At 40.0% G+C, this 51,519-nt stretch overlaps 3 protein-coding genes across 3 annotated transcripts; all 3 read left to right on the forward strand.

Moving 5' to 3' along the window:
• The first annotated feature begins 756 nt into the window (after positions 1–756).
• On the forward strand, positions 757–13,182 carry GDF10 (growth differentiation factor 10). The gene is made up of 3 exons (XM_052677719.1): positions 757–1,069; positions 5,489–6,393; positions 12,096–13,182. The coding sequence occupies exons 1-3, from the start codon at positions 778–780 to the stop codon at positions 12,285–12,287; spliced, it is 1,389 nt and encodes a 462-aa protein (XP_052533679.1). The 5' UTR covers positions 757–777; the 3' UTR covers positions 12,288–13,182.
• A 3,460-nt stretch (positions 13,183–16,642) lies between these two features.
• On the forward strand, positions 16,643–22,806 carry GDF2 (growth differentiation factor 2). The gene is made up of 2 exons (XM_052677728.1): positions 16,643–18,329; positions 19,985–22,806. Exons 1-2 carry the CDS (start codon positions 17,984–17,986, stop codon positions 20,920–20,922), a joined length of 1,284 nt encoding a protein of 427 aa, XP_052533688.1. The 5' UTR covers positions 16,643–17,983; the 3' UTR covers positions 20,923–22,806.
• Positions 22,807–32,021: 9,215 nt separating this feature from the next.
• Positions 32,022–50,606, forward strand: RBP3 (retinol binding protein 3). Its single transcript, XM_052677654.1, has 4 exons — positions 32,022–35,266; positions 41,691–41,881; positions 44,362–44,504; positions 47,429–50,606. The coding sequence occupies exons 1-4, from the start codon at positions 32,189–32,191 to the stop codon at positions 47,755–47,757; spliced, it is 3,741 nt and encodes a 1,246-aa protein (XP_052533614.1). The 5' UTR covers positions 32,022–32,188; the 3' UTR covers positions 47,758–50,606.
• Positions 50,607–51,519: the final 913 nt, after the last annotated feature.

Below are 51,519 nucleotides of genomic sequence, written 5' to 3' on the forward strand. Positions count from 1 at the left end.
TCCTTCAGATTACACATGGAAATAGCCCAGTGACGAAAGTTTACCCGTGCACATCCCCTTTAACCCCTATTATTTAAGCATCTCCTCGGAATTATCAGTGACCCTTGCTGCACTCTTCGCTGCTTCACACTGGGTCTTCCTCAGCGCCGACCCGACGGGACCTCACTGCTCTCCGGACTGCTGGAAACAACCGCTATTTTCGGCACTCCTTTTTCACGGCAGAGCCTTCAGCTCCTCCGGTCCGAAGGGAGAAAGCCCCCGCACCTCCTCCTGCATGCGTGTATGCCCCCGCTCCTCACACCACCCCCGTCCACTCGCCCTTCGCTCCCTTGGCATCGCCCGTTCTGTGCTCACTTCTGCCTTTTAGCGGGGATTTCTCGCCGCTCCCTCGCCCCCACCCCGCTTGCTCAGGCAGCCAAGGTGCCTGCCGCGGCGAGGACATGCGTCTCCAATCAGCGGCTGAGGGCTGATTCCGTTAGAGCCTTTCCCCGCTACGCTTAAAAGATCGGGGAAGCCCCACTCGGGAGCGACGCGGCGTCCGCTTCGCGGGTACCCGCACCCCTCACAGCCCTTCGCCCTGCCCCGCCACCCCCAGCTCCTCGCCCCGCGGGCGCGGGGATTGGCCCGGCGGAGACGGCATCAGCAGCGGGGGGAGGCCACCCCCACCACCCCCTCGTCCCCGTGTGGCGGAGCTGTGCGGGACAGAGCGAGCCGCAGGCAGCGCCCGAACCGCCGCCGCTCCGCTCTGCGCCCGGCCGCCCGCAGCAGCAGCCCCCGATGGCCGCCCGCCTGGCCTGCTGCCTCCTGCTCTGGGCCCTGCGGCCCGCGGGCTGCCGCTGTTCTGCGGGGCAGGGCGCGGGCAACCAGCTCGGCTGCACCGCCGAGCCGCCGCCAGCCCGGGACTCTCCCGGCCCGGAGCCCCGCGGGGGCGCCCCGCAGCCCCTGGCGCTGAGTAGCATCGCTCAGGACATGGTAGCTGTCCACATGCTTAAGCTATACGAGAAGTACAACCGGGAGGGGAGCCGGCCCGGCCACGGCAACACGGTCCGCAGCTTCAAAGGCAGGCCAGGTAAGAGGACGGGGGGGGGGGGGGGGGGGGGTGAAATCAGCCGCCGCCGCCTGCTCGCTGCTCTTTCGCTCTGAAGCTCAGGGCTCTTCCCGCAGCTGTCAGTGGCTGAGGGGCGTCCCGCCCCCCAGGGGTCTGCGCAGACGGGGGGAACGCCAAGGGACCCTGTCTAATATGGGGATGCGATGCCTTTCCTCTGTTCCGCGGGTGGTTTCCCATCGCTGCTGACAGTACTGTCCACCAACAGTATCTGCCCCGAAGCGGTCAGCCTCTAGAAAGCCTCTAGAAAGCCTCCGCTGCGGGAGATGCGAAGTGTCAGAAAACGGAGCGCCGTTCCCAGACCTTTCCTGAGACGCCCCGAGCAGCGACTGCTGCAGCTGCCAGTGCAGCTCCGAGGTTTCTAGGAGTGCCGCCTACGGGACCGTCTCAAGCTGCTCAGCATCTCGGGCTCTCGCGTCGCCTGAACCTGAGGCAGATGCTTTACTTCCTTCTTTACTTAGCTGGAAGCTGGCCTATGGAGATGCAACAGCACACATACTATTATTTCCCTCGAAATAAGTTCTTTACTTAGTTGGTGTTCTTCACATTTGTTATCTGTTGACGAGGAAACTTAAAATAACCATCTGGAAAATGTCTTCCTTTGGTTGACTCTTATTAGAGTTAGAGATCATAACTTCTTAGAGAATGAGGTTTCTAGAATGTCACTTGTTACACTTACAAAAGAATTGTTTTCATAGGCACAAATAATAGGTGACTTATCAGCGAATGGTCTGTACTAGACAGTACAATAGTTCATACTCTATAGTGCATATCAATTAGATTTTTATCCAGTGTCAGATGTAATATTAAAAAGTCATCCAGTACGTTTTAGAAGGAGGGCATCCCGTGGAAGATAATGTGGCTAACGACAATGTAAACCAGGAGTAAAGGTGTACAGTATCTGCAGTCATTTGGGAGGAAAATAAACCTTCGTGCTCTACATCATTAGCCAACTGCTAACTAATAGGGGTTAGGAAGGAGCTTTCACTGTGAGTGGTTATTTCATGACCTCCCCTTTCTACTTGTACTTTTCCTGGCAAATTAACACTCAAGTGATACTTGCTGCTATCCAAGCAAGGCCCCATACCACTAAGAGTGATTTGGTAGGAATAAAATACGGAATAATTTTTCTTCTTTTTTTCCCCTCAGGTAATTTACATCCACATGGCTAAATTCAGTTTCAAAACATCAAAATAGCATTTCCTACCCATACAGGTGGCACTGAACAACTGCATGTCAGCATTTTGCTCATCTATCAGGTCATGACAGATTCTTGCAGAGTAACTTGCATAGAGTCATGCAGCAGGGATAAAACACAGCTGTGTCTAAACTCATTTCTCCTGTATTCCACCTGTATACCTTCTCTACTGGGTTCTGTCTCTCCTCAGTAATATGTGCAACGTGAAAGCAGAAGCTCCTTTGCACGTTTTTATGACAAAAAAAAAAAAAAAAAAAAAAAAAGATGTTATTTCTTTTTAATTCATTGGACTAGTGATGAATGGTCTGAAATGAACCACAGAATGACACAACATAAAGGGAGGGGAAAAACTTGCCAGTCAGTATGGTTTCCTTTTCCCTCTACATCCTCCAAGAAATTCTTGTGTTCTTCTGAGAGAATAAATCAGTATGATCATCAAACAAGATGTGGAGTATCTCATCTTAATGAAATATAGATGACACTTCTTATCTAGGTAAGCAAAACAGATTCTACCTACAATGACTTTTTCTTTGTTGTTCCAAAGAATGGGCTTAAAAAATTAGTCCCCTTCAGAAAACTTGTAACCTTTTATTTTTATTCTGCAGCTTAAAGCCCCTTGATGTTGCACGCTCTAGCATCTGTGATAAAGTGGACCACAGTTACAACATGTCAGCCCACACTTAGTTTGTTCCATCATCATATGCATTTACTGAGGTCTTCTCAGCTACAGAGTTGTACTGCTATTTAGCCCTCAGAAAGCATACAACCAACCCACATCCCTTAAAGGGTATGGACTGTTTTGACTGGGTTATGATGTAATAGTAGTCCATACTCAGTGTGAGCTCATTGCTGCATAGCGTATGAATTCTGCACCTGTTCCAAATATAATGTTGTTTCTCTGGCAGCATTTAGAATTGTGTAGCGCTTTAGGAGTTTTCCACAGACATTTCATCACCACTTCTCAACTCACCTCCACGTGTGTTCACAAGAGTTGGTTGCTTCTCTGATAAAGTGCTGAGATATAAGCACTTAGTTCATAGTTCAAGTTTTGTTTTAGTTCAGGACAAACAAGTCTGTAGATATTTTTTCTTTAGATGTTTTCCAGTTTTCAGAGAACTTTGTAGCTTTAGAAAACAGCACAATTTGACCAAAGTTAGCTGCACAGTCAGGTCATAAGTGGCTTTGTAATGTAGTTTCTTACCAAATGTGAGATATGAAGTTATTGTCCAACTTCATCTAGGTTGCTGAGACAAGAGAATTGGTCTTTGTGGCAGCAAACAGCTGCCTAAGCCACGAAACCCTCCTGTAAATTGCTTCTTAAAGTTCAGTCTCATTCCCTGAATGCCATCCATCTTCTGTACTAAATAAAGCACAGGCTTTGGTGAAGACTAGAAAATAGCAGCAATTTAATTAAGACTGTTTTGTGCGTCAGTGAAAGAAAAGCAAATAAAGATTTCTCACAAAACTGTAGTTCTGGCCTCTAGAGATTTACAGTTGCTTTAAAGTAATTTCATAGCTTAAAAGCATTTTAAGTTAGGTTTTCTGCATATTGTTTTTCATATATGTTATCAGTAAATCTGCATTGCTAATCTTCACTTACTGCAATGCAGTGTTCTCCTAGCAGGTGGATTACCCCTAAAAGCTACTTTCTTTCTTTGGCCACTTCCTTGTTCTTTCTCTACGCATCTCTGCATACACCTTCAGTACATCTTTCCTGCATCCTGAACTTGAAGTTGTAGGAAGGTAGATACAATCAGTAAAATATTAATAACTTCAATAATAAATATAGCTAGTACCGTTCAGTACTAACTAACTAGCTAGTACTAACTAAGAGTAGACCTGTAAAGCATAACAATTCTTGGCTGAAATACTGATAAGAGCATGAATGATATGATTAATTATTATTACACTACTATGCTTTCTCCAAAACTCAGGTTTCTTCAGTCTCTAACAAAAAACACACTTCCAGGCATTTTCCAGCTTTTCAGTAGCTGTAGATGGACTCTTTACTAGAAAGATTTGATTTTTTTGTAATTTGTTTCACTTTGGAATACAGAACTAATTTAGAAAAGTTTAGATTTCCTTTCCGAGCTCTAATTCCAAATTCCCTTCTCATGTGCAGCCCACATTTGAAACACTCACATTTGAAACACTTTTATCCCAAAGATGCATAAGCTTGAGAGGTTTCTGTAGAACTGATAGTGCTAGGAGAAAAATACTCCAAAGACTCGAATCTAAACTCTTATTTTTCATTAACTGAGTATCTTTGGACATGACTAGTACTGATGAAAAGTTTTCTGATAAGAATCCTGTCTTGAACTGCAGAAACAAGGAGGGTTGCATCACGGAATGCCACCTGTCAGCTGCTCTGCCATGTTTGAAAACGTTACTGAATGGGTATCAGTACAGGCTGTTCCATTTCACTGCATTAGGAAAAAAATACAGCTCATGTGGATGGAAATTTTCTACTGAACCACTGTTACTTCCAGACTATCTATGCAGTCTTGGGATTAGTGAACAGTGTAACTCACTGTGGTTTAGTCCAAATGATTACTCTAGCCAGCACATATCTGAACTGGAAGACAGCAAGCACCAATTTAGTGGTTACCCACTATTGTCCTTTAATGCTTTTTATTACCAGTCTGAGCTTAAGAAAGCAGGGATCACCTCCTAGTTCTGCTGCCACTTTCCTGTATAGTTTTAAGCTAGTCTTACATATTTTTCCTATGCATTTTATTGATCTGTAATAAGGGAGTAAGCAGTATGCCTCTGAAAAAGGGATACTTGTCAAGGGCTATCTTCTATGCCACGTGCAGCGTATGTTTCACTTGGGCCAGGTATGTTACCAAGAACACTATGCATATAGTGAAGTACAGAGAACAAGGGAGATGCTGTCAAAACATTAATGTCAATGGAGACATGATGCTCTATCTAGACATGTTATCTGCTCATGTGCCATAGGAAAAGTTATGTTTAAGTGTAACTGCAAATATTGCTTGCACCATTTTAAGCTGAAGTGACTCCAACAAGCTGAATTTACTACTCGGATGGAAGAGAGTAAGCAAAAAGCAAAGTTAACTCATCCACTTGTAAGGATGAGTGGTTTGATTGATGGTGTTTTGTTTGTTGTTGTTGCTGTTGTTTTTATCTTGGATATTTATAATAGTTTCCTTGCTCTTTTGCAGAATTCTTGTCGCAGAAGCCCCTGTACTGCTTCAATCTAACATCCATGCAGGATTCAGAGATGGTTCTTGCTGCCACTTTTCACTTCTATGCCGACAAACATCCTCGGCACCGGGAAGTGTTTTGTAAGCGATCCAAGAACTCATCGTGTCGCCTCCTACACCTGCCTCCCATCCTGCGGCTCAACCTCATCTTCCGAAGCATCCCCCAGAATTCTGCCTATGGACAACTGAAAGGGAACATCACTGTATTTCTTCAAAGGCGAGGGGCTTGGCATGCCAAGGATATTTCACATATCATAAAAGAATCAAAACGATCCGCAGAGCTTATCCTCTGTGCTGAGCTTGATTCTGGGGAGAAACACCAAGGCTTCCCTGAACAGGTCACCAGTCATTTGCCTTACATACTGGTTTATGCCAATGACCTTGCGATCTCTGAACCTAACAGTGTGTCTGTCACCCTACAGCGTTATGACCCATTCCCTTCCAATGATGGGGATCGAAGTCTGTCACCTAATGTTTCTGCTGATACTCGAGTCAGAAGGGATACTTACCTTTCTAGTTCTATTCAGAACAATGAATTGCCAGACGTAGAGTATAACAATAAATACGATAAGCACGACATATGGAAGAATGCCTACAAGTCCTTGAAGCCAAAAGCCTCTCGTAAAGACCGAAGGAGAAAAGGACAAGAAAATACAGAAATGCTTGCAAAGTCTCAGGTGCTAAACTTTGATGAGAAAACAATGAAGAAAGCAAGGCGAAAACAATGGAATGAGCCTAGGATTTGCTCAAGAAGATACATGAAAGTTGACTTTGCGGATATTGGCTGGAATGAATGGATCATATCTCCCAAATCTTTTGATGCCTACTACTGTGCAGGGACATGTGAATTTCCAATGCCCAAGGTAGCATGCCTTTTCATTGCTGTTAGCTTGCAAATAATAGACTACTGGTCTGCCTACCTGGCTACACTGTTAGCTAGATTTTACCTTTAGACTTCCACCCATCTCACTGCCTTCTGATGCTCTGTTCAACCTCATTTAAGCAGCACTGTTTCTACTCTGTTTCTATCATTCATCAGAGTGCAAAAAAATTTAAAAAGCTATTTTTAATTTCAGCTGAAGAATAAAAAATCTCTGAAGTTTACCTTGGGGTTACACATTAAACCAAATTATTTTGGTGTGGTATCACCACAGTATTAAAACTAATAAAACAAGGTGCTGTACCAAAATATTTCTGAATTCCACTGGTACTACCTTAGGAAAAAATTGAGGGATAATGACACATTTTTAACTGAAGAAACTGCTTGTTACTTTGAAAATAAGAATGCCAATTGAACTGCTATTTTTCTCGAAATTCTTAAGTGCTTCCTTAATTAAGGCTTAAAATTAAGAAAATCCTGCTGGAGCTAAAAAAAAAAAAAAAAAGCTTTCTTTTCCATATACAGCAGAGAATGCCAAGTAGCTGTCTGTAACACTCTAACTCCGGTGTTTTGAATTCCTTCTAGAGAAGCAGTGTGAAATTTCCTAATAAAGAGGCAAATATGAAGTTTTTGAATTCTAGTGGAATTCTGATTTGGCCTTCTCCCAACTTACTTACTCTATGGCAACAAGCAGAAATTTTGGCAATCCTGTGCAATGCAGAAATTCTTTATAGGGCTTTCAGATAAAGGGCAAAGGTTTGAAGCAGAGCATAACATTCATGTTCAGAAAGTAATTATTTTGCAGTTCAACCTACAAATGGTCCAATTATTCATTTAACTGCCTTTTTTTTTTTTTTTCATATGAACCCTCTGCCCGTAAGTAATTGATAGTGTTTTCCAGAAAAGGGTATCAAAGCTCTGAGACAAGAATCTGCCCTATAGGGTCTGATGTATGCTTATGTTGAAATCAGTAGTATGACTGCAGGAAGAGTAGATACACAGGCTAGTTTAAGTCCAGGAACAGTGAAAATCCAGATTTCAGGGTGGGGTGAAGAAATGTGTCCAGACCAAATATTCTCATGTAACTGGCCAATGCTGACCCAGGTATACATAAACTGATGGATGAATCTGGAATCTGGCAAAAATTAAACTTGCAGAGGCTCACATACAGTTCTCACTTTTCTGTTGTAGTATAGAAAGATCACTCAAAATACAAAACGCAGCTTAGGAATATGGGTCCTGTGCCATGGTCTAATGCATTATTCATACATACCAAAGAAATGGAAAATAACACACCTGGCTTCTTGTAAGCAAAACACTATGGCACAAAGAAGCTGACAGAATCGAAGGAGATTTGACACATTTATAGTTGGAACAATGAAATAAGCTTGTATTGCTGACTTATTTAACATTGCATCTAGAAATATTGCTTGCTATAAAATACAGATTTTCTTGGAAATCTAAACCATTTTAATTCTCAGTGTGCTACTTAGAGAAGAATTACTGTAGCTATACTAGCATCTTGGTGTCAAAAAAAAAAATAAATAGAACACCCAGATTTGGGGGTTTTGGTTAGATTTGTTTTGGAGGTCTACTTTTTGTTAGCTTTGTATTTTTAAGGGAAAATGCATACAGACAGATTCACAGTTTTAACTTATTAAAATCATGGCTTCCAACAGAGCAAGGACAAGTAGGATATCTGCATGCTTGAATGAAACTTCAGCTCGGGTCAGAGTATGAAAATTACTATGAAGATTGTGGAAGGAGAAATAGCCTTTGCTGTTGCACATATGTCTGAAGTCAGGAAAGCATGCATCCAATCTTTCTAGATCTACATCAAAGGCTGGTTGTAGCTCTAAGTCATAAAGGCTCGGACCATGCAGTCAGCTGGTGATGGAGAAACAAAACTTATTTCCAAGGAACTCTTTTAAAATTGTGGAGAGAATCATGTGCTTGGGATGTTGGGAATCATCACACTGAAAGATTATTTTTATTTAGTACATCTGCACATCTAACTTGACTGCATTTCTTGATACAAAACAGCACTTGTACAAGTTGCTTTGTCTCAAGTTCATTTACCTTGCCACTGAAACCCTTATTCCCTGACTGTGCTACTTGTGTAGTACAGTCATTTAGTAGTGCAACACTTTGTTGTGCCGAGAAAAGTTAATTCTGCCTCTCTGTTCTGATAGGGGGTTTTGATGTCATGCATGTCTACATGCTAGAAACTGAGCTTGACCAGCAGGAAAGGGTAAGATTTATTTACACAGAAGGTTTAAAGTGAATGCTTCATGAAGACAATACAAATTATTTAAGCCGGAAGATGCTGAAGCTTACCCAACAGGACTCTTAGATTTTAACTTATGCATAGGAACAGGTAGAATATAGCAGCTCGGGGCTCATTTTGTGTATTTATCCATGACCTCTTTGCTCTGAAATATGAGATCAAGTTCTATGGACTTCATGCTTGTAACTTTTTCATGCAGTCATCTTATTTAAAGAAAATTTATATGCTAAGAAATATCTTGAGACTTCAGTCTCATTCAGGTATGTAGACATATTTCCAACATTACCTCTATGTTAGTAGCATCAAGATAAACTGCATTTTCAGCTGCCATAACAGGAATGCTGCATTAGTTTTGATAGTGCTTTACTGACTTCTGTTTCCATGTCACGCCTCTGGTTCAGTGGCCATGGTTACCACTAAGAAACCAGCTTTTGGATACATCTTCTCCCTTATCAATAGTAATTAGAATAATCTCAATTATGTCCTTGTGAAAGCACCATTTATGATTTTCAGTTTTAATTCCACTTCCAACATTAAAAAACAAACGTTATTGAAGCTAAGAAGTACTGCTTATTAATATGTGGCAGAGGGTGTTCTTTTATCAGTAGGTCCATGATAAAGCAGACATTAAAAGGGACATAAAGCAGGAATAAGGAGTGAAGCCTGAAGAATTTCAAATTTACTTTTCAACTACATCAACACACTCTTGTTTCCTGAGGTTAAAATTTCCTCCAGCTAGGATTGTCCTAGAGGTTAAGAAAGAGTAGAACCTGCCCAATGGATAAAATTAGTAGCCAGCATTTAAGACATAGTCCTTGCCCAGTACCATCCCTACTGGGCATTCAACTCAGACTTTCCATCTTTCCACTTCAGCACTTTGGTATAAAGGTTAAAGTCAAGCTCAGCCCAAGGTCACTGAGTGCTTGGGCCAGATTTCCAGAAGGGCTGGAAAATTTAGAGCCTGGCTGGATGTGGGATGGGTGTGCTGCTTGGCTCCACTGTGGGTATAGGACTCAGGCAGCCAGATTCTACACAGGGTAATATTCCATAATAGGCAGCTTGCTCTTTAAGCACTGTTGTTCATAATATGCACGCTTCCAGGCATTAGAAACCTAATTAGTGCTGTCATCTTGGTAGCCTGATTTACTCAGGCTGAATTGTTTCTAACTAGTTTCAGGGGTGACAGCTGCTCTCACTGAACTTGGCTCACATCTGTTTGTTCCCCACAGTTACCAGAGGCTGTGTGGCTGAAGAAGATCCTTGCAGGATCTTCTGCATGTTCATATGTGGGGATTCTACAACAAAGTAATTGGCACGGAAGGCAATGATGGTGGCTATTTGTTGCATGGAGTAAACAAACTCTGTTTCAGTAGTAGATTAAGATCTGTGTCTGTTACAAGTAGCACTATGAAGGAATAAAGGACCATTTCAGGAGGTTTGTCATACAGGTTATTTCAAGAACTAGATTCTAGGAGCTTCAGTTCTTTGAATTTCTAAACTCTGCAATTGCTTGTATACATAAAGGCTACTTCCATTTGTCTTGCTGTCCAGATTTGCTGACACAAAACTTATTTCTACTTCATATAGCGAGCACTAGACTAATTTACTGCTGCTTGTTTGAGGACAGCTTTGAAATCCTAAGATTAAGGGTGGCATGAGAGAGTAAACTGTTGCTAATTATGCCAATGCACGATAAATACAGAAAGGCTCTTTTCAGGATTGGTCACCTGTTGGGACCATCTTGACAGGGATGCTGTCTTGAAACACTGAAGAATCACAACTGGATTTCACATTCTGCCCCTGTAATGGTTCACATGAAGTCATTTTAAATAAGGAACAGCTAGAAGCATTTGTAGAAATTGAGGTCTGTTCTGAGTTTCTGGTACGATGTCATACTTAAATGTATCAGAATTGAATAATTCTTAAAAAAACATTGTTTGATTTAGCAATGCACTGCATAACTTCTCATGATAAATAATGCTTCATATATACTTCATAGTTATCTGAAAAACAAAAAGCACATGAGACTAATTCTTCTCACTCGAAGAATCTGCTTCCATGTTGAGATTTGCAAATTTCCTCTTTTTTGCCCCCAAGGTGTAACTTGTACCAAATCTGATGAAAACTACTAAAACTGTAGCAAAATGCCAAATATGACCACACAGATTTGATCAGCTGTTACTGCACTCATTTTTGGGATTATTCAAGCATGACATATGAACAGGAGTCACCGAAGCTTCAGCCTCAGTGATGAGTTGCATGCCTCACTACTGCATCGTGTACTTGGAGAACATTTATTCAATGCTATGCTGAGGCAATGACACAGAAAGGTTGACACCTGTCACTGCTTCACTGGTAAACCTCTGCTTGACTGTATGTACCTGAAGCAACAGAACTGGTAAAATTGTTTAGTACTATTCCATTGCTCAGATTACAAAGGCCAAGTGTAACTTCTCAATACATGCTTTAAAAAAATTATTTTATTTAAAAAAAAAAATAGGAGTAATAAATAGTACACTATTTAGTAGCTAAACATAAGTCTTAGCTCTCCTTCTTCTATTTTCAGAGCCATTATAGCTAATAGCATTTCTCAAATAATTTTCCACTGTGTCAGAATATCAATAGATAGGGTGGTTCAGCACCCTAAACAGTATATAGATATGAAGCTGTGGTGAAATCTCACTTCATGTTTTTCCTGCTCTCTCAGCCTTTTGTTTTCTCCTCCCGCTTCAAGACTAGCTAGGAGCTTGGGTGCTGGGGGAGTCTGCTGAGGAAGACAGAGGGTAGCAGGCAGACTGCAGGTATCAAGTATTCATTTGCAAGGGACCTGTGATTACCAAACGCTCAGTGAGATCGTCCATATATTCTACTTGCTTCTAGAGCACTTATTTTAAACCACAGTAATTGCTCCAGGAAAATGTGACTAATTCCAGCATAATTTATACAAGAACTATTACTACAAGGCTGAAACAATTTTTTTGGAAATAATTACAGTAGCCAATTTTCCCAGTCAGATAAGAGATAACTTAGAGCTGAGAAGTGTGCCCCCCCCCTTAGCCCTTTTCTCCTGCATACCTGCCTCCAGCATTTAATAGCTACCGTCATGGACACAATTCTCTTTCCAGGCAGCTGACTGCTGCCTGTGCCACCAGTGCCCTCCTCTGGTATTTATGAAGGCAGCAGAAGGCGTACAACCTTGGACACATCCTGAGCAAGAAGGCTGGAAATTTGAGGGCATGACTGTGCTGTGTGGCCTTGTGACTCAATCACATAGATTTCTTTTTTTATAAACAAACAAACAAGAAATCCCACAAACGCACTTGTAGTCATTTTCCAAGCCCTCTTGGGAAAGAGACTTCTCATAAATGAAATAATGACCATTTCCTTTTCTCTTCCAGGTTGTCAGACCATCAAATCACGCTACAATCCAGAGCATCGTGAAAGCAGTGGGAATCATTCCTGGCATCCCAGAGCCCTGCTGTGTTCCTGACAAAATGAACTCACTCAGTGTCTTGTTCTTAGATGAGAACAAAAACGTTGTTTTGAAGGTATACCCCAATATGTCAGTTGAAACTTGTGCCTGCCGATAAGTTCATACAAATACATCTTCAACAACACCTACAGATCCTTCCTGACTGCACTGGGAAGTTGTAAATGGGAAACGAATCCTCTTGAGTTGACTGATGAATGCAAGTCTACAATTCTTCTGCAGAAGGTGTGTAAAGAGAAAAGAATAATACACGTGCCCACCTGAAAGGATATGCCTTAGTACCATCATTTGACTTGTACATTCACCTTCCAGGCATTCAATACTTTTACAAAATTTTCCTAACCCACCTATCCAAGACACGTTGATATTTAGTGAGAAAATTATATGTAAAGTTTTCCATAATCAAAAGACTAAAACATGTTTTTATATGCTATTTCTACTATTTTTATCTCTTCGATTACTTAAGAAGATGGGAAGTGAACTTGCAAATTATATTAGAATATCACTTCTGTACACAAAATATTTTGCCTAAAATACTCATAATCTGCATATTTATACTGAAAAACATGCTGTAATAAAGGGCTTAATATGTATATTTTCTTCAGGAAGCAAGTATATTACACTGTCATAGAATCATACAATCATGGAATTGTTTGAGTTGGATGGGATCCTTAAAGGTCATTTGGACCTTTATGATGCTATATATATATGCAATGAACAGGGACACCTACAGCTCCATCATGCTGCTCAGAGTCCCACCCTTGAATGTCTCCATGGACAGAATAGCCACCAACTGTCTGGGCAAACCTTTTCAGTGCCCCACAACCCCATTTGTAAAAAAAACTTCTTCCTTCTACCCAATCTACATCCCCCTCTTTTAGTTTGAATCCATTTTCCCTTGTCCTAGTACAAAAGACTCTTCTAAAGATGCTGCCCCCTTCTTTTCTTCTAGCCCTCTCAAGATACTGAAAGGCCACTATCAGGTATCCCTGGATCTTTCTGACCAACCACTGGCTTTCTGGGCTGCAGGGGTACATTGCAGGCTCATGCCCAGCTTGCCACCCGCTAGTGCATCCAGGTCCTTTTCAGCAGGTCTGTGCTCTATGCTTATATCTCCCAAGTTTTACAGCAAGGGTTGCCACAACCCAGGTGCAAGTTCTTGCACTTGGAATAAGTGCAGTAATAAACCTTGCACTATATAGGCTTTCACATACCCCGTATGTTAATACTGACATTTTTGGTTACCCTGTATTAATACATAATTTGTTCTACAAAAGACATAATGTAACACCCCACACTTTTTATTTGCTGGATGATTTTATTTGCTAAACATGTGCTCTGAGCAACACATACTATATATTAATATGTTGAAATACTAAAAAAAAAAAATAACCAAGATTTATATTTTTGTAAATTATATTCTCTAGATTGTTACACGCTTTTAACAAAAGCTAATAAATTAAAGGAACAGTAGTACCTAAAACTAGTAGAATTGTCATTCTATAAATCTTCTCTGTTACATTCAGTAGTTTTTGCATCATGTATTATGGAGCCTCTGTTTTTTAAGCTTGGAAATATTGAAAAACATGCATAAATCTGGCTTAACCAACTTCAAGTGGTAATCTATTTCTACTGGACTAGTAGTTGTTCCAAAAGATTTGTTTTTTTGTGGCTTAAATGTAGCTTGAATTTATTGAGGTTTAGCTTCAATCCGTTGGATTTTACTGTAACCTATTTTTATTAGATCCCTTTTGTCTATTATCCCAAATATATTCACTGTGTATTTTTAGTATACAGAGCAGAGTCAAATTACGTTTTGGCTAGGATTTAAATAGGTACTTTGATTTCTTATTATTCTAAGCCTCAAAACAATTTCTCGTAGCTCTTTTCTGAAGTCTTTCCAGAACTTTCATTAAATTCTTTTTCCAGCAATGAACTTCAACATGGAACACAATATTTGGCAGCTGTTCCATTAAAAGTCTTAACAGAAATAACTCTGCTTTCCTCTAGTTCTCTTATGATCCTCTGTTGATACATTCACGATAGCTCTCATAAAAGCAACACTCCTCTAACAACTGATGTTCCATTACTGAGCCTGTCAATTCTCTTTCTCTCTATCCCTCCATGCCAGGACACACTGGTGATGTGCTTCATTTTCGCCCACTTGGTATGCAATAATCTAAGCAGACCAGGAGCAAAACAAACTCCTGAAACCAGTGAGGTAGCACAGAGAGCAAGATGCCAAGCCTTTCCTCCTTGAAGGACAGTCTATTCTTCTCTATTATTGTATTAGAAGTATATTGCTCAGGGAAAGGACACAACACCTACTACCTGGAAGGCTTCCACCCTGCTAAGGCACGAGGTACTTTCTACTACAAATATTCTGTATTCATGGGGTGCAGGTTCCCAGGCAATAGAGTTGTGTAAATGTGTCCCTCCCCACTAACCTACATAAAAGCAAGACTTGGTGTGTACAAGAGTGTCTGTAATGTTACTCTATCAACATTTCTTCCCCATTTATTCTAACACTCTTAAGTAGATACCTAAGACACCTTGTAGTGACTGCTAATTACAATTGCCAAAACATCATGGATCTTGATAAGCACTTCTTCAGAAGCACTACAGGGATTTACACAAGAATTACTAAGACAAACATTTGTGTACTGTTGCTATTAAAGATCTCCCTTAAAAATGAAGGGTCTTGTGTTTTCATGAATTAAGAGACACTCAATCAATGTTGACAACGATGGTAAAATATAGGGGAAAAAAGGAAAAATTATCAGAAATTAAGCACCTATTCCTACAGAACAGCAATTAGCAAATTAGCTTAAAACTCCCCAAAGCGTCCTAAGTCGTTGCCATTTCTGTTCTATGTGACTTTTTTTTTTTTTTTTTTTTTTCTCTAGGCAATCTTTATCCCATTTAGCAACAGCTTTGAAGAGAATAATATATTAGCATAGTGTATTTATGCTCTGGTCTATTGTGTTTTTTTCCCTAAGAAATTCTGTATCTTGAATTAGTCTTTGGGTACATATTCACTACCCAAGATCTGCTGATGCAAATAATTAGGAGAGATCTGTTATAAGGTCTATGGGATGTAAGGGAAAATGCTATTCCTATCTTTTTAGGATACCTGGAGAAACCTGAAAGATCTGGTCTGTATTTAAAGATTGGCATAACTACGTAATTTAGCATGGGCCAAACAAAATTATGCCCATAAGTTACATAGCTATCAAGACATTCCCTTACTACACAAAAGAGGAAATTCTCTTACTATTAAAGTTTATGTCATTTAGTAGAGTACTGTAACTTAGAGAAGTTCATTTTGTCACAAGACATTTAGTGGTTTAACTATATCTGTCAATTCTCTAATGCAAACCAGGCTTTCACCACAATTGGTTTAGAAGTGGCTGCTTTCTGGGTCTCTGAATGCCTATTCTTCCTTTGGAAAAGGAAACTTTGAATTTAATACATATAAATTATTTCTAAAATAGCACAAATCCTGTCAGCTGATATCCACACCATCTTGAATCTTCTCTCCTAACAGTTCTCTGACTTCCATGGCCATGCTGTATACCCTTCCACTCAGTGTTTACATTTCTAGAAAAAGTTACTATTGACAAACACCTAAAATAAACAGCAAAATAATCTCATTAATCCTCCAAAAAATGAGGATGATCAATAGCAGATGATTACAGACAGATAAACCAGTAAATCAGCTGATAATAGTCAGCAAAGTTTAAAGGACATTTTTTACTACAATATTCCATTTAATTCTTTGAGTTCACAGTTTAATTGCCAGAGGTAAAAGCAATAATTAGAATGTTTTTGTAAACTGTTTCTTTTCATTTTCACAAGGCGGTATGATTAACAGAAACTACTGGACAATGTCAATATATTTATGCATCACACCAACTAACAACTGTCTCACTGCCAAACTTCAAAGAGCAGTTTACAAATGGAATTGCCATTAAATGAAACTGTTCATTGTTAAGTTTCTGCAAAGATGACACTTGGCCTGACAATGCGTAACATCTTTACATATGAACTGGAAGTCTTTTATATACAACAACCTCCACAGCACTTGCACAAGAGTGTTCAGCAGATTGGTATTTATATAGAATGCTTGATCTAGCCACGCAATCAGGACTCATTTTAAGGTAGGCAGATGCAGAATATTCTACCTGGGCACAAGGAATAGAGGCTGTTCTTACAGAGCAGAAGACTGCACCCTTGGAAACTATAACTTTTAAAATAGATTTGGTGGGTGTCATGGACCTGCAGTGTAATAGAAACATCAAGGATGATGCTATGTAAAAAGAGCTACTGAAAGCTACGAAAAGATGCACTGTGGAGCAGAGAACCCGGTAGTAAAGGAGATTTTTTTCTGCATGTGGCACTGGAAGACTGCCATTAGAAAACCATGTATAGCTCCAGTGTTCACCTTTTCAGAAAAACATTGAAATTCTGGAAGAGACACAAAATGAGAAACAAAAACAGTTAAAGAATATATCCTCTAGAACGTGACTAAAAAAAGCACTATCTGTTCATTTTATCAGAAAGCAAACTGAGAAGTAACTTGATTACTCTAAGTACCTTGATGGAGAGAAAATGCCGGTGCTATGGGGCTTCTGAATTCCACAAGGAAGTGAGTAGAACTGGTGTCTAAAAGGTGTAAGCCTGGAACAATGAACAATAAATGAAGCACCAGGATTTTTAAGCTTGAGCGATAGTCTTTTAGAACGAGTGCTACAAAAAGAAGAAGATGAAGAAAAATTCTTCATTTTTCTGGAGATCCTTGAAATGTTACACTTAGCCAAGTACAAGAAATTGGACTTTGCACACAAGTATTAAATACAAAAGAAATTTTGAGTTTCGTCCCATTCTTCTCATGGATAATAATGTCAGACTCTTTTCATGTAGCCTCAGAAGGGTTGGTTCTGTTTCCATTCTAAGGTCACTGGTTGCTCTTGTTGCTCTCAGATTGTATTGACCATCAAGAACCTAAGAAATATATTATGTAAGATACTATAAAAACAAGACTACAAAAAACTACAAGTCTACAAAAGAATCAGACTGAAAAAGAACAAGCCTGCCAACAGCCTGAAACGCACTTGACACAAAACAGATATTACAGTGTGTACAAATAATAGCTCTTGGCTGATAAACGGAAAGAAGTTTTAAGGTTGTTTGTACTGTCATGAGAGCATGTCTTGCAGAATCACAGGTCTCCATCAAATTACTGTAGATTTACTGATGGCATATTAATGGAATGTGGCAGGGATATGTGAGATGTTATTTACTAATGGCTGATAGAACAATTTCATTCTAGAGTTCTGTTTTCTAGTCATGATGAAAATCGTGTAATCTTCCACGTCCCTAAAAAAGCTTCTGTCTGAGTTGGCAAGGAAATGCTAAAAGAGTGTAATTAAGTAACGATGACCCTAAAGTGAAATGTGGATTCTTTACAATATACAATGTCCTTCCCACCAGCCATGTGTGTTTGTCAGATGTTTATAGAATCTTCATTAACTAAGAGCTTCGCTAGATAACAGAAGCTGAAGCATGGCATCAATGACTCAGATAAGGGCAAGTGTACAACCAATCTGCTTGACAACTGACAAGAGGCTGGGGTTTGAAGCAGACTGTGAAAAGAACACAAGAAAGTGATTTGCAAAGGGCATTCCATCTGTTTGCCTTCCACCTCCTCTCCTCTGTCTGTAAAGATTCAACATTTTTAATCAGTTAAAATACTTAGTCCTCTTGTCTGTCCCTCAGAAAGTAAATGCATAAGAAATGCATTATTTTGGAGTATTAGCTGCACTTTCTGTTTTCAATATAATTGCCTGCCTGACAAGAGGCAAACCTTTGGAAAACTGGGACAAGCTACCAGTTATGGGAGAGTCTGACACATTCTTTCATGATCCTGGGGAAGTGGAAGACGAGACCCATTTTGATTTTAAATCTTTCCTGGAGAATATGAAGACAGAATTACTAAGAAGTTTGAATTTATCAAGGATTCCCTCACAAGCGAAGACCAAAGAACCACCACCACAGTTCATGATTGATTTATACAACAGATACACAGCAGACAAGTCCTCCATTCCTGCATCCAACATCGTAAGGAGCTTCAGCACTGAAGGTAGGAGAAGTCCTAAATGTGTGGACAAGAATTTTTAAAGATATATGCGAGCAGCAGTCACATGCTTTTGAAATTCTGAGGAAACTAATTGCCTAACTTCCACAGATTATTTAGAAAGCAAGTAGATCAAATTTTTGGACTGTGGCCTTACTTGCTCCTTTCAATCTTTAAAAAACACAATTTAAAAAAATTCTCTGATGTTTTTATTGTACAATTTTATCTTCTCAAATGCCTAAATTGAGAAAATACATTGAATACAGGGTTTACACAAATCATGTTTCTCAATGCTAGAGATTTGTGACTGCTTTTTTATGTTAGAAAACAAATATTTGATCATGTATAACTGAGACATTCATGCCAGAGAGCTCTTCTTTCTGAGAGGCTTCTGTCATTCTTAAAAAATACAGTAGCCAACTGAGATATCTGTGCCTCGATCCAAGTAAGGATCCAGCAGTGCTCACCCCAAATTCTGGTTTAGAGGGGAAGATTTACATGAAAAGTTGTAGCCAAGCTTGTCTCAACTTGAAAAAAAAATCCAAATCTGCCTGTAGCAATAGATTTTTGAAAGCTCCATGTCAAGAAACAGTAAAAAAAATGTTATAAGTGCAATCTTTAGAATAAAAATGAGACAGGGAGAATCTGTTTTTATAAAATATAGTTGTATAGAGGTAACAGCACTACAAGGATCTCCAGATTCCCAAATAAGTGACTCTAGTTCTGAAATGGAAAGAAAACTCAACAGTATGAGCTAGATTATAGTTCCCACATCCCACTCTCTACTCAGACTGCTTTAGAGGGAAGAAGAGTCAACAGTAGCTAATTAAAATTGCCCTATAATACAGTGATGATCGAGTAACTATCTAACACTGACCATCAAAGAGATATCATTCAGTGATGACTTTAAAATACTACCTATCTGATCTGTCAGAAAAATACCTGCCCTTCCCAAGCCAGAGTTGCTGCTTCTGCACATACGTTTGCAGAAAAATATAATAAAACACCGCAAATACTCACAAAAGCCTGGAATATACCTAAACATGAGGGATATTTATCACCAAGTCCCAATTTAAACAGACTCTCGAGCTTTGATACAGATTTTTCAGAATTTTTCTGTCTTCTCTCTCAGTAACACAAGCTGCTTTCAAAGCTACCTGAAGACACCAAAAACCTCAGCACAGTTAATTCTTAAAAAGAGACAAATACACACCATGCTTCTCTATACTAGGAGAGCAGTTCATCCCACGGCACTGTGATGAGTGGTAAATTCTAATAGCTTTTTTTTTTTTTAGGAATTCTTTCTGTAAAATACTCTTCAGGAAATTGCTAAATTTTACACTTCCTAGATGAGTACCTGCTACAGCACCATCTGCACCTTGTTTTAGGAAGACTCTTCCTGCTACCCCTTCACTCCTTCAGACATTCACCTGCATGCAGTCTTGGTGAAAATACTACCAACATCAAGATACTCCATTTTAACTTTTCACTCCCTGCTTCTTGAAACCTAGCCAGAAGATGGTATTATTATTTTATTTATTTTTTCATGCTAGGTAGCCATAGTCTTATTTTACTCCCAAAACACATCCTGAATCTTTTAAAAGCAAGTTATTTGGACTGTCGGGAGCACTGTAACCACAGGTTTTTATTTCCTATTGCAGATGTTGTTTCTTTAACTTCACCAGAAGAAAACCCATTTCAGAAACACATCTTGCTGTTCAACATCTCTATTCCACGATACGAGGAAATCACCAGAGCTGAACTGAGAATCTTTATCTCCTGTCGCAAGGAAGTTGGGTCTCCCTCCAGACTGGAAGGAAACATGGTCATTTATGATGTTCTAGATGGAGACCATTGGGAAAACAAAGAAAATAGCAAATCTTTGCTTGTCTCCCACGGTATTCAGGAGTGTGGCTGGGAAATGTTTGAAGTGTCCAGAGCTGTGAAAAGATGGGTTAAGGCAGACAAGATGAAGACTAAAAACAAGCTAGAGGTTGTTATAGAGAGTAAGGCTCTGGGTGGTTTCCCTTGCGGGAAGCTGGATATCAGCGTTACTCGTGACACTAAAAATCTGCCCCTGTTAGTAGTATTCTCCAATGATCGCAGCAATGGGACAAAAGAGACCAAAGTAGAGCTCCGGGAGATGATTGTTCATGAGCAAGAAAATGTGCTAGACAAATTAGGAAAGAACAACTCTTCATCTGAAGAAGAACAGAGAGAGGAAAAAGCCATCACTAGGCCCCATCAGCATTCCTCCAGAAGCAAGAGAAGCATTGGAGCAAACCACTGTCGGAGAACTTCGCTCCATGTGAACTTTAAAGAGATTGGTTGGGATTCTTGGATCATTGCACCCAAAGATTATGAGGCTTTTGAGTGTAAAGGAGGTTGCTTCTTCCCTCTGACAGATAATGTTACGCCAACAAAACATGCTATTGTCCAGACTCTGGTGCATCTCCAAAACCCGAAGAAAGCTTCCAAGGCTTGTTGTGTTCCAACTAAATTGGATTCAATTTCTATTCTTTATAAGGATGATGCTGGTGTGCCCACTTTGATATATAACTATGAAGGGATGAAAGTGGCAGAATGTGGCTGCAGGTAGTATATGCAGAATATCTATAAGAAGAAGAATACTCTTTTCTGCTGTCTGTGAAACTGTACATTAGTGATGTAAATGAAAATCCTTGCAAACAAGGTTTGGAGCACGGGATGGAGCTGGTTGTTTGTTGTTGCTGCTTTTAAAGGAAAGCTGGCATTTAAAGGATGGCAATCATTGTAAATAACCTGCATTATATATCATTAATTAAAATTTTGTGAGATTGAAAGAACTACACATTATTTGGCCAGAGTGACAAAAGCCAAAAACTTATTTGAATTTTTCTGTTAAACCAGTTCTGTTCAGGTCACATGCAGCCTTTGGAATTGAGGATGTCTTTTAAATTTCTAATAGGCATAGAAATCTAACTCTCTCTGTCAGATCTTACATTCTTCTGTGTACTCACTGAACCGCATACAGTTTGCATGATAAAACAGGAAGTCTAAATCCTGCAAACCTTTTCTCACACCAGTAATCTCAGAGACTTTTAAAATCGTTTTAATGCAAAATATTTACTCCTGAAAGTGAAGTTTTAAAATTTCTCAAACAGATGACACACTCCATCTCATCTGATTCCCAAGTTTCCTTCTGTGGGTAGCAGGTGCCTTGGTTTCAGCTTTCTTATCCTTGATGTCCCTATTTTTACCCCTTTATGGCACATACTTGAATGATAAGAAGTACAGCCTTCCGCTTCCAAGACACTGTTTCCTAGGAGGAACAGCAGGCCTTATCTCCTCACAAAGATAAGGAGCCACTTTGACCTACTGCATATTCTTAGTATTTCTTTGCAAGAACATGCAGTCAAATCACATCCAGTCTTAGGATCTGTACCCTAACAACTGTGGGGGTTGGCAGTGCTCAGCATTCATGAAAAGAAATAAACAAGCTAATTTTTAGAGGCCTAAGTTCTTTGGAGTCTGACACCAGGCACTGCTTATTTTCTTTATTTTTTCTTAGGATAAACGCTGTTTTACATACAAAATTTTTTCACTCTTTAGAAGTCTGGGAAAAACTGATAACTCCTTTTTTAATGTTCTGGGGCACTTACATTACTTTAGGAGAAATACACTACCAGACAATGGTTATCCTGTCCTTACTTCTATTTTCACTAAACAGCAACTCCCATGTTTCCTGCAACTAGGGAAAACTTTCTTCGATTCTAATGAAGGTTTTGCCTGTACAAGAAAAGACAGTGCTTTGCATTGGTTTCAGGTGTGATGGAATGTGCCATGTAATGCCATCATAATCCACTTTCTTCCTACTATTCCACCTTCCATCAAAAAAAATCTACCATTTTTGATTCAAACCCACAGTGAACTACATATATATTCAAAATATTAAATGTTAATGAGACAAAAATATGCTTAATATGTGGAACCAACATGATTTAAATGTATACATATGTTTTAAATTAGGGCTGCCTGTGGGCAAGACGAATTCATTTGCTATGAACAGCTCTGCTTGAAATCTAATATGCGGTTTATTTACTATTGTTAACTGAATACAGAGCGAATAGCAGGTGAGTGCAAGCAGAGCAGTTGTAATTCCATCAAGAACTTTTGGTTACATCACAAATTACGAGAACAAAGCATGATTCACCAGAATCCTCTGACTGATTTACAGCCTCTTCCATTAGAAGAGGACTGCAATTGGATCAGATCTGAGATCGGGATCCATGAGAATTCTATCCATCCATAGCTGCATGTCATTAACCTCTTAAATTTCATGTGGCATCCTCTCATTTTACTACTCCCCACTGGCTTCTGTCATCTTACAGTTGTTATGTCTTCCTCCTTGAAATGTTTTCTCTCCCTTTTGTATTGATATCTCCTAAATTTATAGTATTTTGCACAACTTCTCTTCTTCAAGTAAAACAAACTACCAAGCAAACATCTGGTGTGATCACATTAGAATTCTTTTTCACCCATGTGTCAAGGTAATTGTAGCTGTGTGCCCTCAAGTCATCTAAACACTAGGTCCTAGCTGTAATTCTGACTTCATAGAGTGCAGGAGTTTGTCAATTATCAAATTAATAAGTGGAGAAGAAAAGAGACAAGTCCTCACATATTCACAGAGATAGTTTCTCAAAAATCAATTTTTTGGGGGGAGGGAAAAAAAAGGGGGAAAAACTCAATTCAGATCCCAGCTATTCTATCAGAACTTCAGAGAAGCTCTACAGACTCTTTCCCAAAACTGTACAAGTCTCTCTTGTATTTCAACCCCAAAAAATCAGTTTCACTTCCAGCCAGCTCTAACAATCACATTCCCATAGGCTTAACATTTTGAATGGTACAGCAGTAAATCAAAACATGAATCTCTCCACAGTGTGATGAACAGGGTTAAGAGAAAATGAGAACCTGATAGTGACTACAGATGCCACCTACAGCACAGCTGAAGCATCTGTCAAATCAATATTTGGTTTGACATTGTACATGTGGACGCCTAGGTTTTGAACATTTCATTTTAAATAATTGGTCATGTTCCCTAATTTTTCAGCTGCTTTGGAATGTAGAGTCAGCCAGGTGGACAAAAAGCACTAGAAAATATACAAGCAGCAAAGAGAGCGCAAAGCACCTTGCTACCTGCATGAAGCCAGGCCCCATTAGGCACTGAGAAACACTTTCTCTCCACCAGACTGTGAATGTTAACCAGTAGCTTGCTGCTATTGCAGAGCGTGTTGGGGCTTGTGCAATGCCCAGCAGATGTACAGTTAAAAATAAAGCATATTTGTTTAACATAAACACATGGCTAAAGTGTGTCATCATATTCAGGCTCATTAGCTGTGTAATAACAGCCCCTCAACATTACAATCACTAGCTGATGCCATAGACAATTTTAAGGCTACCCAGCAGCACTTCATTCTTAATAAATACTGTGACTAGCTGATGGAAGATGTTCAGGAGAGAAAACAGATATTTTTACATATCTTCCCACCTTGTCTGTGTATGTGGAGCACACAATATCCTCTATGCTATGTCCCAACATAGAAGAGCAGCAAATACAATTTACCACTTAACAGCAGTACTGCAACAGTGATCACAAAAAGCCAGAAAGATTTCCATTTTCACTATTTCTTAAAAAAGCCAGTAGCCTCATGGGAACCTGGAGATATCCAATTGCTCTGTGTTCAGATACCTTTTACTGAAAATATCCTGACAGCACAGAAATGTTAACCCAGAATTGCCAATTCCTGAAATTCTAAGCAACGGGTTTTAGTCTCTCAAGTAAGCTTATCATTTCAGACACAATTATGCTCTAGCACAACCAACACTGCTCCCAGATCACAGCAGAATCTTCTCCAGCCTCCCCAGAGCCTGGCCACAATAATCACACAACATGGAGGTCCGCATAGGGCTGCACTGTTAGCTGCAGGAGGTATTAACTGTAGCTGCCCATATGCAATACTGAATTAAGTCTGTTATTGCAAAGACAACTAGAAGGATACAAAAGGGAATAGAACAATTTGGGAAAACGAACAAGTAGCAAATGAGCAATGTCTGCGAGGCAAGATCTCAACCACAGCTTGAAAGGAGCTCCACTTCCCCTCTGACTGCATCTGAGATCTAACCACCTCCCTTCTACCCATTCAAACTCCCCAACTTACCATTTGTCGCATGTTTAGCGCAGGCAAAACCAGGGCAGGTCCTGCAGCAGTCTCTGAAGATCAAGGCACTTAAAGAGCTCGGCTTGTCTCATTGCAGGACAGGAAGATAAAGCTGGAGGTGCCTGAGCCACATATCTCGTCTATGCTGCTCTAGGTTTGACTGAGGCCTACAAAACTTCTCATGGAGCCTTCTTCACTCTTCAGTATTTTCTCTAAATTTTGTCTCACGTTGTCTCAGCACCATCTCTGGGCCGAGGGGCCTCCATGTTCCTTCAGCACCATCTCCGGGGTGTCAGGAGCCCTTCTTACCCCCTCCCATGGTGCCTTAAATATGATGTCAGTTGTAAGTCAGTCTCCTTTTTGGCTGCCCACAGCCTGCTCTGCTCTCCGTCTCCACACTGCCTTGCTGTCATCTCTGAGCTGGCTGCCACCACTGGGTTGTCTCAGCACCGTTATAATCCTGCCAAGCTGCCTCAAAGTTGTGGTCAGCTGCTGCCAAGATTGTAGCCTCTTGTAGATCATCAGTAATAAATCAGATGAAGCCTCACAGGAGAAAGGCCTCAGTGTAGGACTGGAAAATGAGATGCTGTGAGTCAGCCCTTTCCTGAAGTGCAGGCTTTGGCTGGAGCTCTGCAGGCCTTTCTGTGGCCCTCACAAGCCTTGATGCTGGCCCAGCACAACAAAAGCATTGAGCAAGCAATGGCCTGACTGCCCAGGCCTTTGTACCAATCTGGTAACCAAAGTTTCTGAGCCAACAGTGGCAAAGAAGACCACTTTACAGCAAACTAGATAGCTTAAAATGGCAACAGTAGTCTGGCTGAACATACTGAGCACTTGCATCCTACATCAGCACAGTGATGGCATAGGCAGGATGTGTTTGATCTGGCATTGGATCTGGCTGGGCATCAGTAGCCCAGTGTCTAAGATTTAGCTTGGTGACAGCTGTTTGCAGTACCTGGCAGCTAAACAAAAGTTGCTGTGTGTTACTGGAGTTCTCACTTTTTTCAAATAATAAGGATAGCAGGTCTCATGATGGAATATTTAATATTCACTTTTTAGTACTAGCTAACATTTTTTTAGTGCACCACTCTCAAAAGAACTCGATTAGAAATGGAAGTAAATCTACAATGGAAATAAGCACACAATACATCAATTGTCTAAAGGCTGAAGATCAATTCCCTAAATTTGTTGGAAAACTACTGACCAGAATGCAAAACTATGTGACAAACTAGCTGAGGATGGATAGCAGCAAAGCATTTCTCTTATCCAGAATATAGCAGTTCAGTAGAGCTGCGCAATGTGAGTTTATTAAAGCTGTGCTATGAGCTGTGATGGCTCGCCCTCCACCTGTTTCTGCATGCATCATGAATCCCTGCTGAAAACAGAGATAATGGAAATGTATGCTTCCAACTATTCCCAAGTCTTTCAATTAATTCATGACCTGTCTTCTCATACTTTTCTTCCTTTGCTTCTCTCTTTCTTGGGTGCTTTTTAGTGTCCCTTCTAGGAAGGGAAAGGAAGGAAAGGGAAAGGCATATTAGCAGAGGAAAATCAAAATATACAAATATAATCCTTCTTCATTTGAAGCGCTATTTTCTTAAAATGTAAATCTTTAACATTAAATACAACTTTATCAGCTTGAATTTCAATTTCTACAGATTTGTATGCTATAAGGTCTGAAACATTACTTCTTTTAGCCTGAGAGTTATAAAGGAACCTTAGGGTGATGTTATTCATTACTTGTACTACCAAGGTGCCTAAAAAGCCTACTCAGAAACAAGGTTCTCTTTGTATCAAATATAACGAGACCAGAACAGAAAAGACAGTCATAGACCATACCTATGCAATCCAGTAATGCCCAATGCAGACAGCAATGAAGCAGTACTGACCCAGACTTGTACATCTATAAAAGGCAGGGGAGGTTTGTCTAGAAATACTTACCAGAGTCCTGGAAGTATTAAAGTTTTCATTAGCACAGTCCTATGCTTGAGCTAATAAACCCTGCTTCTCAGTATTTAGGAGTCCAGTATCACTGCTACATTAAAATGCAACTGTATTAGGAGGCTCTATTAAAACCAAAGTTAGTTTATTTCCAAATCCTGTTAGGATAGCTTCTAGGTTCAAAAAAATCATTTCTCTCAGTGAGAAAGCTGCTCTTGCTGCCACCTTCAGATGAACCTCCTGCTACTGCAATTTAACAGTAACCAGGTGGTCCACAATGACCCTGCTAAGGGAATGGTGAGCAGCAGATGACCATCAGAGAATATAGGAGGAGTAGAAATATTTTTACACTGTCTCTTGTAGAAGCTTTTTAGTATGCAGTCAGAGTGGTGCAGACCTTGTACACAAACTGGCCAGAGACAGATAAAAGAAAATGCCTCTACTTTGAGTATGTGGGAAGTCCATAGCTAATAAAAGTCAGAATCTGAGGGCAAATTTTAAAGGATTATAAAATTTTATGAGCTATAAATGCTAGAACTAGGCCTGAGCTGTTTGGCTCAAAGCTATGATCAAAATAGTCATTTAGCTTGAATAATACTAAAAATGAAGTGTGATAGTAGTATTATATTTTGGAAGCAGATAACAAGAGTTCAGTGAACAGAACTGCATCATACAGCATACTTAATAAAAATATAAGTTTCTTCTATCCAATAAGATTTGTTATTCTCTAAAGCCAGAAGTATCCACACCACGCAAGGCAGGGCTATCATAATTTGTCTAATAACACATATGAAGAATTACAAAGGTAGCAGTAGAAGATAATTATCAGATCAGTGCAAGAGAACCCAAACATAACTGTAGCATAGAAGAATACCCTGTTCCATTTTTAAGTCATACACATTAGTTAAAGTGCTTATTTCACAGTCGCAGTATGAAACAGAGCTTGTTTCAGAGCACTAACAGCAAAGGGCAATAGCAAAAAAAAAAAAAAAAAAACAAAAAAAAAAACAACACAAGAGAAATACATATCAAACTAGAGAAATACAGTAAGTTATAGGATCTTACCATCCCTTAGCTTTTGTTAGGGAAAGCAAACTGTTTAAATCTTATGATTTTACATGTAGGAAAGTGTTATTTCCTGACTTCTCATCTCTGAGTAAGGCTATACTGGAGAAGAATATTGCAAATCTCAGGAAATGATTCCTTAAGTGCTAGACAGAAAATACATGTATTGAGTTTAATGGAGGATATAGAGCACACTTAACTATGAAAAACAGTTATCTGACATAAATATCCTGATAAAATTTCTTTGTGTTTTTGGCTACCTCTTTTCTGAGGATGGTCTTCATGACTGTTCATCTATGTCTGTTATATTCAGAATGAGGGGAAGTGAAAACTAATATCTCACATATTACACCTACAACATCCTATGGCATGCCTTTTGCAGAAAGTTACAGTGAAGTAGTTTGAATAATCTCTTTTCATTTCAAGTTACATTAATCTGTGTTCTAACAGAGGATTCACAGAAAGAACGCCCTTCTTAAAATAAAATAAAAAAAAAATTGAAGATTTACTGTGGTCTACGTTATAAAATAGAGTTACTTACACAAAATTAAGAAACTTTAACCTTCTCCAGTTCTAATGATTAATACTTCAACCTTATTTCCACCACTATCCTATGCTTCAAAATATTTTTATATATTACAGTTGTCCTTTATTTGCGTGTTCTGAAGACTTGAAAAAGAAAATACTGTGTGTATTTATTTCATAAACATGCGATGTCATTCTTTTTGTGGGATAGAAAGCTGTATGCTTAAAGCTACTGTACAAACAGACAGAAAAAGAGATCCATCCTGACATATTCTTAGGGATATGGATTACTGTACTTTTTTTCCCAATTCCTGTCACAATGGATCCATTTTGTAACCCTGTTCCCTGACTCCTGGGCATGCCCTCATCTGGCACGCAGCAGGAGTAAAAGGAAGAAGGAAATATAGAAGTAGAAAAGGGGACTCATGAAAAAACTCCAACCCCCTAGCCCAGCAGGCAAAATATCTAACCCCTTCATGTCTAGGCATTTTTACTTCATTGTTCTACATGTCACTTTTTTCTTTATCTTTCTACTTTTTTTTTTCCATCAATACAAAATCAGTGAATTGATATTTTCATTTTCAAATTAATTGAAAGATGGTGGAAATAAAGTTTAAAAAGTGCTTCAAAGTGTAGCGTATCAGATTTCAGACTGTGTATCCATGCAATTGCAGTTGCTAGTGGTCTAACTTCAAAAATCCCCTGCCTTAGTCAGTATGTAGAAAATGTGGTGCTTCAGAATGAAAGTATGAGTTTATGAAGTTTGAGATGTATTTAATCTACTGAAGTGATATACTGCAGTACATCAGATTATTCCTGTTTTAATAGCATTTAGAGACACTGTCTGAGTTAGGGAGGAAGGGATGGGTATGTAGTGGGCATTAATGTAGCAAAAGATATTCTTTGTCCTCAGGACTTTACAAGCTGACAAATAGAGGAGCCTTGGGTTAGAAAAGCAATAGTACTCAATTTGCCCGAAGTAATTTCAGTAGGGTAGTGGCAGAGCTAGAAACAGAAGCCCATTTTCTGAGGCCTTAGCCACTGCATTGTCCACACAAGGAATAAACACAGCTCTGGCAATAAATCCTTGAGCTCAAATGTCAACTTCTGTACAAAATGTGGTTTTGCTGGAGCATTTTTATTTGTGCTACTTTGTCCTAGAATGCTGGGTTATCCTTCACAGGAAGAAAGAAAGAAGAACAATTTAAGCTGGTGATAACGTCCTGGATTAAGCCTTGTGGTGTGCATCACACATTGTCACAGTATAGAGCAGCCAACTCTCTCACCCCCACCATTCCTCCAAGCTAAGATGTAACACATCTGAATCTCAGTTTCTCTACCAATCAGGCACACACCACACTGCCACAGCACGCTTGGAGGTTAATTACATATTTATGTGTTATCAGCAACAGTTTCAACCATATCCCAGTGCCCTTGTTTGACTAGGGAAGTGGCTGCATTTTTTTAAAAAATGAAGACTTAATTTTTATGGATAATAGCACTACTTGGTTGCTTAAGGTACTTATATCATCATGTTTCAGTTTTGCTAATGAGCAAAAAAGACTAAAGAGTCTAATGGACTCTTAGTATTATGTAAATGTTGCCCTTGTTGGATTTATTTTTCTTAACACCAATAAAACCACTGTATAACAAGACAATCTGTATAACATTTAAATGTCATACTTTCTTATTCTTCATTAAAAAAAAAAAAACAAAAAAACCACAACAACACAGAATATTGTTGGTTTAGATAAATACTGCAGGACCTGAAATTTGTAAGGAGGTTGAAAAGAGTGGAACAGGCTAAACTGCTTAAAGTGTTTCCAAGGGCTCCAGCCCTTACATTCACCACTGTACAGATTACCTATGATTAAGGTTGGCACATCCTGGAATCCCACTGTTGTGATGCTCTAAGCTTGCATTCAGTGTTTTTATGGTAGGATCTAAGATCTATATTTAAAAAAAAAAAAAACAAAAAAAGCACCAAAATGATGTCATGAATACTGAAATACTGATTTAGAATTTTTATCTAGAATACTAATTCTTTTCTGAACGCATCCAAACATTCAATGAGATCACTTGTTACAGACAACTTGTTGGAAAAAACTGAATGTTTCTCATAAAATAGAGGAAAGGTTTAAGGTAAGAACTTGAGTTAGATTTTTCTGTAAAATAGGCTTTATTTCTGATGGTAACCCAGAGGGATACTTGAGAGTATAAGCAGGAGTGTAAAGCGTCCTTTTTTGTAGTACAACGTTCTGGCTTCTGCACATATCCATTTAAGAACTTCCTAAACATGAAAGTGCAACTAGACTGAAGACAAATGAGTTTATCCTCCATTAATTTGTGCAAATTCTTAGCTCACATACTTTAGGTATCTTTAGGCTCACAAATCCTCTAGCAATAAGCTTTGAAAGTTTAATTATGCTTTGCATGAAAATTGCTTCTTCTTATATTCTTTAAACATGTTATCTGTTTCAGTAAGTTCCTCTAGTCCCTGTGCTCCCAAGGAGAGAGAATTAAAAAAAAAAAAAGTTTTTGTTTAACTTTTCTGCCTGATTCGTGTTCAGAATTTCTGCTTGATTCCCCTTTGTTTGGTTTATTCAGAAGAAATATATAAACTTTCAAGAACAAAATAATAGATTCAAAACAATTTTTCTCTGAAAGTTCATGTAGTGTTTGAGATTTCCTGAAAAATCATGATATGGGGAGGAGAAGTGTCCCATGAATAAGTTTAATTTTCCATCGCTTGTATATTTCCATACACACAGGTATAAATCAAGCATGGTATTATACAGCATCTGCGTGAATAGACTAGTATCAACATATACAGCCTAGGTATACGGACATGTTAAAGGAAGAAGCTCCATAGAATTCTATCATTACTATTACTGAATGGTCCAGAAAGTTCTACACTAAACTTCACATGAGTGGTTGATCTGTGTTACAGGCAGACCTTTTTCATGACACCAACAGAATGTTCCCAGCTGGGATAGATCAGTTTTAGGCTCTCATCTCTGGTTAATTTTGTATGTGGCAACAAGTAACGTTTTGAAAGTAGAGTAAAAGCATGCTTCACCCACGTTTTCCTAGTCAATACTTACAGCTACCTCCTGCAAGCAGATTGACTGAAGTAGTAACTTACTTCAGATTTAAAATCCAGGAATCTGCTCTTGTATGTTTTTGGCATGTCATACTGCAGCTCTGGGTGCTGACAATTTACATGGGTACAGCCTGAAGCTGTATACTGCATATTCTGATCCTCTTTCAAACACTTAATACAATAGGGTCCCAAGTACATTATGAACAGAGGAAAACAACCCCCCACGTTCTATTTTAGTATGTTGAGCCTAAAGTCCATTGGCTGGGAGCTGTCATCAGACATGACCATATGTTACCCAATGGTATTAGAAGTAAATCCTAATTGAGTGCAAATTATGAAGATTAAAGTCACCTCACATTTAGCTGCATTACACTGAAGCGAATGTAGTTCAAAGCCTTATTTAAAATGCTGGCAATTCTCAGCATAAAAATTAACAGGCTGTCATTACCTTGGATTTTATGAGCTGTTTCAAATGTCTGGAGTTCCTTGTTTGGACCTCTAGTCAGAAGGAAAGAGCAGTCCTTAGCAGCACAGACTGGAAAACACCAAAGACAATGTATCATCAACAACTTCTGAAAAAAGGCATTAAATATTGATACAACTAAGTTACATGAAAAATCTACTGGTTATAAGCTTTTCATAAATAATGGTGAAAGACTGTATGATGGCTGCTTTAATTTGGTTAAGATTAAAGATTCGGATTCAAGCAATCCACTGATAGAATAAGTCAGGCCTTGTTTATAACAGGCAATGTACTGCTTTTGAAAACAATTAACTGCCAGAAGGATATTCCTTGAAGTTTGTTACTGTTTCGTAAGATGTCTGTAAAGCAGCAAGAAGCTGAACTTCATCTAATCGTGCACTTTGGATGATGCACTCCATTTTAATGAGATTAAAGGTTTAATGCAGATAAAAGATTTTTATCTCTTCGGTGCACCCGTACTCTATGCAGAGACTTCAGTGTGATTCACAAACAGAGGAACAGCGGAGAGCTATCATCATTCTGACAGATAAGAGCTTTTGACTTCTTTCTTATGAACATCTCCTTTTTTATTCCATACAAAATGATTGGAACAAATTTATTCCTGTTCTCTGTTCTGATCGTGTGCAGTATATCTGCAGAGGAAATCTTTCAGCCAACCCTTGTGCTGGACATGGCTAAAGTCCTACTGGATAACTACTGCTATCCTGAAAACCTAGTGGGAATGCAAGAAGCCATTGAGCAAGCCATCAAGAGTGGGGAGATCCTGGACATTTCTGATCCAAAAATGCTGGCCAATGTCTTGACAGCTGGAGTACAGGGTGCTCTGAATGATCCAAGACTAGAAATTTCCTATGAGCCATCACCTCATGCAGCTCCTAAACAAGAAGCTGAAACTTACCTCACTCGGGAGCAACTCCTGAGTCTTATTGAACATGTTGTCATATATGACAAGCTGGAAGGAAATGTTGGCTACCTGAGGATTGATTATGTCATAGGACAGGAAGTTGTGGAGAAAGTTGGAGCTTTTCTGGTAGACAAGGTATGGAAAACACTGATAAATACTTCTGCCTTGGTGATAGATCTTCGTTACAGCACTGGAGGTCAGATTTCTGGAATTCCCTTCATTATCTCATACTTGCATGAAGCAGACAAGATGCTACATATTGAAACTGTGTACAATCGGCCTTCCAACACCACTACTGAGGTATGGACATTGCCAAAAGTGTTGGGAGAGAGATACAGCAAAGACAAGGACGTCATTGTTTTGATCAGTCATCACACCACAGGAGTGGCTGAAGACGTGGCTTACATCCTGAAGCACATGAGCAGAGCTATCACTGTTGGGGAGAAGACAGCTGGGGGCTCGCTGGACATCCAGAAGCTACGTATTGGCCCTTCTAATTTCTACATGATGGTTCCTGTGTCACGATCTATCAGCCCCTTGAGTGGGGGTGGACAGAGCTGGGAGGTGAGTGGAGTGATGCCATGTGTGGCTTCTGAGGCAGAGAAAGCCTTGCAGAAATCCTTGGACATCCTGGCAGTGCGCAGAGCTGTGCCTGGCACTCTAAGTCGCCTTGCAGATATTTTAAAGGACTATTACAGCTTAGTGGAGCGAGTGCCAGTGCTGCTGCGGCACCTTGCTACCTCCGACTTCTCTACTGTGCAGTCAGCAGAGGACCTTGCCACCAAGCTCAACACTGAGATGCAGACCTTATCTGAAGACCCTCGTCTGTTGGTCCGAGCCATGATGCCTGGTGAAACTACTGCCCTTCCTGATGAGATGCCAATTGCAATGGCAGCCAATTTGCCTGATAATGAGCAATTGCTGCATGCCTTGGTGGATACTGTTTTCAAAGTGTCAGTGTTGCCAGGCAATGTGGGCTACATGCGCTTTGATGAGTTTGCTGATGCCTCTGTTCTTGATAAATTGGGACCTTACATTGTAAAAAAAGTCTGGGAGCCTCTCCAAAATACAGAGAGCATGATCATGGACCTACGTTACAACCCTGGTGGCCCCTCCTCCTCTGCTGTGCCTGTGTTGATCTCTTACTTCCAAGATCCTACTGCTAGCCCTGTCCATCTCTTCACAACCTATGACAGGCGCACCAACCATACACAAGAGCATAAAAGCCAGGCAGAACTGCTGGCCCAAACCTATGGAGCTCAGCGTGGCATCTACGTGCTCACCAGCCGCCACACTGCTACAGCTGCTGAGGAGTTTGCTTACCTCATGCAATCACTAGGCCGTGCCACGCTGATCGGTGAGATCACAGCAGGTAGCCTCTCACATACCCGTACCTTCCCTCTGCTGCAGCCTGAACAAGGAATAACTTGTGGCCTAACCATCACAGTCCCAGTTATCACCTTCATTGACAACCATGGGGAAAGCTGGATGGGTGGTGGTGTTGTGCCTGATGCAATAGTGTTGGCTGAGGATGCACTGGAGAAGGCAGAAGAGGTGCTAGCTTTTCACAGAAAAATGGGGATGATTTTGGAGAGTACTGGGCAACTTCTAGAGGCTCACTATGCCATCCCAGAAGTGGCTGAAAAGGCAAGTGTTATGCTCAGCACCAAACGAATTCAAGGAGGTTATCGATCAGCTGTAGACTTTGAGACATTGGCTTCCCAGCTTACTAGTGACTTGCAGGAGGCATCAGGGGATCATCGGCTTCATGTTTTCCACAGCCACGTGGAACCAACGCTAGAAGAACAGCTTCCCAACATGATTCCCAGCCCTGAGGAACTCAGCTATATCATTGATGCACTCTTCAAAATTGAGGTATTGCCAGGCAACCTGGGATACCTTCGCTTTGATATGATGGCTGAGGCAGAAACTGTAAAAGCAATTGGGCCTCAGCTGGTGCAGATGGTCTGGAACAAGCTGGTTGACACAGATGCCATGATTATTGACATGAGATACAATACAGGTGGCTACTCCACTGCTATACCAATACTTTGTTCCTATTTTTTTGAGCCTGAACCTCGTCAACACCTCTACACTGTCTTTGATCGTAGTACCTCCCGCAGCACAGAGGTGTGGACTCTCCCCAAAGTTACTGGCAAGAGATATGGCTCCCTCAAGGACATCTACATCCTAACAAGCCATATGAGTGGCTCAGCAGCTGAAGCTTTCACTCGCTCTATGAAGGACCTACACCGTGCCACAGTTATTGGTGAGCCCACAGTAGGTGGTTCCCTCTCAGTGGGTATTTACCGAGTTGGCAACAGCTCCTTATATGCCTCCATCCCTAGCCAAGTGGTGCTCAGTCCAGTCACTGGCAAAGTGTGGAGTGTGTCTGGAGCAGAGCCACATATCACCATCCAAGCCAGTGAAGCCTTGGCTGTAGCTCAGCACATTGCCAACCTGCGTGCACAGGTGCCACAGATAGTGAAAACCATAGGTAAGCTTGTGGCAGAAAATTATGCTTTTGTAGACGTTGGGACTGATATAGCATCCAACCTCACCAGAAGTATCAACAAAGAAAATAACAAAAGGATTAATTCAGAAAAGGAGCTGGCCAGGAAGTTAACAGCAATCTTGCAAGCTCTTTCTGATGATGAACACCTGAAAATGCTCTACATTCCTGAACATGCCAAAGACAGCATTCCAGGGATTGTGCCAAAAGAGGTACAGTTGTTTTTGTACTCTGCTATATTTATGCTAGCTAGAAGTCAGTGCCTGAGTGGGCACTGTACTCTGTCTTACACTAAGACGAGCCAGAGTAGTAGCTTGTGGTAGTAGATGATAGTTCTGGTTGCGTGTATTCTGGAGACACCTGCCTCCAGGCTGCTCCATCAGTAGCTGTCTACCACATGTAAAGATTCTAATGCAGGGTTTCTATATTGGAGAGAAAATACCTCATCATTTCCTATCACAGAAAATTATTATTGTTTTTCAAGCTGTAAAAAATTAACACAGAAAACTGCTGATAAAAAATGAGTTTGCAGCCTAAGAAAATCTTAGTTGGTCCAGAGTAAGGGTATATACTTGCAAAACGTGCGATCCCATTTTGCAGTGGATTTTTTATATATAAAATTGCCATATCTGTCGTCTTTTAACTCTGTTATACCTGAATAATAAACCACTCCTTTTGTATCGGTGGTGAAAAGTTGTTCTGATTGCATCTTATGCTCAGCATCAGATAGTCTGCCAGTGAGCTAGAAATACTTTGGAAGAAGTATCTGGGTAGAAGTTAGGTGACTCTTGGAAGAAATTTATTTTTAATAATCTCTTTTTGTTCTTGCTGGGTGGTTTGCATAACAGTCTGTGCTTTGTTCTGAGCCTGCCTATTTATACACTGGTCTGCCTTGGCAATCTTTCTTGTTCATTGTTGTGCTGAAGGGAGCTCCCAGGAGCACTTGTTACAATTCCATGTTCAAATTAAAAAGAGGGTTAGGATAACCTGATCCCTTTCTTGGATGGAGTTATCATCTTTCTGGCTACTGCTCCAGCATGACTATCAGAGACATCATTTCCACAGGGACTCATAAAATTATGTTTTGAAGAGATTGCATTTGCTTTTGCAGTGAACCAGAGTATTCCAAATGTCAGGTAACTATTGAATGTTTCCTGGGGAAGGAAATCTGTGGGTTCCTACCCTCTGAAGTTTTGGGCATGCATGAATTAAGGTGAGTGTGATCTTTGTGGTATTATCTCCAAAACAAAGGTCAGGGATAAAATCCAAGCATTTTTGCAGGGAAGGCATTTTTATCAAGTTTGTTAACCAAGAATTTTTACCTCCAAGCAAAATTATAAAAACAAATAAGCAACCACAAATAGAAAAAATGCTTAAATGGCATTCGTTTATTAGTTAAATGGAAATCGTTAATTAAAGGATTGTGTTTTCTATTCCATCATTACTCTCCCTCTCCTACGCTTATTCGGTGTAGAATATTTCTCTCTAAAGGGATTTTTGACAGTGCCTCCTGCTAAATTATTAGCAGACTAATAGCAGTTACGCATTTCCATCCTGCAACTTAGTCACCCTATTATCTGTAGTCTCCTAGTGGATATTGTCATCTATTTTTATTAAAAATTATTTTATTCATGCCTTGAATGTTGAGAACAGAATGTAGAAAAATCTTGTTTTTCACATGATGTGAAATTCTAATCTTGATAGAGCTAATGAGGAAATGCTATTATGCTAATTAATACCCATATTTTTGTCAACTCTGTCAAGCAAAATGGTTAGAAAAGGTCGGGGGGGGTCTCATCAACATGAAGGAAATCATAGCAGTGTGCATGAAAATCTGGACGAAAGTGAGATTTCTTCAAGGGGAATAAGATATACAGAAGCAGGGTCTCTTATGATGCTAGGATAGCAGCCAAAGGAGGAGGTATTCCCAGTTTACTGAACTTCATGAGTTTTTTGGGATGATGAGAGATCAGAAAGTACCACTGAGATGTTTTTTGGCAAAAGAAAGTGGGCGAACTAAAATTTGAAGTAAGGGTTGTTCCTTTTGGACAGCAGAGGTACCTTCATTTCCTCACCCCCTTTTTTTTTTCCGCGCTGTCCCTGTCTCTTCTTGACTCCTCTTGGAGGATAATTGATTCTGCCTTGCTTTTGCAGAGCCGAGACAGGTGCTTTCTGTAGATCATTTCAGAAATCCCCCATTCCAATATCCCAGAAAGTAAATGACTTGAGGTTACTGTGATGTTTACATAATAGCATTAAATGCAATTATAAATCCATCTTTTTTAGGACAGTTTTAAACAGGAGCAAAAAGTGGCTCTTTAATTTGCATTATGCTCATTCCTTAAAAATCAAAGAGCTGCTTTTTTCCTTGTGCTACCAACCTTCCAGCCACCCTTTCCCATAACAGTGGGATTTGTTGATAATGACCTTGACAGTGAAGCAGATACAACATAATTAAATTAAAGTGATGATGAATAACTGCAGAAGGGATGGAATGGGACACGGGAGACAGACGAGCGAAATGCATGTAGACCTTTGTATCTGCTACACTAGAAGACTTGCTGAAGCATAATACTGGGTAGCGAATACATCTCCTCCATGACAGCAGCAAGGTCAATGCTAGCTGGAGATCTCTGCTGCATAAATGCCACTTTCCCAAGTCAGACTTTCCAGAGGTCAAATGTTGCATATGTGGTTTGTGAAAAGAGGTTTTTGCTTGTAAAGCAGAGTTCTTTGAGAGGATGAATACTCCTTTGGTAGCTATTCTGGCCTCATAAGAGACCTGTGCTTCTCAAACACATTGTCATTAACGTTAAAGTAGATTTGCATTTAATACATAATACATAAAATTTACATTATTTTTATGGATTTTTCAATGGGTGCTAGATGACAACTCAAAACTCAGCTGAGAATCATATTTTCCAATGTAATCTTCAAGGGTATTCCAGGCTAGAAAATAACAATACTTTATGGATTTTATAACATTTTGCTGCCTGGTTTGCAATGAAAACTACATGTTGTCACAGCAGGCTGGTGCGCTGCTGTGCTGAGCAGCCCATTGAAGGGTGAAAGTACAGCTGCTTACTGCACTCTCCCACTGTGGACTGACACCCTTAAATAACCTCTTTTAATCCTTCTCAGAGAGCTGTCCAAGTGCATTTCAGCTTTTGCTTATGGTAACCTCTCCGTTCTGGCATAATAAAGGACAGAATAAGGATTCAAAAACATAGATCCAGAATAATTGGAGACATTATCTGTGAAAAGTTGGATGGAATTAAATAAGAGCATATGCAAGAATTTTCTAATTTCTAGAGTGAGAGTAATTGACTGCATTACTCTGAGAGGAGAATGGGTTGTTTGGAAGGAGCTCTGTACAAAAGTGTATGGGTCCTACAGAGTTCACAGTCTGAACACAATTTCACAAAGGGAAGTTGTTGCAGTAAAAAAATAATCATCATGAAAATGGTATAGAGAAGCACATCTAATTGGCAAAACATGCAAAGCCTTCAACTCCATCTTAACTCTGAAGCCTCAGTTGGAGTGCACAGTATCCAGTCTTGTGCAATACTATTCTGAAAAGTTGTGGCTCAAGAGAGAAGAGCCCAGGAAATATGAATAGAAGTGAACAGTAGGCAACAATTGTCTTGGAAAAGTTTAAAGGATTTGAGGTGTTTATTCAAGAGACAAGAAGACAGATGATACACAAAACCAGTTTTCAGATAGATAAGAGGTGATTTTTAAATACAAAGGGAGTAAATCTCTTTCCTTGTCTGTGTTGAACAGGCCAAGATGTAATGCACTTAAACTGCAGAAAGCAGTAAATTTAGAGTGTTTACACAAGATAATAGGAACATCTTGTAAAGTTAGTGACATACTAGGACTGCCTGAGGAGGAAATGTATCTCTTTCACTGGAAGTTTTTGGGAGCAAGTGAGAAGCAGCTTTCAGGGAGATTGCTGATCCTGCTCAGTTCTTGAGCTGAGGAACCTACTAGGCTGGATGATTTCCTTTCAGATTGTAAGGGTGCACAAAAGTATCCAATGTTATTCTGAAAAGGAAAGAAGAAACATCCCCACACTGCCGCAAGATATTGTGGTTCTAATACCAGCCTTTGGATATGCAACAGCACAAGATTAGCTGATGATATTTTAATCTGGAAGTTGACAGCACTAGCAGCCTTAATACAGATAATAGTTAAACTACAATGGTCAGCATGAAATCAACTATGAAAATGCAGTTTCTGTTTAAATAAATAAAACAGCATAGGGGAGAGGTGAAAGGGGAGAAAGGAGGCAAGAGGTGCAACTGTTAAAGCAATTTGCCTATGGTTGGTGTATGAGCCAGTGATGAAAATCCATGCGTGTTTCCCAGGGCAGCAATCGAGGTCTTATTTTGTGTCACGCTACAGGTTCTACTTAGGCCACGTATATGTAGAAGGTGATTGCAGAATAGAACTGGACAGACACCCTATATAGTTAACAAAAAAATTCTTCTTAGATTAAGTGATGTTAGCTTGGAGGTCCTTTACTCTAGCCAGATTGCTCATACTGTTCTTAAGGCACCTGAGGTTTTATATTTAACCATCAAGTCATTTGTATGTAAACACTGCCTAACTGAGCAGCAAGATCTTAGTCTCAGCTGCATCCTGTCCCGGCTTGTCCTTGACCTTCAAACATAGTCCTGCCTTCCAAAGGAAGTTATACTGTTAGTCTCTGAAATTAGGCTCACCTCCTGAGATACCAGCAGCATGAAACCTATGTTTCAGTGTCATGAATCTGTGGTTGTCAAAGACAGTAATTTCATAATGTCAATCCCAGCCTTCTCCTCCCTTTAAAAATTAGGAGGGTTTTTCCTTCTTTTTGTTTTAAGAAAGTGCATTCCAAGTGCTTTTTGTCTGACTTCCTTTTAGAGCGTTTGGAATAGACATATATTGATGCATTTTTCTACAGCCATAAATAACATGTAGAAAAAAAAATATTACCAGGTATAGACAGACGGAGTATTCTTGATCAGCATGCTTCTGGCTGAGTATCTTACAATTATTTTATAGGAGAAGTAAGAAATGTGAGTATTCAATTGATATCATTGGTAAGTGGCTGAGAGTACCACATCAGTTTTATTTGCATGTTACCAATGAGTGATGATTTTTTTCTCCGGAGGGGACTGGTACCTCTGAACTAGAAATAAGCTCTGTCAGAACAATGCAGGGCATGCTGGACATATTCTTCAAAACTGTGATTTGTTAATCAAAGTACAGTGAACAGATCAAGTAGCATCGCTGTCACTGGGAATTGGATTGGAAATGACAAACTCAGCAGCTCAGACTTATATGTTTACAGTCAAGAACAGTGGTTATTTTTACAAGGTACAATGAGAAAGAAAGTACAGAAGAGGGCTCAATTGAGTTTGCTCTCAGCATTAGATCAACACTATTGGCCAGCGAAACTTTTGAATTTATGGTTGAAATTTTGGCATATATAATGAATGCTGAAGAAGCTCAGGGCAGGCAGAAGTGTGATACATAAGGTAATACTCCACAAGGTAAAGGGAGTATTACCTTATGTATCACATAAGGTAATGTGATGCTTAAACTGTGTCAAGCACACATGTCTCCCAAGTTCTGGATCGTGTTGCAGGTTGGGAGAGCACCTCTCATGTGGCATTGCTGATTCTTTGTTCTTTTCACTATAAAGCTATGGATTGCCTGGGGCTGAGCCATAGCAGAAAAAGAAACTGATTAAAAAGCGAGTATACAACCATTTTCACAAAGACCCTGAGGAGAAAAACCCACATTGCAGAAGGTCACAGAAGTAATATATATACCAAAGCCTTATCTCCATAAGCTGGAGAATCTTTAGTTTTCAGAAATATGCATGCAAAACATAAGTTTGGCAATAGCAACAGACTTTGTCTCCAAATAATATAGGGTTACTAGAACAACTTTATTAGTTGGCTATGCTTTGCTATGAAAAAAATGTCTGCTGTTTAATAACATCCAGATAAACAAAAACGAAATTAATCACAGCTTAACATGAAATTCCATGCACAAGGCTACCATACGAAAAGACTTAACACATGTCTACCTCATTATCATGCCAGCACATGCCCAACACATGAAGTCCCTCACCGTTACAGCGGCTGGCTTGTTATCAGTGCCTGGGAATGGTTTCACCTGTAGCCAGCAGCTGTTTGTCAGCTAAGCCCAACCTTGAGACTAAAAAGGCCCCAAATGTCCTCATTAGAAAGAATTGCTGGAGGAAACAGAAGGACTTGGGTGGCAGGTCTGTGATGCTGACTTATGCTGTGGGCCTGGGGCGGTTTTTGTGGCCTTCTTAGTCTCTTTGGCCCAAGGAAATTCCTGTATTTTTGAAAAATGAACTGAGACTTGACAAATGGGGGCCTGATTCAGTTTCTTGACATGCTATTGAGGGATCCTATACTGGGCAAAACAAGCAATGCCAAACTAAGTTAAATATGCAGAAGTTTTAATATTGTTACACTATCATTCTTCAAATTTGGTCAGTTTCTTAGGTATGTTCCACCTGGACTAATCCTGGCTCACAAAATTCCTTTTAAATCTTGTGCCAAGCTATCAGTGCCAGCAAATGATTTGTTTTGCTTTTCCAAACTCTTTCAGATCCCTTCCCCAGAAGTTTTTGAAGATCTGATTAAATTTTCATTCCACACAAACGTATTGGAAAACAATATCGGCTATCTGAGATTTGACATGTTTGGAGACTGTGAACTTCTAACCCAGGTGTCTGATCTACTGGTAGAGCATGTTTGGAAGAAAATTGTTCACACAGATGCATTAATCATAGACATGAGGTAAACCTTTGAATGGCAAATAACCAAACCTCTTTTGAAACAACATTTTATTTGTAACAGAGAATTAGCTTTACATGCCTTACTGTCCTTTTTACAGAGTAATATTACTGGAATTAAATGAGAAAAGGAAATCAGCCAAAGAAAACAATAACAGTCTGGAAGTATATCTCAAGAGAAACTGTACTATCACTTGAGATGTTTAAAACTAAATAGGCAAATCTATGGGATACGCTGCAGGACACAATCCTGGACTTCACATCTGTTTTCTTTCTCTGATTTCTTTCTAATCTAACTCTGCATGTGTCTTGTAATAATTATATATGTATGGCCTAATTAAATATTTCACTGCAGGCAGTGGTCAAGTCAAATGGTCAAACAAACAGATCACGTATAAGCCTGTTGCAGCATCTAGACTGCCATATCTGCCAAATTATACTGGGTAGCCAGCCTTGTACAGAATGACTCTTATGCACAGAGCACAAGGGTGGCCTAAGGGCACTCTCTTGCCTGAAAAATACTCTGGCACTCCTAGACCCTGCTGTGCAGCAGTCCTGTGCCTTCTCTTTTGGGACTGTGTTGGACACTCCAGTGTGTCAACAGTGCTCAAAGTTTAATAAGCCAGAAGATGGCATCCATTTGTTGTCAGCTATCAGTGCAGATGAATACCAGAAGGGTACATTTCCCATAAAATATTTCTATAGTTTATTCCCTTGCCTTGTTTTCAAAAGTTTATAAGCCCAAAATGTTATAACAACAATTAAAAAGAGCCAATTTTGAATACTGGAGCAATTTCTGTTTATTGCTATAATGAGTCTTTCAAAAGTTGTCAATTTTCTTAGTTTTCTTCTGGGATTTGCAGCACATGCAGGAAAAGATGAGCACAGCTCCCACTGTGTGAGTACAAATGAGGCAGTATAACAGTCAATCAAAATCACCTGGCACTGAAATTCATTTAAGCAGAGATATCATTACCTTTGAATAGACTTGAGATAGGGCCAGGGCTTTCACTTTTCTTCCTCTGATTTTTCACAATTCATTACTCATGCCAGGGCCAACAAAGTAGCAAGGATGATGCCACATCCCAGGTAAGAAATGGTCTCGGGATAGTCTTTTTCTTCGCTTGCTTTGTTTTTTTTTTAATCTTCATCTTATTTCCACCCCTTTGAGAAAGCAGACCTGGGAGCACTGAGAAGGCTCAGTCTCTGAAATCATATAAAAAGAACCTCAAGCATTTTACATTTTGAAACTCAAACTAAGTCAGCATGATTATTTTAGGGCAAAACTGATAATTCCGATTTTGCATAAGATCAACTGTAATACATAATGTCTCTCACCTTACAAGTTCACCTCCTTGGCTACTCACCAACTCCATATTTTTATTTATCACAGCACAGAGAACAAAGATACTGGTAAACTAGATATCTTTCCTAATGTCACACAAAAATTCTGTAGTGAAGGAAGATCTTGCCCGAAAGAGTTGAGTTAAAATTCTCACAGCTGCTCAGTTAGTATTACTAACTAAAGTTTCTGCAGTTTTTCTGCCCTGGAGAGTCCCAGAAAGAGCTCTCCAGCATTGCTCTATATCTATTGTCTTGTCAAAACGTTCATCATAAGCCATGTTTCTTTTTCTTGACAACAAGTTTGATAATTGGAGAAGCCTCTAAAGTGATGTTTGCAGAGGAGGGAGATGTCTGACATTTGCTTTTCCTTCAAAATCTTCTGTATCTCACCAGCTCAAGTCTGTAGGCATACACTGCAGGGCAGGCAGCTGCTCTGTCATCTTGCTGCCTGGCTTCTCTCTGGTGAATACTTCCATCTCTCTGCTGTTCAGCCAGCTGCACAAGGTTGGCAATGCATTGTATATGTGGCTAGATGGGAAAATGCACCTTAAACACCTCTTTCCTTTCTTGAAAGTGCAGGAGGTCATGTTGACTTCTTGGCTATATCTGATAGTCAAATTAATCCTCTTGGGGAGGGATGACTCTGCAGCAAGAAGACAACAAATATCAGTGCTCCTCCACCTTGGCCAGTCTGTTACCACCAATAGGCAGGACTTGGCTTTTTTGGCAATAACTCAGATCACTGCCTCCTAAATCTGTGCAGTGACAGCTGCTTCAGGTTAGGTATTTATTCACACTGCCTTTATCAGTGACACTGTGGATTAGTCAAAGCAGAAGAATAACAAACCTGATGTTTCTCTACAAATTAAAAGCCGTTGTGTACTTTCTAATATTTTTTTCTCCTAGAGAATCGAGAGAAAAACAGACTTCTCTGTGTTCTGTTTACATTTGTAGCCAACTGTAGGAAGTAACAATTCCAGCCTGTTAGATGGGACTTTGTTTCTGCTGGTGGAGGAGAATGAATGTAAACACATCAAAATGTAGCATTAAGTACTCCCAGTAATTATGTACTTGGAAGGGAGATTTAGCGTCTGCAACAAATTTTCACTTATTTTCTTCATATTCTAAATTTCTGAAAAGGTACAATATTGGAGGTTACACCAATTCCATACCAATCTTATGCTCCTATTTCTTCGATGAAGGACATCATGTTCTGCTGGACAAAGTTTATGACAGACCCAGTGACTCAGTAAAGGAAACATGGACCCAGTCACAGCTCAGAGGTGAGAATGACAATTTATTTTCAGAGTGGCTTCACATTTCTGGTGTTGTGTTTTAGAGGGAGCCATCAGATACTATAACTCATTAGAAGAAAGCACCTGCTACAACTAGCTCAAGCTGTAATAACAAAAATGTGCATCTCAGTCCTGTCTCTAATGCTATACTAAATAATTCCTAGCAGTGTAGTATGTTGGATGCAGAAGTTTATTAACTGGTCCCCAGAATTTTAGCTGAATACAGTAGATGGCAACTACGACTTACTGCTATGAAGCTGACAAAAATAAACCCCTTGCTGCTTAGATTTGTAGTATCATAGAATCATGGAATCATAGAATCACCAAGGTTGGAAAAGACCTAAAAGATCACCCAGTCCAACCGTTCACCTATTCCCAATAGCTCCTACTAAACCATGTCCCTCAACACAACATCCAGTCTTTCCTTGAACACCCCCAGGTTCGGTGACTCCACCACCTCCCTGGGCAGTCCGTTCCAGTGCCTGACCACCCTTTCTGAAAAGTAATACTTCCTCATGTCCAGCCTGAATCTCCCCTGCCGTAGCTTGAAGCCATTCCCCCTGGTCCTATCACTAATGACACGAGAGAAGAGGCCGACCCCCAGCTCACTACAGCCTCCCTTCAGGAAGTTATAGAGAGCAACGAGGTCTCCCCTGAGCCTCCTCTTCTCCAGGCTGAACAACCCCAGCTCCTTCAGCCTCTCCTCATATGGCCTGTGTTCCAGACCCCTCACCAGCTTTGTTGCCCTCCTTTGAACACGTTCCAGGGCACGTTTCTTGCAGTGAGGGGCCCAAAACTGGACACAGTACTCGAGGTGCGGCCTCACCAGTGCTGAATACAGGGGAACAATCACCTCTCTGCTCCTGCTTGCAACACTGTTTCTGATGCAAGCCAGGATGCCATTGGCCTTCTTGGCCACCTGGGCACACTGTCGGCTCATGTTCAGCCGAGCATCAATCAATACCCCCAGGTCCATTTCCTCTACGCAGTCCTCCAGCCACACCGCCCCAAGCCTGTAGCGTCGCCTGGGGTTGTTGTGGCCGAAGTGCAGGACCCGGCATTTGGCCTTGTTGAAACTCATCCCATTGGCTTCAGCCCAGCTCTCCAGCCTGTCCAGATCCCTCTGTAAGGCCTCGCTACCCCCAGGCAGATCCACACTTCCAGCCAATTTGGTGTCATCTGCGAATTTACTGAGGGTGCACTCGATGCCCTCATCGAGGTCACCAATAAAGATATTGAAGAGGACAGGCCCCAGCACTGACCCCTGGGGAACACCACTCACAACCGGTCGCCAGCTGGATTTGACTCCATTTACCACCACTCTCTGTGCCTGGCCCTCCAACCAGCTCCTTACCCAGCCAAGAGTGTATCCATCCAAGCCTCTGGCTGCCAGCTTCTGCAGGAGAATGCTGTGGGAGACAGTGTCAAAGGCTTTGCTGAAGTCTAGGTAGACCACATAGTAGTATCTCTTCCAATACTCACTTAAGTTTTACCTATAGCACTTCAGTTTCTACCTGTGTGATCTTCAAATACTATTTCAGTAGATGAGAATACAAGCAGTAGTCCAGTTTGTCTAGAGATGGCAAGAGCAAACGAGGCATTAAATTTTGCACATCTGAGTGCATTTGGACCACTTAGTGATGTGTCACACCCTACCCCATCATCCCCAGAAGTTGATGGGATGCTGCAACATGCAGGGAGAGAGATCTTCAGTGCTCATGAAGTGTAGTTAGAGAACTGGACAGCCTTAAATACTGGCTTTAATTCTTTTCCCCTTTAAAACTGAGAGACTTCTGAAAGAGGTGTTACACGGTATCTGCAGTTACTGGCCTTGAGTATACTGAAATAGTTAAATTTTGTGGCAGGCTGCAGGGTCCATCTATTCTCTCAGACAGTTAGAGGTGGGCTGTGCTAAGGGGGTATGATTATTATGGACACATTCCAGTTCCCATCAAAGAGAACAGGCAGACTCATATTAACTTCAAAGGAGCTGGATCTGGTCCTGTATTATATATATCTACTGTGAAAAGGGTCTTCTAATGGATATTAAGTCTACAGTGAAATGAGAAGACCAAAGATGGTGTGAAAATTAATTACCATGCTATTGGCCCCTCTCTTACAGCTTAATATGAGAATTAGATTTACTTAACTTAAGGAATGATATTTTTAAAGCAGTTTTAAGTAACTTTCAAGTTATCAAGTCCCACTTATGACACATTGGTCATAGTTTCAATGATCTAAGCTTTCAAAAAGTACTCAGTGTACTCAGATATATTGAAAATACGATTAAAGAGAACTACTCCGTCAGATGGTTTATGTAAGGGAATGAAACAACTTGGCTGACTGAAAAAAATTAAGGGGGTATTTGTTGAAGGGCCTGGGACAAAGGCTGTGCAACAGCTTCCATTTATAGACTATAAAAAGCCTGTGGGAAACCACTGAAATTATAGTTTCATAAAATGCTGCCTGCATGGTTTGGAGGCTAAGCACGATGACAGCCATGTTCCTAGAGCAGAGATGAGAATGTAATTGAAGATGCTGCTGGCTGAGTTTTGAGTACTCCTGCTGGGGAAGTGAAAAAGGTCGTTTTCCTCACCTGCATATCCCACTGCTCCACAAGCTCCAGTGGAAGTCCAAGCCAGCAGTAGTAACCATGAACTGGCCTCCCAGCTGTTGGAGCTCATATTAGAAACTGGTGGCACAGGACCACCATACAGAGTGACAGTATTTCTTACACTGTAGCAGCTGGAATAGGGAAAATAGTGATTTAATAATATTGCAGATACAAAGTAGGTTTTCAAAATCTTTGCTTATTAATAGCAAGAAGGGAGTTAAGTATACATTGGCTTAGTTGCAGAAATAAATCTCTGAAAATGGTCAAACTTTGTGATGCTTTTTGTTCTTTCTGGCAGGGGAGAGGTATGGCTCCCAGAAAGGACTGATTATCCTCACCAGTGCTGTGACAGCTGGGGCTGCTGAGGAGTTTGTCTTCATAATGAAGAGGCTGGGCAGAGCACTCATTATTGGGGAACAGACCAGTGGTGGGTCCCATTCCCCACAGACATACCAAGTAGATGATACCAACTTCTACATCATCATCCCCACTGCACGATCAGTCATCTCTGCAGAAAGCACTTCTTGGGAAGGGAAAGGGGTGACCCCTCACATGGAAACACCAGCGGTAACAGCCCTCATCAAAGCAAAAGAGGTGCTCAGTGCTCACCTGCACAGCTCAAGATAGTCCAACGGGGGCATGTGCTTCTTAAAAAAGTAGGTAGCTGTGGTTTTCAAAGGAGTCTGATGGACTTGCACTCTCATGAGCTGAACCAATAATGGGTTTTGGAGCCCAGAGCAAGACTTACTTCTAATTTCAGTAACTAATGCAAAATTGAGACCACAAATATCTAACAGGGTGTGTATGTGTGCATGTGAAAGGATGAGAAGGGTACAGGTGTTTCTCTATATGTTATCTATTTGTTTTCTGCCCAAGAACTCTGTTCCATTGGGAGAAATAATTTCTGCAACTAAAAATAATTCACAAACCTTGGGAATTGTGTTGTTATGGGCAACAGAAGTGAATCTGAGTTCCTAGAAGGAGAGGGAGGCTTCACAATGGAATTTCATTTCTTGAATGAATTTTTTGGTAATCTGTTTCCTCAGGGAAGAAAGCCATATCCAGATGCAAACCTTAGAAAGGAGTGGGAACTTGAGTTCAATTTCAATAGTGAGTTTTTCCTTTAACATAATTCTCAGTGACTCTGCTTTTAACATGCTGGTTTTTTACTCCCATTCTGAGGAACTCAGCTCTTTCTGGGCATGGTTAAGATAATTGGATATATCAGTGGGGTAGCTGGATTTCTTTCCTGTGGTCAAATGTAAACGTTCATTTTTGCATTGTCTGTTTTTTCCTAAGATTTTGCTCCAAATAACAGAGATTTACTTTGGTCCATTAGAAAATCCCAGCAGGTTGTATTGAAGGCACACGAGCCACCTTAAAGCATTTATGCAAGGGTAGAAAAGATACCTGCTCTTTCACCCAGTGATCAAATCAGCACTCAGGGAAAATAACTGTATGGACTTTAGGCTAAAAACAGATTATTGTGTGCTTTGCCCCAAAGACAAGAAGAAAACAAAGAAATATCCTTTGTGCCCTGCTAGCAAACCAGTTATTAAGTGATTGTGTATTTCAAAACAATTAACAGGGTATTGGAATGAACCTACTCAATGCCCTCCATTCTTACAATTCCTATCTAACCATCTCTCTTTGTAATGATTTAGAAATGTGTATAACTCTAATATAGATATCAAGATTCCTTATATCTGCAAAATACCAGCTTTAAGGCAATTAACTTAGAAAAATGGTGCCCCTAAATGTCACCAATTAGAAGCTGTAATTGTAATACATTGCTCTTTGCTTGATCATTTGTGAGTAGCTGCATTTTTCATAAATCACATTTAAACATCTATCTGCAGAGATCTCTTTTAGTAATCACTGAAATCATTTTAACAACAGACTTTCCATCTTTTTTGCTGCTTGTTCATCTTTCCAGTTACTGTTGGTGCGATCACTAACCTGGACTCTTCTGAGTTATTTTTGTACTCTGATTTTTATTCAGTAGCCAGTTGTTGGATTTCTCAGTGTTGTAGAGCCATTTAAATGGATTGGAACTCATAGAACATTTTGTGTGAATCAATATACATACATGAAGAATATTAAAGATAATAAGAAAAAGACTGGAGTAGTCAATGAATGAGTAAACACTGGTGTATTCCTTCTAATGTCTTTTAAGCTTCTTTAATAATCTAAATGATTTAGATACGCTTTTTTCCTCAGCACAATTTGTTGTGCTGTCAACAAACAGTAGTGGTTCTCAAATGCAACATTTATGAACTGTGGTCATCCATTTGGAGACCAAGTACTACACCAGATGGGCACAAATAGCAAATTATTTCTTTGCCAAAGTAATATGATAAGTACTTTTAAACGATAAAACTTTAATGATTGGAATGTAGTTAGGTAAACAAGAAAAGAAAATTCATTTGCTAGTGACTCCATTTGATATCAATAATGCTGTAATACTCCCTCAATAGAAAGCAATTGTATAGAAGATTACACTGCATTGAAAGGCTAGAACATCATCAAACTATGAATGAAATCGGTTATAGAAAATAGATGGTTTGTGGTTTGTGTTAGAAAGTTAGATTGAAGTTGTCTTATAAATGGACTGAGTTAATTCTGAAGTGCTCTTCCAGCTTTTCACACAACAGAAAACACACTGAAACCACCACTCTTCTCTCTTCTGGTTCCAGAGCTGAGATGGAACTTCACGAGTTTTGTAGCATCATTTCCTATCATCCATTCTAGAACAACTTTCTAATGGTTAATTCTGCCAATGTTCCTTTCAAAGGAGGCAAGAAATAAATGAGTATACCAGGCCTCCTAACTATATGATCCACCTCATTTTAGAGTTCACAAGACTCTGACCAAGAATTGACAGGCAAATTATTCATTTTTTGCACTACAGAATGGTATTGTTCTTGCTCTCTAGACAGTGTTTCTAAACCAGACACCACTGATCACACCACAAAAGATGCCCTAGCCCAGTTTTCAAACTCTAGACCATAGGGAATTCATGTCTGTATCTAAGAAATTAGTGAAAAATGTTATATTTTTCCTCAAAATATCTCTAGTTGTAGAAAACATACAGATCCCTGCTGTCAAATCATAGCATTACACTGTGAGACTGAAGGATTAGCTTAATGCATTCCTCAAGTCCCTGCATTTATTCAAGAACCCCCTGCTCTAATAGAATGCCTTTCCTTCAGCAGGATTTTCTTTCATCTGTACCAGTCTGAGTGTTCAGACTTCTAGTCATAAGAAAAAACTTTCCAACATGACCCAATTACAGGATACTTCTTTTTCTTTGTCTCATTATGTTTCCTTCTGCCTGTGCTGCCTTGGTTCACTCAGCTTTAATATAAAAATTTTCATATAAAGAAATAAAATCTCCAAAATTCTTGAATGAGCCCAATGCTTTATGTAACCCTTAATGTAACTTAAAGGAGACAATCAGTTAAATGTGAAATGCATAAAAGACATCCCCCCCCCAGCTGCATGAAGGGCTTTGCACAGAAGTGTAGTTTACACATAGGAAATCAAGTTCTGGTTCTGTTGACTGTGCTATTTTGCTCTGATGTTGGCACAGGTGTAGCTTGCAATAGAATGTGATACAGAATAACTGTGTGTAAACAGATCTTACCCTACAAAATGCTTTAGTCTTCAATGTAAAAAGCAATTTGCTTTCACTCAGTCCTTGAGCCAACCTAAAACAGACAAGACAGAATAGCAAACGCTTCCCTGCAGTGGGGTTTCTGGTATGCAAGAAGAAAATCCCTGCCTTTACATGCTAGTACCAAACTGTGCTGCTCCTGCAACTGGAGGGGAGGAGGTGAAGATGGTGTCAGAAGAAAAGCTGATTAAAAACCTATCCTCTTCAATTTTTAATCTCCAACCACCTTTGGCATGCTTCATAACTGTTTTTCTTGCTTTTCTATGTACCGAAGGCATTTATTTAGATTTGTCATCAGTGTATGATGTGGCTGAGCCTACAAAGATGCTGGGTAGGAGTTTTCTTTTTTTTATTTATTTTTTCAGCAAAGAAATTAGCTTTATGAGATACGGAAAGTCTCTCTGTAATCATGCTGTTTGCATAAGCTTCATGCCATAAGCAGAATGAAGAAGTTCAATTACTGCTGAGAGCTCTGACGATTCAGGTCTAACACACCACTGGATGAGGTTTGAAGACTTGACAGCTTTTTATCAGGGGCCAATTTTCCACACTTTCTCAAGATGACTTATATCAACCAAAGGTCAATGAAAACATCCAATCAGTGAGGTCTGGTACAGTTTCTTTCTGGCCTAGGTGCAGTGCACTGGAAAAAAAAAGGCCCTTGGAGTAGACAGTGCTTAAGCAGTGCACCAACGTAAGACCAGGAAGCATTA

This window comes from Tympanuchus pallidicinctus, unplaced genomic scaffold (genome assembly GCF_026119805.1).
Source record: "Tympanuchus pallidicinctus isolate F22 unplaced genomic scaffold, pur_lepc_1.0 scaffold16, whole genome shotgun sequence".
Classification (NCBI taxonomy): domain Eukaryota; kingdom Metazoa; phylum Chordata; class Aves; order Galliformes; family Phasianidae; genus Tympanuchus; species Tympanuchus pallidicinctus.

Coding starts and splice junctions, on each gene's coding strand:
- GDF10 (XM_052677719.1), top strand. CDS start 778: ATGGCCGCCCGCCTGGCCTGCTGCCTCCTGCTCTGGGCCCTGCGGCCC. Junction 1,070..5,488: donor CAGCTTCAAAGGCAGGCCAG/GTAAGAGGACGG, acceptor GCTCTTTTGCAG/AATTCTTGTCGCAGAAGCCC. Junction 6,394..12,095: donor GTGAATTTCCAATGCCCAAG/GTAGCATGCCTT, acceptor TTTCTCTTCCAG/GTTGTCAGACCATCAAATCA.
- GDF2 (XM_052677728.1), top strand. CDS start 17,984: ATGCATTATTTTGGAGTATTAGCTGCACTTTCTGTTTTCAATATAATT. Junction 18,330..19,984: donor AAGGAGCTTCAGCACTGAAG/GTAGGAGAAGTC, acceptor TTCCTATTGCAG/ATGTTGTTTCTTTAACTTCA.
- RBP3 (XM_052677654.1), top strand. CDS start 32,189: ATGAACATCTCCTTTTTTATTCCATACAAAATGATTGGAACAAATTTA. Junction 41,882..44,361: donor GCATTAATCATAGACATGAG/GTAAACCTTTGA, acceptor ATTTCTGAAAAG/GTACAATATTGGAGGTTACA. Junction 44,505..47,428: donor GACCCAGTCACAGCTCAGAG/GTGAGAATGACA, acceptor TCTTTCTGGCAG/GGGAGAGGTATGGCTCCCAG.